The following is a 72,089-nucleotide window of genomic DNA, read 5'->3' on the forward strand; positions in this document are numbered from 1 at the left end:
TGAATTAATCGTTGCAATAGCTCATTAATACGCTGCAGTAAAACCTAATTGAGCTTCAGGACGTAGTAACAAAGATCTGTCCTCGATCTCCTTAAACACACTCAAGAGATAAGGAACGACGAAACAAAACAAAAGATAAAGACACATTAAAACAATGAAACATCATGTAAGTTTATTTCATTTTCATGTGTATGTCCTGATATTTTGAGCAAGGAAATTATATTTAACAGCTTTTATGTTTATGTCTGTCAGTGAAATTACTCAAATTACGTCAGCGTCAAATGCCGAAAAGCTGCAGACCATCTGCCAAGATGATGTAGTTGCGATGCTGTAAAGAAACTGATGTAGCAAACGGGACGCTGTGTCTGCTATAGCTTATCGAAGTCAAGGCTGCCGTCCACGATCTTCTTGATGAAACTGGCGTGCGCTTCTCCACTCATGAGTGAAGCTTTCACTGCGGGATCCTGCTTCATGGCTGCTCCCCACGCCAACTGGAAGGGAAACGTAATTAGAAATTTTTCATGCAAAGCGGTAACATCAAAGTAATCAGAAGTTTGTGATACGACAGTAGTTTCTTTAATTCGTGCCGCGATGAGAATTTTGTCTATGTAATAGCAAATTTCTCTAAATGTTTTACGTTGAGTGTATTAAATCGTACCAAATCATCGCTTAATTAAACGAAGCTTTATTTTAATTAATTTTAATTAAACAATATTTATTAATTAATATATGCGAGGAAATGTTGAAATGTAATGTCTTAGATCTTTTTGAAAACTCTCAAAGTATTTTTAAATAAAACAAACTTTATTTACATTGTGCATCTATATTCTTCATGTCTACATATTTATTTCTCAACAGTTACCCTGGCGAAGAGCACATTTCTCCCAACGAGAGACCAGTTTGTTAATACCCTCCCTGTAGAATGTTTGACTTTGTTGACGAAGCACCAACCTCTCCTTTGCTTGCACTGCTTCATCACTATTGCAGTGGTCCTCTAATGTGTTCTTCAAGTTCTTCTGATAGAAGAGCTAGAGATACAGCGTAGAGCGCAACGTTTCGTCACGGGACCGTTTGGTCGGCCGAAGAGCGTAAGAGAGATGCTCAACGAACTCCAGTAGCATACGCTACAGGAGAGGCGTTGGGCATCACGGAGAGGTCTACCACTGAAATTTCGAGAGACTAGTTTCCGGGAAGAGTTGGACAACATATTACTTTCCCTCAAATACATCTCGCGAAATGACCACGACGAGATAATTAGAGAAATTGGGGCTAATACAGACGCTTAGCGACAATGATTCTTCCCACGCGCCATTCTCGAGGGTTACAGGGAAGAGGCAATCACTTAATGGTACCAGATGTACCCTTGGCCACAGACCATCAGGTGGATTTCAGAGTACTGATGCAGATGTAGATTTCTGAGCTCTTTCATGCGATCAAAAAGAAACAGCAGATAACTTTCACCTGACCATTCAGAATATGACTTTGATTGAAGATCTGGGAAGAATAACAAGGTTGCCCTATCAGAGCAGCAGTTCAGGTGTTGGAAGGAGCATTAAATGGAAAGTCAACTCATGCAGTTAGAGGAGACCCGAGTACTTCCGGCGGTGCTCCTGGTAGTTTCCTGAGCGTTGAAGTTACTTGAACACGAATCGGGTGTCTAGCTTATCAGCTCCTATCACGACGACAGGATCTTCCGTGAGGGAGCCGAAGCCGGACTGTCCACAGTACGTCTTACCTAAGCTTGCGTGCTACAATGCTCGGTCCTTGGAGCCGTCCTGTACACGATGCACACTGCTATGACACACCTGATACGGACAAGAGGCCTCTCTGCCTGGAATCTTTAGTAGTTTGCTGCTTTATTTCCTAACATATTGATAATTTAGGTGGATACATGTCAGACTTAATCGTATAAGGAAATAATTTCATATTATGAACTTCTTTAATGTGTCTGTTCCATAACCATTTTGAAAATACAGAAGTAACTTCTTTGGAGATAATTATGATATCATGATTTCCTCTTAAGTATCAAATTAATCAACTTATGACAAATATTGAAAGAGTAATCGTCAGTTCTCTGGGATATAACTAGTTTTTTGTATAGTCTATAAAGTTTAGTTCTTATGACATGGCACATATCCAAATCAACCAAATCATTCATATCAACGATGGAAATGATAGAACATTGCCACGCAGTGGATAAATTTTTGCAGACTCTGATGGCAGTTATAGTGATAGATTTTGGGACACTTGCACGAACTTAAATTTTGCACTTCTGAGAATAGAGGAAGCAGTGAACTTGTTTTGCTGCAATTTGTGACTGTCATTGCACGGAGATGAAAAATATACCAAATGTTTTCCTGAAGGAACAGTCCTGCCGGACTTAGCAAGTCTGCTAATCAGTTTTATAGTTATTGCTTTGAGAAACGAATTCTTAAACACTATGTTTTCGCATTTACATTGTACTGTTGAACTGTATTATCGATTATTTGTATTAAAAATCATTGAATCCGCAGTGATGTGTGACCACCATTTATTGATATCTGAGTAATGTCACTACGCATTTATTCGATTTGAATTATAATTCTTTTGTGTTAGTCAACATTATTAACCTTACAGGACGTATTCATTCACTACTTTATCGATATTAATAATTGGCTATAAATTATCTAACTGCCTATAAATTACTAGAATGACGTGTCGTTTAGCTAAAATGTGACACAAGCGGTCGTATATATCCCAGATAGTGGAGCAAGGACCACGAAGAGAAGAGGAAGTTGGTGGATTGGGTAAGTAAAAGTAACAACTGCGTCACAAAATACAACTTAAATCGTGTGTCCACACTAGCAAATAAGCCATGAGCATGCTCTCAGGAGTACTCACAGCATTCTTCAGTGCTTTCCCATTCTGTATAGAAGGTGATTCAGCTTCCCCTACTGATGCCGTTTAATGCAACCCGCAATGTTATGCCTGGTCTTCAGAAACCATGTGCGAGATTTTCCTATTGTCTCGCCCGTTACGCACAAACTATTAGCCCACAGAAAAAAAGGGACAGGATCTTTTTGCAGGAAATTTAATGTAGTTAAATTTTTTACTGGCATGCGTTTCTCTGGAGGGCACGATTTTCGAGATGTTCAGGAAAAGCGTACAAAACTGAACTTCAATAGCACCTCCACACCCACACTCATCGTTGACCAGTCAGGTTTTCTAACAGTATTGTTAGGCAAAACCTACACAAACGTCAGTTTTGCGATTTGTAAATGCTCGACTAAGTGTCATTACGAAGACCAAAAAAAATCGAATTTGGGAAATAATTCATACAGTCGCAAATTTTTGTGCAGTGGTAGAAGTAAGTGCCACGAACAACATACTAAATATCTAGACCAGTGGGGGCTGAATGGGGTGGGGGTTATTCATCTCAGTACATCATTGTCGTAGAATAACACGAAAACTATGGCCTCTAACAAAAATGTATCCCAGTACAAAATTAAGCTACATCAAATTTCCTAGAAAAAGGATCTGATCATTTTTCTGTAGGACTAATAATTTGCACATAGCAGGAGAGAAAATATGGAAATCTCGCACTTGGTTTTTGAAGACCAGATACAGAATTATGGTTTGTATAAAACTATATTGGTAAGAACAATTGTATGTCAACTAACGAGTTGTATGTTATTCGTTACCGTTACATGTAATGAAGGAATTAAAATAATTTTGGCAGCTAGGAGTGCTGAAGCAATCTGCACTCATATCAGCGACGCCTAGAGTGATTTGATGTTACCCTCTGGTATCGGGTTTTCTATGACGGATTGAATGCACTTGGCGGAACAGTGTCAAGACTAGCAGATAGTGTAAGCAGTGTCGAAAGATTTTGAAAATATAGCAGTATTTATTTAAAAGGGAAACTTAACGTATGATTTGGTTTGCCTTACAAAATATTAGAAACAGAAAATAGCATGCACCGCCATAAGTTCAGATTCATTAACAGCAGAAAGATCAGTTACCGTGTTGCAGGGCATTGAAAAATCGAAAATTATGTATCTACAACGTGGATTTCACTTTCCAACTCTCTACCGAAATTAAAGGTCCCACATATCTCTGTCTCAGGGATTTTTACGGAGATTATACAAGGTATAGTAATAGGAATAGTCCTCCTCCCATGGTCTTTACGACAATGAGTGATGAACGAGACGATCAGAGTAGACTCACGAGTCTGGGGAAGTCCTGCAGCGGCAGCTTGACGTCTGGGTGCATCGTAAGCAGCCCCTCAATGCGCTCCGCCCACGGCCAGATCATGTAGTCCAGCATGCCGGGCCTCGCACCTGCAACACACACACAACCAGCAGCGTGAGGACGTGTTAAATCTCAGGCAAAGGGTACGTACGTCACAGTGACCAGGACCATTTTATTTCTCTGTGATATCTCAGACGAATAAAGTGAGCGTACATTAAACATAACTTGTAAAATGCTAAATCTAAATTAAACTCCAGGATAAACTGCTGCACCTCTTATAACATGGAACAATGTCCATTCATTAGGCACGCCTCAGTTTCCCGTGAACAGTGAGGCAGGAGGTGATTCATCTTCGACGAAGGCGATGGGTTGGTTCAAATGGCTCTGAGCACTATGCGACTTAACTTCTGAGGTCATCAGTCGCCTAGAACTTAGAACTAATTAAACCTAACTAACCTAAGGACATCACACACACATCCATGCCTGAGGCAGAATTCGAACCTTCGACCGTAGTGGTGGCTCGGTTCCAGACTGTAGCGCCTAGAACCGCACGGCCACTCCGGCCGGCAAGGCGATGTGCACCATCAAGATGACATTTCCCGATCAAATAGGCTAGTTGTTTTAGTTATCCATTTGATAAGTGGGACTGAATATTTCGAGAGAACGTTACGTGATCGGTATCGAACATGTTTCTCGTGTCTTCGTCTCGAGCTTTTCTTATTTCTGTAATTTATGCGACTTGCAAGTGATGATAGACCAGTAAGTTTCCGAACAAAACCGGAAGCAAATCCATCAGGCAAGAAATCATAAACGTGAATTATGAGAATTTATTCCATTAAAGGGACATTTGCTGATTTAAATTGAACATCAAGTTTAATATCTTACAGCATTAAGATTATACAGACATAGACGAAAGGGACAATCATACATTTAAAAAAAAAATGATGTGATCGTATGACGGTATTGACAAAGAGACCCCGTCTGGCGTTATTTTGTCGTCCAGTGTCCTATATTTGAGGCCATTTTGGCGACTATGCATCTTTCGGATGAAGATGAGGTGAAATGGTTACAACAAAAACACCCAGACTCCGATTGAACACAACCTGTGACGCTGCCAGGAATCAACTCCAAGACCAAAAATCCATAGACAGCTTAACCACTAGACCACCGACATGCCGACCACAATTATGCAACGCATTATGCAATACACGGTATTAAATGAATGCAGGTTAATGCTACCTCGTGTTGAATTCTTTTCCGTCTGAAATGATTTGGTCTTGGAGACATTCCATGATTCTCACATTTTAACCACTTTGTGGTCAGTTTTGCATTGAAATACAACGGCATGCTAAAAGGCAATGCCTCTGAACTTTTTGTGTGGAAGATCTTAAAGCTTTGTAAATATAGCAAGCTTTATCAGTATTCTACATCTTTATTCTTGATGTCTGGTTATTTATTTATCAACATAGTCACCCGGCGATGAACACATTTCTCCCAGCGAGAGATCAGGTTGTTGATTCCGACACTGTAGAAAGTTTTACATTTCTGACGGAGCACAACCTCCATCTGATTCATCGCTTCCTAGACGAAGTACTCGACAGCGTTTTTTGCGTTTTGGAAACAGACGAAAATCGAATGGGACCAAGTCTCGACTGTATGGGGGATGATAGATGATAGTGAAGCCAAAGTATCACATTGGTTAAGATGTCACAGCACTCGTGAGTCGTCTGGCATTGCCATGCTGAAGCAGAGGCTGCCCCATGTGTGGACAATCTCTTTGAATTCCTGAAACTCAATTACAGCACGCTGTTTCTCACACACCGACAAACACTACTGGACATTAAAATAGCTACACCAAGAAGAAATGAAGATGATAATCGGGTATTCATTGGACAAATATATTATACTAGAACTGACATGTGATTACATTTTAACGCAATTTCGGTGCATAGAACCTGAGAAACCAGTACTCAGAACAACCACCTCTGGCCGTAATAACGACCTTGATACGTCTGGGTATTGAGTCAAACAGAGCTTGGATGGCGTGTACAGGTACAACTGCCCATGCAGCTTCAACACGATACCCCTGGCGTATTGTGACGAGCCAGTTGCTCGGCCACTATTGACCAGACGTTTTCATCATGGTGCTAAACAGAACCTGGATTCATCCGAAAAAATGACCATTTGCCATTCGTGCACCCACGTTCGTCGTTGAGTACACCATCGCAAGTGCTCCTGTCTGTGATGCAGCGTCAAGGGTAACCGCAGCCATGGTCTCCGAGCTGATATCCACGCTGCTGCAAACGTCGTCGAAATGTTCGTGCAGATGGTTGTTGTCTTACAAACGTCCCCATCTGTTGACTCAGGGATCGAGACGTGGCTGCACGATCCATTACAGCCATGAGGAAAAGATGCCTGTCACAAAGCAACGTCGGTCAACTGCTGTTTGTGTATGAGAAATCGGTTGGAAACGTTCCTCATGTCAGCACGTTGTAGGTGTCGCCACCGGCGCCAACCTTGTGTGAATGCTCTGAAAAGCTAATCATTTGCATATCACAGCATGTTCTTCCTGTCGGTTAAATTTCGCGTCTGTAGGACGTCATCTTCGTGGTGTAGCAGTAATGTATGTATTTACGTTACACACCACCACGTTACACGCAACAATTTGGCGCCCTCTAGCGGCAGAGGATTGCAGCTTGCGTCAACGAAGCAGGAAAGTCGAATGAGTAATATGCATGTCCTGTAATACCTCAATCTATATTGAGTACAGAGTAAAAGATTCAGAGGGATTACTTTTTAGCACTGCTTCGTAATTACACATCCGTGAGACTGTATATTTCTTCCGTAGCAGTGAACATCACCAAACGCATGCTTTCACCCATGAAAACTTCGCAATACTGGAACACGAGGAAAAACTGAACATGTGCTGCGCCAACAACTGAGGCGAATGGACAAGTGATAGTCACGGATGAAGTCGCTGTGATTATCTGACGCTGGGTATTACGTTAGGTCTTGCGTAACCAATCCATATCAGTGTCTGTCAGGTGTATAGTAATCTCAAAGCGTTGCGTAGCGCTACAAGGCCATAAGGAATTCACCAGTAGCTAGTGAACGCCCATGTTTTGATGTAAAGCAAGGTTGCAGATGAATACGAAAGCAACAACAGGCCAGCAAAACATTTGCCATTATGAGTTACTCGAACCTAGCGGCAGTTAGAGGTCTCGTAAGTGTAAACACACTGATCGATAAAATGGGGAGAGCGTATAAACCACTAATGCACGCTTGTGCAGTGGTGCTCGACTGGAGTAAATCGATTCGAGTCCCGATGATTGAAAAAATTTTCACTACCGGTATTAGGCTAGCGAGGGTAGGAGAAGTTACTGTATAATGTTCCTGATGACTAGCCTTTGATCCGATCTACTGGTTTAAATACGAAATCTCTCTGCAGAGTCTCATGAAGTGAGGGCATGTGACACTGATGATGGCGATCTGTCCTTTGGATGGGAATGTTAAGCACGCCTATTTACGAGCTTGCTATTTGCAAGGAGCAGGCTATGTGACGGCACCAAGTTTCGCCCTGTTGCTACTAACATCACCACACAACGCTAACATTACACTCCACACACAGGTAACAGATACATGTAATATTACAAATATTGTAATTGAGCATGTTGTAAAAGTATTTTTTCTGTGACCTTGTATCGTTAGATTTCATAGCTATATGATCATACAGTAGGCAAAATAATTCATTATATTGTCTAATCTTTCCCACTAATTTCCGTATTCGCAGGCTTCTTGCCGTGATCAATGTGAAAAACTCCTATTTCCTGAAGAATGTGTAAAGATGTTATCTAATGATGAAACTGTTTTTCATCTCTATACGCCTTGTGAGTTGAATGATTGTAGATCAGAGGCTGCCGATGTAATGAAGTCTCCTTCTCTCCGTCCATGTAGAAGATGATGTGTTTGACAGTAATGATATTGTGAAGTACGAAATTCTGTGTAAAAGAGGAAAACCGCTGGCTCAATTGACACCTCACACACTGATCAGAAGCATTAATCTTCTTGTCTCTTAAACGAAAGACTTTGTCCAACTTGGGAATAGCTTCAGTCATTGCAGTTTTATAAAACAATAGTACTTTTAGCTAGTGAAACAGCTTGCACTGGTAATGAGAGTTCCAACACAGTCCTCGAAGTATGCATCAAGTTCACATGGAATGCCTGCTACTGTAATCTAAATGAGAGCAAATTGAAGATCTAAAACAACGATATTACTTAGTATGTGTGAACAGTGTCCATTGTCAAAAGATATTATTGACGTACTTGATTGTTTGCAGATCATTTTCCTTTTACTGTCTTCAGGATCTAAGTGAAGTACAAGCTTTTAGAGAGAGAAATCCTGTTTTGTATGCGCTTCAGTTTTCTGATGTTCTTTTTGATATGTTATTATCCAGTTTATGTTGACATGCTTTCGTTATTGCTATAAGGAAAGGTAACTACAATGTCACTTTATTTTTATTTAATTACCTTTTCCACAAGATTTGGAATATAGAAAGGGCACAGTTTTACAAAAAAATATAAAAATTGTATAAAATTGCAACAAAAATCGTCAAAGAGTTTCCTTTTGCCTGCACACCAGTAAAGTCATACGGTGACTTCTACTGCTGGGAGTTTGTTGGATTATAATTCATCCAGATGCACTGAAGTTGGCCATTTATAGCTGCAGTCTGATATACAAGAATTAAAAAAAACTATGGTATTACGACTGATAGCTATGTTCCATCGTTCCTTATAAACCAAATGAAGTCACACAATGGACTTGATGTAGTTCGTTTGTTTCAGGAAAGAGTGCACAGAGATTTTCACGTATGTACGCGAAAAGCAAGACATCGGACACCAAATGTAAATTGGAGTAATCTCCTGAGCCCTTGCATTAAAAGTAACTCCAAACTTTGCACTCTCTTTGGTATTTCATCTCTTTGATTGTTGTTTCGCTGCTCAGCTAGCTTTTGAAAACTTCAATTGGTGCCAACTGTTCTTCCAACAAGACGGATTCGTCAGTTACACACTCATGTGGAAAATATCTTTTTCATTAATTACATTAAAATGCTCGCTGTCATTTTGCACATCACCAGGTTTTAAATACACTGGCGCAAAAAAATCGCAACACCAAGAAGGAGTGGTGCGACATAAACGAAAGTTGGATGGCGTGTTTTTAATCTTAAAGATAATATCTACTTCAGTTTCGTGCCAGGCTCATCAGAGTCGCACTAGTAGCGCCATTATGAGAGTGCCAATCAGTTTTGCTTGAAATACACGCCGCAACAGTCGAGAACGTTGGTTACCTTTGAGGCTGGACATAGTGAGTTGATGTTACTCAAGGGGAAAAGTCGCCATTATCAACACCTCACTGAATTTGAACGAGATCGTATAACAGGGATACAAGAAGCTGGATGTTTCTTCCGCAATACTGCAAAAGACTTGGCAGGAATGTAGCCATTGTATAAGATTGCAGGCAGTACTGTATAAGATTGCAGGCAGCGGCAGTCGCGAGAATTTGCTGTTGCAAGAAGACCGAACTCCGGACGGCCACGTTGCTCTGCCAAGAGCGAAGACCATCGGCATGGCTCTGGCGCCTTGTACTGTATCTGTAGCAGCAATATGAGCGGCATTTGGCACCACAATGACACAACGAACCGTTACAAATCGGCTACTTCAGGAACAGCTCCGAGCCAGACGCCCTGTAGTATGCATTCCACTGACACCAAATTTCCGCCATTTGCGATTTCAGTGGCGTCAGCAAGAGGTCGTTGGAGAGCAGAGTGGAGGTCTGTTGTGTCTCCTGATGAAAGCTCGTTCTGCCAGTGATGGCACTGCGTTGGTTACAGGGAGGCCAGCTGATGATGCAGTGCAACCAACCTAACTGTTAGGCACAAAGGACCTATACCTTGCGTTATGGTCTATTCTGCAATTTCGTGTGACAGCAGGAGCACTCTTGTCGTTATCCCACGCACCCTGGCTGCAAGCCTGTATGTCAGTCTGGTGATTTGACCTGTTGTTCTACCATTCAGTAACAGCATTCAAGGGGATGTTTTCCTACACTCTGAAGTTGTAACCCAACACGCTCTACAGAGTGTCGACATGTTTCCTTGGCCTACTAGATGACCAGATCTGTCTCCAGTCGAGCACGTATGGGACATCATGGAATGACAACTCCAGCGTCAACCACGAACAGCATTATCCGTCCCTATATTCACCAATCAAGTATAACAAGCATGGATTCCATCCCACGAACTGACATCCCGCACCTCTACATCACAACGCATGCACGTTTGGATGCTTGCAGTCAATATTATGGCGGTTACACCAGTTATTAATGTACCAGCATTTCACATTTGTAATGGCTTATCTCGCGCTTACATTTACCTGTGATCTTGCAAATGTTAATGACCTATGTATGTTACGTAGACAAATGTATTCCCGAAGTTTCATTATGCTGCATGAATTATTTTTTGGTGTGGCGATTTTTTTCCGTCAGTGTATTCGAGACATTTTTCTGGAGAGCACGCCAGAAAGTTGAATAAATCTACAAACCAAAATTTTATGTCGCAACGATATCCCGCTGCAATAGACTTTTAATTGTTTTATACTGTCCCATGTTTGTGTAACTGATAGAAACATGATCTGGATCTATCAGGGACAATCAGAAAGTTTCCGTTTGAGGCCGTTGCTGCTCGGTATATGCAACGTACCGCGACTCCGACGCGGGTAGATATGCACGGACATAGTAAGGGACTAGTGTGGTACTCGTGTCTTCCTGGATTGGGTGCGGTAAATGTGGAAATATGAACTATGGCGACGTTATTACCAAACGCGTCCGAACAGCACCAACGTGCTGTTATTCTTTTCTTGGATGCTGAAGAACAAACAATGGCAGACATAAGCTGCAAAATGAAGAATGTGTATGGCCCGGCATATCTGTCGAAAACCGTAGTTGTGGAATGGTGCACCAAGTTCCGTGCTTGCGCGATTCGACACAAGACGCCTGTCGATCTCGGAGGCCAGCCTCATCCATTAAAGACAATAACCAGTGGGAGACTCTCGAGCACCCACCCTGTAATCCTGATATCTCCCCATCCGATTACCATGCCTTCGGTCACTCAAAAAAGGCCTTGAGCAATCGACGTTTCCTGTCGAAAGAGAACGTACAGCAGACAGTTACGGGCTTCTTCACGCAGGAGAATGCCAACCAGTGAGGAATTATCTCAATGCTCACGGCGATTAAGATTGATTGGCACACCGATTCTAGACTACACTACTGGCCATTAAAATTGCTACACTAAGAAGAAATGCAGATGATAAACTTGTATTCATTGGACAAATATATTACACTAGAACTGACATGCGAATAAATTTTCACACAATTTGGGTGCATAGATCCTGAGAAATCAGTTCACAGATCAACCACCTCTGGCGGTAATAACGGCATTGATACGCCTAGGCATTGAGTCAAACAGAGCTTGGATGGCGTGTACAGATACAGCTGCCCATGCAGCTTCAACACGATACCACATTCATCAGTAGTAGTGACTGGCATATTGTGACGAGCCAGTATTCGGCCACTATTGGCCAGACGTTTTCAATTGGTGAAAGATCTGGATAATGTGCTGGCCAGGGCAGCAGTCGAACGTTTCCTGTATCCAGAAAGGCCCGTACAGGACCTGCAACATTCGGTCGTGCATTATCTTGCTGAAATGTAGGGTTTCGCAGGGATCGAATGAAGGGTAGAACCACGGGTCGTAACACATCTAAAATGTAACGTCCACTGTTCGAAGTGCCGTCAATGGGAACAAGAGGGGACCGAAATGTGTAACCAATGACACCCCATACCATGACGCCGGGTGATACGCCAGTATGGCGATGACGAATACATACTTCCAATGTGCGTTCACCGCGATCTTGCCAAACACGGGCGCGACCATCATGATACTGTAAACAGAACCTGGATTCATCCGAAAAAAATGACCTTTTGCCATTCGTGCACCCAGGTTCGTCGTTGAGTACAACATCGCAGACGCTCCTGTCTGTGATGCAGCGTCAAGGGTAACCGCAGCCATGGTCTCCGAGCTGATAATCCACGCTGCTGCAAACGTCGTCGAACTGTTCGTACAAATGGTTGTTGTCTTGCAAACGTCCCCATCTGTTGACTCAGGGATCGAGACGTGGCTGCACGATCCGTTACAGCCATGAGGATAAGATGCCTGTCATCTCGACTGGTAGTGATACGAGGCCGTTGGGATCCAGCATAGCATTCCGTATTACCCTCTTCAACCCACCGATTCCATATTCTGCTAACAGTCATTGGATCTGGACCAACGCGAGCAGCAATATCGCAATACGATAAACGGCAATCGCGATAGGCTACAATCCGACCTTTATCAAAGTCGGAAACGTGATGGTACGCATTTCTCCTGCTTACACGAGGCATCACAACAACATTTCACCAGGCAACGCCGACCAACTGCTGTTTGTGTATGAGAAATCGGTTGGAAACTTTCCTCATGTCAGCACGTTGTAGGTGTCGCCACCGGCCCCAACCTTGTGTGTATGCTCTGAAAAGCTAATCATTTGCATATCACAGCATGTTCTTCCTGTCGGTTAAATTTCGCGTCTGTAGGACGTCATCTTCGTGGTGTAGCAATTTTAATGTCCAGTAGTGTATATGGCCTTGGAAATGGATACTTCTTGAAAGGCGCTTATATGTACCAGGTGTCCCTCCTAAGAATCATCAGTGGCATTTTTCGGTGACGTTTCTGCTGGTATTTGCAGTTTTGTTCATGCAGTGCATAAATGCGGCCAGCCAAAAACAAACACTGCTTATAACATCGTTCATGTGGCGCCCATTGTTAATGGAAAGTATCGCTTTGTTTTCCATTACAAACAAAGTGATTTTTAAAGCCGAATTTTACATACCCGGGCCATATGGCTGTCACAGATTAGTCTAATGCGACATTCGCTTTGTCGAAATCCATTAACAAGGACAGTACAACAAGAAGAACAACCAGTACTCCAGCAGCTGCTGAGCAGCAATGGTGAGTGGCAGTAACAGCCGGTGTGGACACACGCAATGCTGTCGCTGTTGGAGTACTGGTTGTTTTTGGTGTTTTACCTTCCCTGTTTATGCATATCACTAAAACAGACATCGAAATAGCCTAATTTGGGTCCAGTCTGTCGAATCGGCATGTGAAACTCAGCTTTAAAAATCGTTTTATTTGCAATGGGAAAGAAATCGGTGCTTTGCGTCGAAACTGGTCGCCACTTGAAAGATGTGATGCGCAGTATTTGTTCTGGTCTGCCTCCTGTTACATATTTCAAAAATTAAATTGCAAATATCTGCCGAAACACCAGAGAAAATGCACCTAACTATTCTTAGTAAGTACATCTTGTGTCGAGAACTTCACAGACGCTCTAACGTTAGAGATGGTTCGTCAGTTGCACTCAAGTCTGGAATACTGGAGATATGAGCACAATAATTTTTCATCTACATCTACATCTGCATGATTACTCTCCAACTCTTAGTAAGTACATCTTGTGTCGAGAACTTCACAGACGCTCTAACGTTAGAGATGGTTCGTCAGTTGCACTCAAGTCTGGAATACTGGAGATATGAGCACAATAATTTTTCATCTACATCTATATCTGCATGATTACTCTGCAACTCACATTTAAGTGCTTGGCAGAGGGTTAATCGAACCACAATCACACTATCTCTCTACCATTCCACTCCCGAAAAGCGCGCGGGAAAAACGAACACCTAAACCTTTCTGTTCGAGCTCTGATTTCTCTTATTTTATTTTGATGATCATTCCTACCTATGTAGGTTGTGCTCAACAAAATATCTTCGCATTCGGAAGAGAAAGTTGGTGACTGAAATTTTGTAAACAGATCTCTCCGCGACGAAAAACGTCTTTGCTTTAATGACTTCCATCCCAACTCGCGTATCATATCTGCCACACTCTCTCCCCTATTACGTGACAATACAAAACGAGTTTCCCTTTTTTGCACCTTTCGATGTCCTCCGTCAATACCACCTGGTAAGGATCTCACACCGCGCAGCAATATTCTAACAGAGGACGAACGAGTGTAGTGTAAGCTGTCTCTTTAGTGGACTTGTTGCATCTTCTAAGTGCCCTGCCAATGAAACGCAACCTTTGACTCGCCTTCCCCACAATATTATCTATGTGGTCTTTCCAACTGAAGTTGTTCGTAATTTTAACACCCAGGTACTTAGTTGAATTGACAGCCTTGAGAACTGTACTATTTATCGAGTAATCGAATTCCAACGGATTTCTTTTGGAACTCATGTGGATCACCTCACACTTTTCGTTATTTAGCGTCAGCTGCCACCTGCCACACCATACAGCAATCTTTTATGAATCGCTTTGCAACTGATACTGGTCTTCGGACGCCCTTACTAGACGGTAAATTACAGCATCATCTGCGAATAACCTAAGAGAACTGCTCAGATTGTCACCCAGGTCATTTATATAGATCAGGAACAGCAGAGGTCGCAGGACGCTTCCCTGGGGAACACCTGATATCACTTCAGTTTTACTCGATGATTTGCCGTCTATTACTACGAACTGCGACCTTCCTGACAGGAAATCACGAATGCAGTCACACAACTGAGACGATACTCCATAGGCCCGCAGCTTGATTAGAAGTCGCCTGTGAGGAACGGTGTCAAAAGCTTTCCGGAAATCTAGAAATACGGAATCAACTTGAGATCCCCTGTCGATAGCGGCCATTACTTCGTGCGAATAAAGAGCTAGCTGCGTTGCACAAGAACGATGTTTTCCGAAACCATGCTGGTTATGTATCAATAGATCGTTCCTTCGAGGTGATTCATAATGCTTGAATACAATATATGCTTTCGTGTGTGCGCGCGCGCGCTACCGACGCGCGCGCACGTACGCGCGTGCGTTTGTGTGTGTGTGTGTGTGTGTGTGTGTGTGTGTGTGTGCGTGTGTGTGTTTCCCTGATGGTTTTCGCGTATTTTTACAGACATTTTAGATGTGGAATTACACCAGACAGTTGACATAACCATTTTGTGCTGTTCCGTATTTTTGATAAATAATACAGACATCTAATCGTGGAATACTATATGTTACATTAATGTATTTTTGATAAATAATTCAGATCTTTCGGAATCTTTTGAAAATCGCTGCAACGTACATAAAATTCATATCGGTCAGATGCTTTTCAACATAGCGAAGATGGCAGCTCCAGGTATACGTACTGAGTGGCTGGCTCGTAACTTAAGGGGCTGTGGCTGGCTGTTCTGTTTTAATGGCCAGAAAACTAATGGGATATTATTGGAAGTGTGGGGAGCGGAGGGGAAGGGAGGCATGGCGTAGGAAGGAGGGTGTGGCTTAGGAAGTGTAGTGCGGCCTAGCGACGAGAGCATGGCTTATCAACAACCCCTTGAATGTGAAGTCGTAACTTTAATCTTTATTAAGTCTCACGTCAAAGTGTTGTGTTAACAGTTACGGTAGGAAAAATATTATCTGCTACTGACTCACCATGGGTATCAGAACAGCGACAGAAAATGAGTGTCCGGGAGGTGCAGAGATCAAACTTTTATGGGATGTATGTGTTATCAAAACAAACCATTAACTCGCACCATAACACCGAACGAAAAATCGCGCATCACAGTAATCACAAAGGTTCACACCATCAAAATCGAAGGCGAACTGCTTGGGAGTTACAATCCGTGCAGGACGTTCAGCTAGGTATCCACTCTTAAAGAAAACACACAGAATCATGTTAGTGTAATCGGGTGATGAGAACCGATGGAATATGATGACATGCAACCGAATGTGAAACAGTCTGTGAAACTAGCTATAAGACGGAGATAGTGCGATAATATGATTTATAGGCATGGGAATGACCAACATCCAGGGCCTGAATTTGTCCAGTGAACTGCAACCTCACACACTTTTCAGGTGGGATATTTTGCTCTAAAGGAGTATGATTTTTATACGCAGGCCAGGAATGAAGCAAAATCGAGATATTTTGTCCAGCTATTGGCCAAAAGCAATTCTCGTATGATAGTTATAATTCTCTTGCGCCCATTTTCCCATTCTTGCTTGCTGACGTAAATATTCCCTGACACTCTTACACGAACACGCACTTGAGAAGAATTGTAGGGGGTAGAGCACTTACAACTTCTCGCAGCACAGTTAATAATTTTCTAGCAAAATTACCATCCAGATTAACTTTCGGCATTTATATAGGAATGCGTTATGGAACTGATGTTAATTGATCTTGATACAACTCCTTTGGTACCTCTAATTTGCAGGGTTCCTTTTATTTCCTTGCACTTCCTCTTCAAATCCCGACTGGTCGGAGACGAAAACAAATTCCTTACTCAATAATGGGATACATTTGTCCATCTCATCTACAAATTTTCTGGTGGATTCCGTAGTTTGTTGTGCATCGTGAAGTTGATGCTTTGTTTGAAATTCCGTTATCTTACGTCTTCCAGTTCTGCAGTACTGTTGTAAGTTATGCAACCATCCACCGCTCCCCTTCAAATCACTGTAATCTATGTCGCGCGCACTTTGATGTGCATAACGCAGTAGGTCATTATCATGGATAGCCTGTGAATTGTATCGAGCGTCCTTGAAACGAGCAAACACCAGTTTTTATAACAAGTACGCCTTCTCCTCCGTTGAATATCTGTAGTTTTCGTTTTGCACTACATGGCCAATATGTTCGAAATCTGTTCATAATTGTTTTTCGACTGCGCTGCGGATGATCTTACATGCACGTAATTATGTTTAGTACCCGATCTTTGGACAACGATGTCCTTTACTACGTTCCACTGGAGACAGGATTTGCGGCTCCCTGTCCGAACAGGATGATTAACTACATGGACTACATGGCTCGACACCGTTTCAGTACTACTTTCACTTGTTAAGCAGTTACCGTCGTCACTGTACTCCTCATGTACATTGTCTGCACAGTCGAACGTATACGATACCACGCATTTCACTGACTCATCTTGTGGATACGCTATGATTTCATCTGCCACTTCTTACTCACTCTGCGAAATTCTTGGTTTCCTTTCTGACAAGATCTTAACTTCAGCAGCTGTTGTTGGACATACACTCCTGGAAATGGAAAAAAGAACACATTGACACCGGTGTGTCAGACCCACCATACTTGCTCCGGACACTGCGAGAGGGCTGTACAAGCAATGATCACACGCACGGCACAGCGGACACACCAGGAACCGCGGTGTTGGCCGTCGAATGGCGCTAGCTGCGCAGCATTTGTGCACCGCCGCCGTCAGTGTCAGCCAGTTTGCCGTGGCATACGGAGCTCCATCGCAGTCTTTAACACTGGTAGCATGCCGCGACAGCGTGGACGTAAACCGTATGTGCAGTTGACGGACTTTGAGCGAGGGCGTATAGTGGGCATGCGGGAGGCCGGGTGGACGTACCGCCGAATTGCTCAACACGTGGGGCGTGAGGTCTCCACAGTACATCGATGTTGTCGCCAGTGGTCGGCGGAAGGTGCACGTGCCCGTCGACCTGGGACCGGACCGCAGCGACGCACGGATGCACGCCAAGACCGTAGGATCCTACGCAGTGCCGTAGGGGACCGCACCGCCACTTCCCAGCAAATTAGGGACACTGTTGCTCCTGGGGTATCGGCGAGGACCATTCGCAACCGTCTCCATGAAGCTGGGCTACGGTCCCGCACACCGTTAGGCCGTCTTCCGCTCACGCCCCAACATCGTGCAGCCCGCCTCCTGTGGTGTCGCGACAGGCGTGAATGGAGGGACGAATGGAGACGTGTCGTCTTCAGCGATGAGAGTCGCTTCTGCCTTGGTGCCAATGATGGTCGTATGCGTGTTTGGCGCCGTGCAGGTGAGCGCCACAATCAGGACTGCATACGACCGAGGCACACAGGGCCAACACCCGGCATCATGGTGTGGGGAGCGATCTCCTACACTGGCCGTACACCACTGGTGATCGTCGAGGGGACACTGAATAGTGCACGGTACATCCAAACCGTCATCGAACCCATCGTTCTACCATTCCTAGACCGGCAAGGGAACTTGCTGTTCCAACAGGACAATGCACGTCCGCATGTATCCCGTGCCACCCAACGTGCTCTAGAAGGTGTAAGTCAACTACCCTGGCCAGCAAGATCTCCGGATCTGTCCCCCATTGAGCATGTTTGGGACTGGATGAAGCGTCGTCTCACGCGGTCTGCACGTCCAGCACGAACGCTGGTCCAACTGAGGCGCCAGGTGGAAATGGCATGGCAAGCCATTCCACAGGACTACATCCAGCATCTCTACGATCGTCTCCATGGGAGAATAGCAGCCTGCATTGCTGCGAAAGGTGGATATACACTGTACTAGTGCCGACATTGTGCATGCTCTGTTGCCTGTGTCTATGTGCCTGTGGTTCTGTCAGTGTGATCATGTGATGTATCTGACCCCAGGAATGTGTCAATAAAGTTTCCCCGTCTTGGGACAATCAATTCACGGTGTTCTTATTTCAATTTCCAGGAGTGTATAATGCAATGTTTTCTTTTTTTATCGTTGCCATTACTCCGCTTTATTTCGGTGCCACTATCACTATATCACTGTTGTGAGTTACTGTTTGACTAAGCAGTTCGCCTATGCACCGTAACCTCATGCTGTGTTCACCATTGGATACCTCCAGTTCCGTCCCCTGGTGTCATTAGCAGCTAACATTGCGGAAAGGATAGTAGACAATATTGTTGGGGGGGGGGGGGGGGCGTAGAATGCTGTAAACCGTAAACATCATTGGCCTTTTTCGACCACGCACTGAAGATGATCCTTTTAGGCATGGGTGCGTGGCCTCCACTGGTCACGTTCTGAGTAACGGCCGGTACGCATATTTGATCTTCAACGGTCACTGCATTCCTGCTGCTTCATAGCACCTTAGTTTTTGAGCGGTTTTTGCGCATGATATCACGTATTACCGTCACAGTCACTGTGAGGAACAACTACTCTACCAACATATTAACTACTTAGACTCGGATGAGAGCCGATATGCCTTACCTCCGAAGAATTTGGATCCTGTCTTTGAGAGCTCATTCTCCAAGGGTTGTATGACAGCCGCCATAGAGGACACTATCTCATCCAGCTCCTGTGAAGTGATGGCACTGAAGAACTTCCTGTACAATGGGAACGCCTGCAATATGAAGCATACGTCAGAGCACAACTGGTGGGTGTTTACAATAACAGATGACATCAGACAAGACTGCTGTTACAACAAATAACAAACAATTGAAACAATCACAATTCTCATCAAAATCTAATCACGCTGTTGGTCGGCTTTGGCGGTATACGTTTACTCTGAAGATAATATATAAGTAAATATTCACGGATATAAAAGTTCAGGCTGTCACAATTTCTTCCACAATAAATTGTTGGCAAATAGCATAAGAAAATACATTAGGCATTTTTGTGTCATCAGTTCACTCTATTTTCTAAATTTAATCATTTGATACATAAAAATGAAAATATGAATACTATTACAACTTACAGACTTTCACTACACTCTCAAGAAAGTTAGAAGTCACTTTATGAAGGCAAATATCTTTACTAAACAAAAGGGAAGACTCTGATTGCTGGAGTTGGTATCTCATAATTATCAATGTCTTCAAAAATTCGCATCTTTCACAGTCGAATTTGGGACACGAAAACAATAAGTTTGCATCGGCTTCCAACTGAGAATCACACTCACATGTAAGAGGACCGTAAGTCTTGATTATGGAGAAAAGACGTGGTTGAGATGTTGTCGAGTGATTGTGGAAGTCGTTGATCAGTCCAAACGTGTCGTTGTGAACCATGGCCTTGTAAGACTTTGAGGTTGTAACGCCGCATAATAACCACCGTTCCTTTGTTAGGGCCACATCTCTTGCCACTGATATTTTCCGTAGGTATTGAGATCACTTAAGCAGTCTGTATACGTAATTTCAAATCAAGGACAGTGCCGACAGATGCAACTACCTTCGCTAATATGTCAACTTCCTCATTGCAGAGGATGCCAGAGTGCGAATTTATCCTCGGCAGATAAAGTGTCTACTCCCTCCGTTCATTGTGAATGTATTCCATTATTCAACAAGTGGACAATAGTTACCTCTTTTATTAAATGTCCGGTGTTGAATTTTATATGGCCAGTCTGAAAGACGGGCACAATTAATATCTTAAAGAAGGGAGCTGCTGACACAAATCTGAGTGCTTCCAAAATTGCCATTCTCCACCATAAAAGCCAAAACGTAGTTACTTTGAATACGTCACTGACGTGGATCTGACGGCACAAAGAAACACTTCCAATATACACTCCTGGAAATCGAAAAAAGAACACATTGATACCGGTGTGTCAGACCCACCATACTTGCTCCGGACACTGCGAGAGGGCTGTACAAGCAATGATCACACGCACGGCACAGCGGACACACCAGGAACCGCGGTGTTGGCCGTCGAATGGCGCTAGCTGCGCAGCATTTGTGCACCGCCGCCGTCAGTGTCAGCCAGTTTGCCGTGGCATACGGAGCTCCATCGCAGTCTTTAACATTGCTAGCATGCCGCGACAGCGTGGACGTGAACCGTATGTGCAGTTGACGGACTTTGAGCGAGGGCGTATAGTGGGCATGCGGGAGGCCGGGTGGACGTACCGCCGAATTGCTCAACACGTGGGGCGTGAGGTCTCCACAGTACATCGATGTTGTCGCCAGTGGTCGGCGGAAGGTGCACGTGCCGTCGACCTGGGACCGGACCGCAGCGACGCACGGATGCACGCCAAGACCGTAGGATCCTACGCAGTGCCGTAGGGGACCGCACCGTCACTTCCCAGCAAATTAGGGACACTGTTGCTCCTGGGGTATCGGCGAGGACCATTCGCAACCGTCTCCATGAAGCTGGGCTACGGTCCCGCACACCGTTAGGCCGTCTTCCGCTCACGCCCCAACATCGTACAGCCCGCCTCCTGTGGTGTCGCGACAGGCGTGAATGGAGGGACGAATGGAGACGTGTCGTCTTCAGCGATGAGAGTCGCTTCTGCCTTGGTGCCAATGATGGTCGTATGTGTGTTTGGCGCCGTGCAGGTGAGCTCCACAATCAGGACTGCATACGACCGAGGCACACAGGGCCAACACCCGGCATCATGGTGTGGGGAGCGATCTCCTACACTGGCCGTACACCACTGGTGATCGTCGAGGGGACACTGGATAGTGCACGGTACATCCAAACCGTCATCGAATCCATCGTTCTACCATTCCTAGACCGGCAAGGTAACTTGCTGTTCCAACAGGACAATGCACGTCCGCATGTATCCCGTGCCACCCAACGTGCTCTAGAAGGTGTAAGTCAACTACCCTGGCCAGCAAGATCTCCGGATCTGTCCCCCATTGAGCATGTTTGGGACTGGATGAAGCGTCGTCTCACGCGGTCTGCACATCCAGCACGAACGCTGGTCCAACTGAGGCGCCAGGTGGAAATGGCATGGCAAGCCGTTCCACAGGACTACATCCAGCATCTCTACGATCGTCTCCATGGGAGAATAGCAGCCTGCATTGCTGCGAAAGGTGGATATACACTGTACTAGTGCCGACATTGTGCATGCTCTGTTGCCTGTGTCTATGTGCCTGTGGTTCCGTCAGTGTGATCATGTGATGTATCTGACCCCAGGAATGTGTCAATAAAGTTTCCCCTTCCTGGGACAATGAATTCACGGTGTTCTTATTTCAATTTCCAGGAGTGTACTTCTGTCGGGGAATTTTGGATCCATATGTATAACCTAGCCATCAAGCTTCAACGAGACAATGAATGGTTTATATGTATGCATTCCGAGCTTGTCGTATTAAAAGAACAGACTGGAATCTCAGCAGAGTGTGATAAATAAAAGCAAACGCGAAGAAAGTATTGTCGAATGTTAGACAGGTTGCGGTGAGAGCATCTGTGTGTCTTTAGCTGTACTATCAGAATACTATCAGAAGATGTGTCTCTGACAGGACAGAGAGAGCTTGCAGTGGCAATGCACGGCTTAATGTTTCACTTTTGGCTTCTTGAAATCATATGACCTTTTAATAGCAGCAGTTGTGAACACAAAGAAGAGTCTCTTGGAACGACACTTAGTAAATCCCGTACAAGTGGTAAATTATCTAGAATTAATTAATGTTGAACTAAAAGATAACAAATTTCCGACTGAACTCACCGAGGATCAAAGTTTATTGTTACGAATAAAAGATTTAGATGTATTTCCAGCTGGCAGTACTTTACGTTATGTGTTAAATGTACCTCTAGTTGATAGTAATGACTTTAAATTGTACAAGATGTGGCCATTCTCCGCAGAGTTTGATAATACTAAGAGACGGTTTACGTATATAACTTCAGGAAAAGATTCCTCAGTGATTGATGAAGCAATACAGCAGTACACGCACTGTCCGGGATAATTTACCCTGTAAGTCTGTAACTACGAAGCACCAAATATGTATTAATATCTAGTTATGATCATAAGAGGTTCGAAGCCCGCATGCTGCAACTTGTCCGAGAGATACCGAAAGATTGCTATCTGAAGTACATAATACTGAACAAAAGTATCTGGACGCAGATACGGAACAACGAATGGTTGTTTGTCATCCTGAAGGACGAAGGCTTAACAGTAATGATCTACTAACCGCAGACCTCATTGTGCGAATGACCGGGAAACTGACGTTTTTGAGTAAATGCAAGGCGTATGGAGCACAAATCATGTTACAGTCGGAATAGTAGTAAAAAGGATATAGCACCCACCTTAAATATAGATATTGACTGTTGTAAAATGGAAAATGAAAAACAGAAGGTGTCCGAAGTAGTTTTGGCGCTGAAGGATATAGTGAGACATTTAGATGATACGAATGTAGCTGGGCACAATATCGAAAATCTTCAAAATGAGACTGAATATCAGCAACGAACCACTTTCCGAGGATGGTCGATGTGTACCTATTCCCTGTGGGGTTACTCAGGATGCGAAACTTTAGTAATAATTTGCTGTTTATGTGCATATTATAATGCTGCAAAAAGTGTGGTAAAAGGTTGTATGAGATGAGTAGAGGGTGCTGTGCTCGAATTTGTGTAACAAACACGGTTGTGAACAGTAGCCCACCTAGAGAAAAAGTTAGATACGCTCACACGCATACCTCTGACTCGTATGACGACGAAGACGAATTAAAGTCGATCCTACTGTCGCCTTTTCCCAAACTAGCACGTTGGAGAGAGCGGAGTCAAACGCCACAAACAGAAGGGAGAGCTGCGACTCCAGTAGTGGAATCACCAAAATTACGTATCTAGCAAAGATAGCAATGTAAAGGTTTATAAGCTCATTAAGATTAGTAAACAGTATAATAACGGCGAAAGCAAATTTTTCTGAAATATGTAAATATGGTAAAAGATATGTAATTTGAAACTGTACATCCAGTAAGGTATGCCGTTGTGTTTTACGACCAATGGACAATGAATGGAAAGGATATTTCATGTAAAAAGAATATTGTCAGTGTTGGGTAATGTATCCTTGTAAATATTATCCATATGTAAATTGTGATGGAATGAAACAAATGGAGGACTATCTATATGGCACTGGGGATAGGAACAGAAAGTTTATAACATCTGAGGACAGAGCTTATGAAATTTCCCCGGTGATGGGAGATGCCTCAAATCTCCATCTCATCGAATATCTCAAATAGAGCTGTTAAGAACAATTCTTGCTATAGCAGGGCTAGGAGTCGGCCACTTGACAGGATGCACTTTGAAAGCGATTACAGCTTCCGCCGACCTCACGGCGCCGGCTAGACAAATAGCTTCAGGGACGGGCTGCACAAGCGGCAGGAAGAACTGATGTGACTGTAGCAGGGGAAGAAGTACTGAGTACGTGTGTGACCCGCCTCGTGCGTCACAGGTTAGAGGAACCTCCTCGTGACGAGCTTTTGGTGATATAAATAGGGATCCAGCAATACTCAGGTCAGGTTGGGACTCAGCAGTGTACAGTCGACACCGCGTCTATGTCGCTCGTCACTGACATCTGAATTAGGTCTATACGTAAACCTCGGCACCGCCGTCGCTACGGAGATAGAGCCAGATCAAGTAGATGGGCAACTGATGGGAAGTGGCAGTGCCAGAGGAACCTTCAATGTTCAATAGTCAAGGGACTTGGAATTATTTCCCTGCGTCCTTAAGAAATCCTCACCGAGTTCCATACTATGCACCAACTTTTTAGCTTGTCTCCTACAGCTGGTGGAGACTGAAAGAAGCCCACGCATACTTCCACTCATCGAGAAGATCGACGGAGGTGAGCTCCCTGTGTTGTAGCAACGTGCCCATGTCTGTCCCTCTTGGGACACGACATTTTTACAGAACCTCGAGGTGCTTATAATAGTTTCCTCAACGAAAATTTGTCTCGAAACCCGGCAGAAAATCCAAGGAGATCCTGGTCGTATGCTAGCGGCAAGACACAACCAATGCCTTCTCTGCTCGGTAGCAATGGAAATACTATCGATGACAGTTACTAAACACAGGCTTCTGAAATTGCTTCACCAAAGAAGTTAGGTTCCTTTCAGAGTATGCTGATGCAATAACCCCATATTTAACAATCATATACAACCGCTCGATCGACGAAAGTTCGGTACCTAAAGTCTGGAAACTTGCGCAGATCATACCAATATTCAAGAAATGGGTTAGAACAATCCACTAAATTACAGGTCCATAACATTAACGTCGATGTGCAGCGGGATTTTGTAACATGAATTGTTTTCGAACATTATGAATTACCTCTAAGAGAACGGTATACTGACACACAGTTAACACGAATTTAGAAAACATCGTTCTTGTGAAAAACAAGTATCTTTTTACTCACACGAAGTGTTGAGTGCTATGGACAATGGATGTGAAATTGATTCTGTATTTCCAGATTCCTTGAAGGCTTTTAATACTGTACCTCACAAGCGGCTTGTATTCAAATTGCGTCGTTATCGTCTCGGCTATGTGACTGGATTCGTGATTTCCTATCAGAGGGGCCACAATCCGTAGTAACTGACGGAAAGTCGTCGAACAAAACGGAAGTGATTTCTGGCGTTCCCCAAGGTAGTATTGTTGACCCTCTGCTGTTCGGTATCCGTATAACCGATTAAGGAGACAATATGGGTAGCCGTCTTAGGTTGTTTACTGATGATGCTATCGTTTATCGTCTAGTAGAGTCACCAGAAGATCAAAACAAATTGCAAAACGATTTAGAAAAGATATCTGTTTGGTGCGAAAATAGGCAATTGAGCCTAAGTAATGTAAAGTGTGAGGCCATGCACTTGACTGCTAAAAGGAATCCTTTAAACTTCGGTTACACGATAAATCAGTTATATCTAAAGGCCGTAAATTCAACTAAATACCTAGGAATTATATTTACGAACAACTGAAATTGGAAAGAGCACACAGAATATGATGTGGGGAAGGCGAACCAAAGACTGCGATTTATTGATAAGACACTTAGAAGATGCAACAGATCTACTAAAGAGACTGCCCACGCTACGCTCTTCCGTTCTCTTTTGGAGTACTGCTACGCGGTCTTGGGTATTTACCGGATAGGATTAACGGAGTACACCTAGAAAGTTCGAGGAAGATCAGCACGTTTTATATTATCCAGAAATAGCGAAGTCAGTGTCACGGACATGATACAGGATTTGGGGTGGACATCATTAAAAAAAATGGGTTTCTGCTTGAGGCGGGATCTTCTCATAAAATTTGAATCACCAACTTTCTTCTCCGAAACCGAAATTATTTTGTTGACTTAAATAAGAAGAAATGATCTTTATAATAATATATAAGGAAAATCAGAGCATGCAGGGGAAGACAAAGATGTTCGTTTTTTCCGCGTAATTTTCGATAGTGGAATAATAGATAAATATTTTGAACGTAGTTGACTGAACCCTCTGCCAGGCATTTACGTGTGATTTTCAGAGTATTCATGTAGATGTAGACACAGAAAACACACTAAAGCAGGTTATACGATTAGTAATTTTTATTTATTGTACAATTAACATTGAGCCATAAGATTTAATAACTCGTTTGTACCGCAGAAGAATCTGCATTGTACATTTAGCGTTATTAAGTACCTGGTGAGTAACAGATGTGGGAAATTACATATGTCGCATCGTTATATCAATTTTATAGATTTCCAAAATTAACCGCAGAACATGCACGGAACTACAGCGATGAAAACATAGAGAAATTTCTAACACATTAAAACAGTGTATTAGACCGGGGCACCAAAACGAGAAAGAGCAGGTGGAGATCGAATTACGCATCGACTCAGGCTTCGTTTGGGATGCTTTTCTCTCTCTCTCTCTCTCTCTCTCTCTCTCTGGCGCATTCTCTGATAAGTCATCAGTGTTGCCCGGGAAAGGTTGAAGCTCACTGTAAGATGGGAAAATCGCACATTATATTTTACAAGGCTGCTCCCTTGAGTAAAAGTGACTAACCTTCCCGACCGTCTCCAGTAGCTGCTTGTGGTGAAGATTCTTATCCTGATCGGCAGACCACAGTGGTGGTTCTGGAAACTTTCGGTCCAAATAGTCTGAAATGTCGAGAGACTCGACGACCACCTCGCCGCCACCCACCTCCAGGGCGGGCACTTTTGCCTCCGGATGCACTTTGCTGTACCACTCCGGCTTGTCCTTCAGGTTGATTTCAACCGTCTCGAAGGGGACGCCCTTGGCAGCCAGGACGAGCCGCGCGCGCTGTGCGTACGGGCAGTACAGCATGGAGTAGAGTCGCAGCTTGTCAGCCTCCACTGGCGGCGGCTGTGGGTCACCTGCCGGAACACACAAATCAAATCAGCTGCAGTTCCTATGATATGTGTTTCACATTATGGACCACAGTGGGTTTTCCTGAACATGTCGCTAACTGCTGTTTATTTTAACCTTCCGCTGGTGGTGAGGAGTCAAGTGCAGCCCGTGAAAACTCTAACGACTGCCATCCCGCTCTAGACAGCCACAGACATGCCTCGGATCTAGTAAATTTCTGTATGGAGGGGAGGTCCAAGCCAGTGCAGGTGTGACCTCTGGTGAGTAAAGGCAAAAATTTAAGTTTATTTTTTAAACTGGATTACTCCCATAGACGATGCGCTTCACTTTGTCCCTCTTCGGGGCGAGCCTGACGGAGGGTTAACAGACGCAGTATCATTCGGCAGAACTTGTAGGGTTAAAGTGTAGGGGTATCAGCCTGGCGAGACTCCTCGTATTTCATTGAATCGTTCGATAAATTGCACCTACATCAGAGTGTCGAAGCTGTATAAGAATGAGTGAAAACCATACCTAAAGTACGTGTCAGCTGTTTACTATTGCTACTTAACGACTGGGACTCTTTTTTTTATAAATTTGCTGTATATTGTGGCCAATAGCTGTTGAGTTGCGTATGAAAGACACGCTTTTACTGTCTGTCACAGCTGATGTTGTTTCTTCACAGTTACAATGATCTTCCGGTATTATTTTCTTCAAATCGCGTCATACGGTTACAGGTATAGCACGTTAAGTACACTTATTTTCAGTTACATAAAAAACTGATTATGTAATATACTAGCTGCCCAGGCATTCATTTTGCCTATAGTCTAGAAGAAACTAAAACAAAACATCAACTGTGTTTGTAGAGTAACATCGAAAAAAATTTTATTTCCACGTATTCGTGAAAATAGCTTTCAAATTATGAAACAGTCATTTTGTTGTTCTGGTCTTCAGTCCAGACATTGGTTTGATGCAGCTTTCCGCGCAATCTATCCTCTGCAAGCTTCTTGAACTCCAAGTACTTACTGTAACCTACATCCTTCTGAATCTACTTTGTGTATTCATCTCTTGGTCTCCCTCTACGATTTTTACCCTCCACGCTCCCTCCAGTACTAAATTGGTGATCCCTTGATGCCTCAGAACCTGTCTTACCAACCGATCCCTTCTTCTAGTCAAGTTGTGCCACAAATTTCTTTTCTCCCCAATTCTATTCAGTACCTCCTCATTAGTTACGTGATCTACCCATCTAATCTTCAGCATTTTTCTGTAGCACCACATCTAGAAAGCTTCTATTCTCTTCTTGTCGAAACTCTTTATCGTCCATGTTTCACTTCCATACATCACTACACTCCATACAAATACTTTCAGAAACTACTTCCTGACACTTAGTTCTACACTCGATGTTAATAAATTTCTCTTTTTGAGAAACGCTTTCCTTGCCATTGCCAGTCGACAGTTTATATCATCTCTACTTCGACCATCATCAGTTATTTTGCTGCCAAAATAGCAAAACTCTTTTACTACTTTAAGTGTCTCATTTCCTAATCTAATTTCCTCAGCATCACCCGACTTAATTCGACTACATTCCATGATCCTCGTTTTGCTTTTGTTGATGTTCATCTTATATCCTCCTTTCAAGACATTGTCCATTCCGTTCAACTGCTCTTCCAGGTCTTTCGCTGTCTCTGACAGAATTACAATGTCATCGACAAACCTCAAAGTTTTTGTGCATCTTCAGCTTCTCGCGGCGTAATGAATAGCACATTGAATTTTGAACATGCAACCGCCCAAAAAAAAATTTCCTCCACTGATGTTTTGGCCGCTTATCGTCCGGCCATCCTCAGAGTGAGTCGCAAGACTGACGACATGATGCCAAGCGCGTCCATATATGCTCCACCGTGGCGGTACTGCGCATGCGGGTCACAGATGCTCGTCGGCGGCAAAAGGAAAAACGCTTACACTTGCGCCGCCGCCTGTGGCGAAGGCGTACAGACATCATGACGACTTCTCTACAGTTTAATTACCCCAAGAGCCGGATTGCATGCGTTGTCCAAAGTACAACCATTATCTCTATTTATTAAATTATTAGCTAATCTAATCTCTTTAGCGTCCTTGAAGACAGGTACCCAAAAGAAGGAGGTGGATGTTAAGATCACTGTAATTCACGGAATGGCCTGTATCAAAACAATGTACGGCCACAGCTGACTTGTCTGGCTGTGACAAGCGTGTGTATCTTCGATCCTCCACGCATCTCTCATGAACGGTGGGTGTTGTTTGACCTATGTATGGCTTCTTACAATTTCCTCAGGGAATCTGATACTCACCCGCTTTACAAAGCGGTAAATCGTCCTTTACAGAGCCTAGTAAAGCTGCAATCTTCCTGGGGGCCAGAAGATCACCTTAATACAGTGTTTCTCAAGAATACGGCCTATCTTCGAGGGAAGAGCACCCACATAGGGCAAAAGCGCTCTTGATGTGAAGGAATTACTATCTTCTTCCCCATCACATACCTGCGTCCTATGTTTTGTATTGGATGCTCTACGAATTTGCTGTGGAGAAAATCCATTCGCTTTAAAAATTCTCTTGAGGCATGTGAAATCTTCTTGTAAATTATTTTTATCGGATATACAACGCGCCCGGTGCACTAAGGTCTTAAGGACACCTATGGTCTTTGAAGGGTGATGGCAGCTACTGGCATGTAGATATAGATTTGTGTGTATTGGTTTCCGATATACGGCATGTCCTAATGTACCATCAACTTCTACCAGTTTTTCCATTCGTCTGTAAAGAATTCGTTTTATTACACTACTGGTCATTAAAATTGCTACACCACGAAGATGACGTGCTACAGACACGAAATTTAATCAACAGGAAGAAGATGCTGTGATATGCAAATGATTAGCTTTTCAGAGCATTCACACAAGGTTGGGGCCGGTGGCGACACCTACAACGTACTGACATGAGGAAAGTTTCCAACCGATTTCTCATACACAAACAGCAGTTGACCGGCTTTACCTGGTGAAACGTTGTTGTGATGCCTCGTGTAAGGAGGAGAAATGCGTACCATCACATTTCCGACTTTGATAAAGGTCGGATTGTAGCCTATCGCGATTGCCGTTTATCGTATCGCGACATTGCTGCTCGCGTTGGTCGAGATCCAATCACTGTTAGCAGAATATGGAATCGGTGGGTTCAGGAGGGTAATACGGAACGCCGTGCTGGATCCCAACGACCTCGTATCACTAGCAGTCGAGATGACAGGCATCTTATCCGTATGGCTGTAACGGATCGTGCGGCCACGTCTAGATCCCAGAGTCAACAGATGGGGACGTTTGCAAGACAACAACCATCTGCACGAACAGTTCGACAACGTTTGCAGCACCATGGACTATCAGCTCGGAGACCATGGCTGCGGTTACCCTTGACGCTGCATCACAGACAGGAGCGCCTGCGATGGTGTACTCAACGACGAACCTGGGTGCACGAATGGCAAAAGGTCATTTTTTTCGGATGAATCCAGGTTCTGTTTACAGTATCATGATGGTCGCGTCCGTGTTTGGCGACATCGCGGTGAACGCTCATCGGAAGCGTTTATTCGTCATCGCTATACTGGCGTATCACCCGGCGTGATGGTATGGGGTGCCATTGGTTACACTTCTCGGCCACCTCCCTTTCCCATTGACGGCACTTTTGAACAGTGGACGTTACATTTCAGATGTGTTACGACCCGTGGGTCTACCCTTCATTCGATCCCTGCGAAACCCTACATTTCAGCGGGATAATGCACGACCGCATGTTGCAGGTTCTGTACGGGCCTTTCTGGATACAGAAAACGTTCGACTGCTACCCTAGCCAGCACATTCTCCAGGTCTCTCACCAACTGAAAACGTCTGGTCAATGGTGGCCGAGCAACTGGCTCGTCACAATATGCTAGTCACTACTATTGATGAATTGTGGTATCGTGTTGAAGCTGCATGGGCACGCCATCCAAGCCCTGTTTGACTCAATGCCCAGGCATATCAAGGTTGTTATTACGACCAGAGGTGGTTGATGGCTGGCTCTGAGCACTATAGGACTCAACATCTGTGGTCATAAGTCCCCTAGAACTTAGAACTACTTAAACCTAACTAACCTAAGGACATCACACACACCCATGCCCGAGGCAGGATTCGAAACTGCGACCGTAGCGGTCGCGCGGTTCCGGACTGAGCGCCTAGAACCGCTAGACCACCGCGGCCGGCAGAGGTGGTTGATCCGTGAACTGATTTCTCAGGATATATGCACCCAAACTGTGTGAAAATTTATTCGCATGTCAGTTCTAGTGTAATATATTTGTCCTATGAATACCCGTTTATCATCTGCATTCCTTCTTGGTGTAGCAATTTAATGGCGAGTAGTGTATTTCGTAGCCGTGACTTATTAAACAGATAGTTCGGTAATTTTCCCACATGTCAACACCTGTTTTCTTTATGATTGGAATTATTATATTCTTCTTGAAATCTGAGGGTATTTCGCCTGTCTCATACATCTTGCTCACCAGATGGTAGAGTTTTGTCGGGGTTGGCTCTCCCAAGGCTATCAGTAGTTCTAATGGAATGTTGTCTACTCCCGGAGCCTTGTTCCGACTTAGGTCTTTCAGTGCTCTATCAAACTCTTCACGCAGTATCATATCTCCCATTTCATCTTCACCTAAGTCCTCTTCAAATGGTTCAAATGGCTCTGAGCTCTGTGGGACTTCTACGTCCTCTTCCATTTCCATATTACTATCCTCAAGTACATCGGCCTTGTATAGACCCTCTACATACTCCTTCCACATTTCTGCTTTCCCTTCTTTGCTTAGAACTCATTTTCCAACTGTGTTCTTGATATTAGTACAAGCGGTTCTCTTTTCTCCAAAGGTCTCTTCAATTTTCCTGTAGCCAGCATCTGTCTTACGTCTAGTGATATATGCCTCTACATTCTTACATTTATTCTCTAGTCATCCCTTCTTAGCCATTTTACACTTACTGTCGATCTCTTTTTGAGGCTTTGTATTCCTTTGTGCCTGCGTCATTTACTGCATTTTTATATTTTCTCTTTTCATGAATTAAATTCAGTATCTCTTCTGTTACCCAAGGATTTCTACTAACTCTTGTCTTTTTACCTACTTGATAATCTGCTGCCTTCACTATTTCATCTATCGAAGCTACCCATTCTTCTTCTTCTATATTTCTTTTCCCTGTTCTTGTCAATCGTTTCCTAATGCTCTCTCTAAAACTCTCTACAAGCTCTTGTTCTTTCAGTTTATCAAGGTCCCATCTGCTTGAATTCCCACCTTTTTGCTGTTTCTTCAGTTTCAATCCACAGTTCATAACCAGTACACTGTGGTCAGAGTCCACCTCTGCCCCTGGAAACGTCTTACGATTTAAAACCTGGTTCCTAAATCTCTGTCAAACCATTATATAATCTATCTGAAACCTTCAAGTGTCTCCAGGGTTCTTCCATGTATACGACCTTCTTTCATGATTCTTGAACCAAGTGTTAGCTATGATTAAGTTATACTCTGTGCAAAATTCTACCAGGCGGTTTCCTCATTCATTCCTTACCGTCATTCCATATTCACCTACTACGTTTCCTTCTCTTCCTTTTCCTACTACCGAATTCCAGTCACCCATGACTATTAAATTTTCGTCTCCCTTCACTATCTGAATAATTTATTTTATGTCATCATACATTTGATCAATCTCTTCGTCATCTGCGGAGCTAGTTGGCATATAACTTGTACTTCTGTGGTAGGCATGGGCTTCGTTTCTATCTTGGCCACAATAATGCGTTCACTATGCTTTTCGTTGTAGCTTACCAGCGCTCCTATTTTTTTATCCATTATTTAACTTACTCCTGCATAACCCCTACTTGATTTTGTATTTATAACACACTATTTGCCACTATATCTAACTCTAACCTATCTATTTCCCTTTTTAAATTTTCTAACCTACCTTCCCCATTAAGGTATCTGACATTCCACGGTCCGATCTGTAGAAAGCCAGTTTTCTTTCTCCTGATAACTACGTCCTCCAGAGTAGTCCCCGCCGGAGATTCGAATGGGTGACTATTTTACCGCCGGAATATTTTACACAAGAGGACACCATCATCATTGAACCATACAGTAAAGCTGCATGCCCTCGGGAAAAATTACAGCAGTAGTTTCCCTTTGCTTTCAGCCATTCGCAGTACCAGCACAGCAAGGCCGTTTTGATTAATGTTACAAGGCCAGGTTAGTCAATCATCCAGACTGTTGCCCCTGGAACTACAGAAAAGGCTGCTGCCCCTCTTCAGGAACCACACGTTTGTCTGGCCTCCGTTGTGGTTGCACCTACGGTATGGCTGTACGGCTGAAGCACACAAGCCCTCACCCCCCCTCCCGCCCCCCAGCACACCACCCATGGCGAGGTCCATGGTTCATGGGTAGGGAAACAGTCATAAAAAAAATAATGCTTAATGTACAAATGTATTAATACAGCTGCTTCGCTTGCCTACAACGCGATTTTCTAAACGTCTCTATGGCAGTACCTCTTCATAGATGTATAGACGGCCATTGTTTTCGCCTACAACCATTTGCGTTTCGCAGTCGAAAACTGTCAAAAGCACTGCCACATGTCAGGGATTGCCTTAAGCTGACTGACTGTATGAGTGTCTTACTAGCAAAGTATAAATGTATTAAAACTTCACGCATGATGGGGCAATTTTTCATGCATCTCAGTGCTTAAAACGTCATACCTCTTGAACTATGCGTCGGGTAATGATGTATATGTGTATGTGCATTCAACGACATTTGTGGGTATTATCTGCGAAATATGTTGCGAATAGAATGAGTAGCAAGGCAGTGATAATTTAAACGTTATGCACAATGCGACAGTTTCTTCCGCATCTCAGTGTTTATAACATCACATCTCCTGAAATATATGTGTTACCAAGATATAATTTTGTAGGTGCATTTAGCGGCGTATGTGGATACTATCGCCGGCCGCGGTGGACCTGCGGTTCTAAGCGCTTCAGTCCGGAATCGTGCGACTGCTACGGTCGCACGTTCGAATCCTGCCTCGGGCATGGATGTGTGTGATGTCCTTAGGTTAGTTAGGTTTAAGTAGATCAAAGTTCTAGGGGACTGATGACCTCAGATGTTAAGTTCAATAGTGCTCAGAGCCATTTGATCCATTATTTTTTTGGATACTATGTGTGCTATTTATTGTGAACAGAATTAGTAGCACGGAAGTAATAAATTTAAACTTCATGCATGATGATGCAGTTATTCACCCGTTTCATTGTTTATAACGTCTTATCTCCTGAACTATAATAGGTAAGTGGTTTTTCCCGCCACAGAACTGCACGGAATTGTTGCTTGACAGTCATGGATATATATATATATATATATATATATATATATATATATATATATATATATATATATATATATATGCAACATCATGATGTAGCTACTGGATGGATCTCGTAACGGAATTTATTGGACAGTACTAATGATACCATACCAATTGTAGTGAGAATGAATATATAATTCGTATAGCTTACTAAGAACACATAATATTGTCAGATAACCAATATCTAATGTGCACATGATATACAGGGTGTCCCAGCTATCTTGTCCACCCAAAATATCTCTGGAACAATAACAGCTATTGGAAAACGACTTTCACCGGTATCGATGTAGGGCTGGGGCCCATGAATGTACATATTTGGAAACATTCTAAAAAGAAAGCATATGTGTTTTTTAACATAAACTTATGTTTTCTTAAATGGACCTCCTGTATTTTTTCTTCAGAAATCCATAGCATGACAAAGCACATACACAATGGCGTTGATTGCATCGCAATATTCCCATTAGATCCCGAGATATTGAGACGCGAAGTTGACGCTTGAAACACCCGACATGCACTGCTAGCGCACGTCCTGAGGCTCAGGCGTGAACCCCATGCTGCCAGTAATCGCGATGTGATTGACAAGTAAGTGTCCTTCTTTATAAGTATGGAGGTGTGATTACACATGTCAATCACATCGCGATTACGGGCAGCATGGGGTTCACGCCTGAGCTGCTAATAATCCACCTTGTGCATCAGGAGGGCGACAGATAATGAGAGTCCGGGTGGTGCAGAGATTAAATTCTAAGGGATGAATGTATTAAATTTCACAAAATAGACATTGACGACATTCAAGAAATGCTCAAAACAAGACATTAACTTGCACCATGAAGAGCGAATGAAAAATGGCGCGTTACAGTGATCACAAAGGTTCGCACCATCAGGATCGAAGGCGAACTTCTTGGGAATTACAAGCTGTGCAGGACGTTCCGGAAGGCATCCACTCCTAAGAAATGCATGTGGAATTATATTGAAGCAACGGGGTGATGAGAATTGATGGAATGTGATGACATGCAACCGAACGCGAAACAGTCTGGCGTGGATATTATCGTGAAACTACCTATTGTTTAAGGCTGAATTTGTCCAGAAGTTCCAGGTGATATAAACTGCAATGTCACACATTTTTCAGGAGGAATAGTTTGCTCCAAAGAAGTATGACTTCTGTTCACAGTCCAGGAATCAAGGAGAAGTACGTTATTTTGATTAGCTATTGGCCAAAAGTAGTACTCATTCTATAGTTGTAGAGTCCGCCCCGATAGCTGAGTGGTCAGCGTGACGGATTACCGTCCGACGGGTCCGGGTTCGATTCCCGGCTGGGTCTGGGATTTTCTCCGCTCAGGGACTGGGTGTCCCAGCTATCTTGTCCACCCAAAATATCTCTGGAACAATAACAGCTATTGGAAAACGACTTTCACCGGTATCAATGTAGGGCTGGGGCCCATTATCATTTCCTCCCCATCCGGCGCGCAGGTCGCCCTATGTGGCGTCGAATGTAATAAGACCTGCCCCGCAAGTGGCCTCCCGGGCAATGGCGCCAAACGCTCATTCCATTTATAGTTGTAGTTGTCTTACGCCCATTTTCCCACTCTTGCTTGCTGTGACGTAAACATTGCTTACTGACCTTGCAAGATCACGCACACGAGAAGAATGGTAGGTCTTGACAGATGAGCCAAGGGACGAACTTGGCGGCAACACGTTGCATTTCAAGATGCTGTGTCAGGATTTCATGACAGGATCCAATTGAAATGTCACAGTCTTCTGCAATCTCTCGGATAGTTGGTCTTCGATTGGCACGCACAATTTCGTTGACGTTCCTACATAGTGCCGCCGGTAGACGTCGAAGGGCGTCCTAAACGAGGGTCATCTTTAACGTCCGTCCAGCCATTTTTAAACCGTGTGAACCATTCTTAACACCGAGTACGGCTTAAGCACTCATCACTGTAGGCGTCCTGCATAATTTGGTGTGTCTGTGTAAAGATTTTCTTGAGCTCCACGCAAAATTTAATTCAGACGCGTTGCCCCTGTAACGCAACGTTCTACTCAATACAGCAATGAACAATAACTAGCAGACATACAAGAATGAAATTTCCGGCAGTTACACATTGAACAAAGGCGTGTGCAGGGACGCTAACCGCATATCGCTCCAAAACACGAAATTACGCTCAAAATTAGGAATTTTCCGGATTTTTTTTTTAACAGCCCTCGTATATGAACCTTGTAGACGAATTGTTCGTGTCAAAACTGGTTTTATTTTAGTTCTTTTATTTTGAGGCCACAATTCGCAAGTGAATGCAATTTTATCACGTAAAATAAACTTTGTTCAGTTTCAGTTATAAATACTAGTCGTGTTCAGTTACTCAACTATCCTACTTTATTAATTTTATTTGGAAATGTTGCCGCATTTTGCAGTTCTCATCAGTTGCTAGGCGTTCAACATATTCTTTTTTTTGAGTCAAAGGAAGAGAGGAGCTCACAAGTACAATATATTGATGACATTGGGTTTTTCGCATGTAGTGCCTCAAGAAATATCAACACCATCTGCCTCCAGGAAATGCAGACAGCGCGCTTCGTGCAACGACAAGGGAGGATGGTGGTGGTGGTGGTGGTGGGCGGTGTGGGGGGGGGGGGGGGGGAAGCAGAGGGTAGTTAAGGTCATATTGCAGCCTCATCCTCAATGCTTGAAAATGCGTATCCTATGTGCGAACCTGTCGCAAAATGCGTCCTTCAGGGTGTACAAACCGTATACATCGAACTCTAACAAGAACTCTCCATGTTCCACACAGCTTTCCAACTGCAGATGTACTCTGAAGCGGAATCAGTACAATTAAAGGTCATATGTATGAAACTGGCTCAAAGATTATACGAAAATGAACGCTACTTAAACGAGGAACTACTAAATAGACTAAGCTAATATTGCAATACAAATCTACGCTCGCGGATTGTAAATTAACAACGTTGACAAATAATTTAATGCTTAAACAGTCATGACGAACTAAAAGCTACGAACTAGTAAGAAAACTAACTACTAATTTTCAACAAAGCGTCTAAAAGACAAAAAACTTTCACCGAGATATATCCTTCCTCGATAGAGAGTGAATTATGCCGCAGTAGTACCTGAAGATGAAAATTTTTTGCTGTTGTCGAAGTACTATAATAACTGACACGGCGATTCTGCCGTTCGCGCGATAACGTTTCCTCCAGTCCTCGAGCGATAGGCGACAACAGTCTCTCGAACACGCTGGTCTAGTGCGATAGAAAACCATAAGTAAGTTCCAGGAACACAAGTCGCCAACGAATTCGTCAGCCGCCGAGAACAGGAAAAGCATCGACTATTAAACAGCGACTGCCTGCCTTATTTCTGTGAATTAGAGCTGTGGTGTCACCGCCAGACACCACACTTGCTAGGTGGTAGCTTTAAATCGGCCGCGGTCCATTAGTACATGTCGGACCCGCGTGTCGCCACTGTCAGTAATTGCAGACCGAGCGCCACCACACGGCAGGTCTAGAGAGACGTACTAGCACTCGCCCCAGTTGTACGACGACTTTGCTAGCGACTACACTGACGAAGCCTTTCTCTCATTTGCCGAGAGATAGTTAGAATAGCCTTCAGCTAAGTCCATGGCTACGACCTAGCAAGGCGCCATTAACCATTTCTAGAGAGAGTCTCACTTGTAACATCAAGAATGCTGTATACAAATGATGGATTAAAGTTAAGTATTCCAGCAGCTACGTACTTTTCTTTATAGCATTCATTACGTATCCTGTTCCAGACCTCACGCCAGTCTGCGTTAGATTATAGCTTGCATTTCGGCCTCCTCTAACTACAAGGTGTTGGCACATCTGCCAACACATCAAGAGCTATAAACGAATACGACCTAGAACGCCTAGAGCTACGGCGAAGGCCAATCCTGGTGACAGCTGAACACCGCAGTTTCACCAGCGTAGGCGCCGCTCGCCAAGTAGTGTGGTCAATGTGTTACCACGACCTTAACGCATGCACACAATACACTCAGCCCACTAATAAACTGCAGAATGATCAGTCTTCTTCACTCTTAGTTGGCTCACGCGAGGACGGTAGGCCGGTGTCCTGTCGAAATATCCTGGAGTATGGTAAACGGACAATCGGTTGCACTCCCACAACTGCCTTCAAGAGCTTTGTTCCTCTTCCAGACTATAAAGTTGCGCTGGTCTCACCAGCACCAAAGAAAAGAAGTAGAAGTAGTCCGATAAATTATAGAGCCAAATCGCTGACGCCCATTTGTAGTAGGATTTTGGTACTTATAACGTTTTCAAACATTGGGAATTACCTCTAGGAAAACGAGCTTTTGATACACAGTCAGCACAGATTCAGGATACGTAGTTCTTGTGAAACACAGCTAGCACTTTATTCTCACGAAGTAATGAGTCCACGTGAGTACTGAAGCGAATCCGTTAAATTTCGGTTACACGAATCTAAAGGGCTGTTACTTCAACTAATTACCTAGAAATTATAATTACAAACAACTTAAATTGCAACGAACACAAAGATAATGTTGCGGGGAAAACAAACCAAAGACTGCGTTTTATTAGCATAATACTTAAAGGCTGCAGCAGGTGTACTAAAGAGATTAGCTGCAGTTCGCTTGTCCGTCCTTTGCTAAGGAGTATCACTGTGCGGTATAGAATGCTTATCAGAGGATTGACGGAGGACATCGAAAACGTCCAAGGACCAGCAGCTCATTTCGTATTGTCGCGAAATGGGAGAGAGAGTGTACGGATATGATACGCAGGTTGGGCTGGCAATCATTAATATAAAGGCGTCTTTCGTTGCGGAGAGATCTTTCCACGAAATTTCACCCCCAACTTTTTCCTCTGATTACGAAAATATTTTTGACACCACCCCACATAGCAACAAAAGATCATTATAATAAAATTAGAAATCAGAACTCGAAGGGAAAGATTTAAGTGTTCAGTTTTCCCAAGCGCTGTTCTAGAGTGAAACGGTAGAGAAACAGTTTGAAGGTGGTTAGATGAACCCTCTGGCAGGCGTTTAAGTGTAAATTGTGGAGTAGTCATGTAGATGCAGATTTAGAAAGACGCAGATCCAACAAGATGGATCTGCTCTCACTATCGGTAGGCAGCGCCGCCACGAATAAACTCAGACTATATCGGTATCTTGGACTTACCTATCGAATGCAGCACTGCATGGAACTAATCTGCGCCATCTGATGAAGCCGTTTAAAGTCTTAACCAGAGGGTTTGTCTGTTCTCTGATCACGATTCCACGAGCTGTACTAAAGGGTGAAGATTTGTAGAACTGTCCTGGATAAAGCAGGCCCACACCGTGTATCAGAAGCGTCCGCTCAGGTGGCAGCGAAGTTGTGGAACGCACTTGAGGAATACTGTGTATCGTAGGGTTAGCCGAAAAATCGAGATCCACTGACGAAAACTCAATATCTTAGAATGCAATTAGTGATATCGAACGCACCTAAAATCTGGGAAGTGAAAATACTGAAATACTCGCCTGTAACTGCTACAGCGTTAGCAGTAAGTCCCAGAAAATAGATTTTTTTTTTTCCTTTCAAGAAAGCAGTCATCCTCACATTGTTCTAGCGATTGTAAGTTGACTGAAACATGAACTAAAAATTAGTTTATATTTAACACATAGTGAAATGAACGTCGAAAAGCAGATTAGACTCCTCTAAACCTGGTGTGTGCAGAAACACAGCAGGTCCTGAGAAAACACATGGACACAAACAACCAGATGTAAGAGTCTAATGTTAACAGTCGGTTGCCTCCGCAGGCTCTCATATTCATATTCAGGCATATTATTCGTTGAGACACTAGAAAACAGCCTGAATTAAATAGCATGAAAATATCACAACCATCCGATGGTAGTAGCGATTGACTGTCTACTGTTGACTGGAAATCTATCCTTACACTACTCTGGTGGGGACAGTCATAGACTTCCTTCTTAAAAAACGAAGTCAGAGCGTTTAGACCAAATACAATAATCTTAGAAGAACTATGGAAAAAGCTTAAAAACATAAAAATATCTATCTAGATAAAAACGATGGACCAAAATAAGGACTCACTGCAATGGAAAATAATACAAAGTACACGATATTGTCCAATTCTAACGCTAGGAGAACACTACATGATCTAAAAGCATCTAAATATGTTTTAAATGTATCAGCAGCTTCTATTATCAGTGTATCTTTCAACCAATGAAAATGTTATGAGGCAATATATCAGAAAGGGAATACAAGCGGGAAATACAGCATCTTATGCCAACTTACTGGTATTTAACAATTCTCTGATCATACGACTAACGAAATTAAGAGTATATTATTACTCTGTATGTTCAATTATTAGATATGATTCAGTCTCGTGGACTAGGCCTAAAGCAGAGGCGGCTATAAGCAACCTAAGGCCATTTGAAAGAAAAATGCTGTGCAAAATCAATGGGCCTGTGAGATATGCAGAGGGCTGCACAATCATGTTCAAATGGTTCAAATTGCTCTGAGCACTATGGGGCTCAACATCTATGGTCATCAGTCCCCTAGAACTTAGAACTACTCAAACCTAACTAACCTAAGGACATCACACAACACCCAGTCATCACTCAATCAGGTAGCATCATGAATTACAACAGCTTACACAAGAGAAAAATTTGGTAACATTTATTAAATATCAGAGTGTACCCCGTGTAGGACGTATGAAGAGGATGATAGATGATGATGCCGGCAGGAGTACTGAAAGGTATACTGTATTTAACCAGAAGGGAAGGACCTACCAAGAGAAAAGAGAACAGAAGTACGGAGACACATTCTTGAGGAGGCCAAGGCTTCTCAAGTCCCAAAGCGATAAGAGGAAAACGTACCAAAAGATAATAAGAAACGCAAGAAAGCGCCTTCGTTTAATTCTACCATACGTAGAATGTTACGGAAACAGAAACAAACGAGACCAGTATGAAACCGACAGAAGAAATTTCAGTTCTTACGGCTGGAAGAATCCTATAACCATTTTCAATTCAATCCTGGCGATGAAACTAACGTCTTCTCATATGAGCTACTGGACTTACAGGTAGGAATTTAACTCATGCATACCCATTGTTCAGTCTCATGTGGATCTGTCTGATGCTGAAGCTAAAGGTACCAGGAAGCCGAGGATTAAATTCCGCGTATCAAAATACAATTTAGAATATTCAAAGCGACTAAGGCGCCATGCCTTAAATGAATTGCTCTTAAACTTGACAATCAGTACGCTGAGGATTTAGCCCCTTTCTCAGTCAGTTTTTATTGATTTAGAAGTCACTGCAATTGTCATGCGCCGCTTATATAGAGAACGTAACTTGCGTTGTAGAAAACTATAAACGAAACGGATAAACAGAATTACAGGTCAAATTCTTAGTTTCCGTCTTTTACCAGATCCTACTGAATACGGTACTTCGAACATTCTGATATTCCTGAAGGAAGATAATTTTCTCACAAAGAATCAGCACTTCAAGAAGAGCACTGGTATAAAACACGTATTGCTCTTTTTATACACCATATCCTGCAAACAGTAATTGCAAGACCACAGCTTAATTTCGAAAAGGCATCTGTCGTACATTTTCGATTGATAACCAGGGTGCTATGAAAGGGAATATTTTTACAAATATGCGACTGACTCATAGAACTTTTCACATTGGTCAGTGAATGTTCAACATCATCAATGTTAACCGTATATTTGTTAACAAAGGAAGGTAAGCATCACTCTCAGACTGCAGACGCTACGTATAGAAAAACGGAGATGTGCAAGATTATTTTGACAATATTTCCGATTCGTGTACTGAATAAAAACTGTCTTTAAAATGAAGCAATGAAAGAAAATAGTCACAATACAGAAAAATAACACGGAAGTACAGAATCAAAAGAATATCCTTAAGCTTCTGCTGTCCGTCATATCATTTCGAAAACCAAATTATACTACTAGTAAGTGATGTAACAAAGATGTGTCATTACTAGCAGGAATGCAAAATTAGCATCAAGCTAGCATTATTCATCTTAATTGTAATACTGAGAATATAAACGTAAAAATGGGCATTTTACGCATTCTCTGGCGTATGCTGAGATTTTATTCCTCAAAGCTTCGGTATTCGTTCCTGTCACCGAAACTTTAGGCTCATGCATACAAAAATTACTTCCAATAATACAGGGTGATTCAAAAAGAATACCACAACTTTAGGAATTTAAAACTCTGCAACGACAAAAGGCAGAGCTAAGCACTATCTGTCGGCGAATTAAGGGAGCTATAAAGTTTCATTTAGTTGTACATTTGTTCGCTTGAGGCTCTGTTGACTAGGCGTCAGCGTCAGTTGATGCTAAGATGGCGACCGCTCAGCAGAAAGCTTTTTGTGTTATTGAGTACGGAAGAAGTGAATCGACGACAGTTGTTCAGCGTCCATTTCGAACGAAGTATGGTGTTAAACCTCCTGATAGGTGGTGTATTAAACGTTGGTATAAACAGTTTACAGAGAATGGGTGTTTGTGCAAAGGGAAAAGTTCTGGACGGCCGAGAACGAGTGATGAAAATGTAGCACGCATCCAGCAAGCATTTGTTCGCAGCCCAGGAAAATCGACTCGCAGAGCTAGCAGAGAGCTGCAAATTCCACAATCAACTGTATGGAGAGTCCTACGAAAAAGATTAGTTATGAAACCTGAACGTCAACTACCCGAGGCGATGGATCGGCCGCCAGGCAGCCCGTGACAGAGCACTTCATCACTGGCCTCCAAGAAGCCCTGATCTTACCCCCTGCGATTTTTTCTTATGGGGGTATGTTAAGGATATGGTGTTTCGGCCACCTCTCCCAGCCACCATTGATGATTTGAAACGAGAAATAACAGCAGCTATCCAAACTGTTACGCCTGATATGCTACATAGAGTGTGGAACGAGTTGGAGTATCGGGTTGATATTGCTCGAGTGTCTGGAGGGGGCCATATTGAACATCTCTGAACTTGGTTTTGAGTGAAAAAAACCTTTTTAAATACTCTTTGTAATGATGAATAACAGAAGGTTATATTATGTTTCTTTCATTAAATACACATTTTTAAAGTTGTGGTATTCTTTTTGAATCACCCTGTACTTCAGTGCAGTGGAACTGCATTGGGGCCTTGATCTAAAGGTTTTAAAATCCCGTGTTATACTCCACTTACCCTTTTTCAGGAACTTCACACCCATAACTGACTCTCGTGAAAACTACGTGTCCAACAAAGTGTGCGAGACTCTGTGCAACTCGTTGTCGACTGCACTTATAAAGAAACCGTGCGTATCTAATCTTGATGCTTCAAGGACTTTGCTTAGTCATGCACAAAGCAAATACATGTGTTCAGCCTGACACAGCTAAAATGCTTTTTACTTTAAATACTGAGTGACATAGGTGGACGCACACAGAAGCGACGGATTGCAGCAGGTTCCACAATCTGTCCACATATCGTACGTGAGTGGGGAAATCTCAGATCGCAGCGATCGGTCGCTGTTCGCTCGTTATTGCCAAGCAATCTGACATATGGCTTGCAACGAATCGACTATGTATAACAATACGGCTGTCTAACTGCGACTAATTTTTGGCTAGGTATTGAGTGTGGCTGTATATGTCTGTTTCGTTTCCCTGCGGTCACTTGAGGTAAGAATTTAGAAGAAAGAAGAAGTGAGAATTCATAGGAAGAACAAACCAGTCCGAAAGTGAAGTTGAAGAAGTTGCCACTAAGGAGCTATATAAATCTATAGATACTGGTACTTCAATTTTGCAGCAAGCAATATTTTGAAGCATATACTGTAGAAATTCATGGAAAATCGAACGTACTATCATACAAATGATGGACTTAAATCGTGTACGAAATTGCTACTCGCATTAGTAAAGTTTTTTATCTACATAAAATGAGGTTTTATTAAGCGGGCATTTTTATTCAAATGTTTAGATGTGTTACAGTCGTGTGTCAGTTCCCTGTCCCCTTGTCGTTTCATATTGTCTTTTCCATACAGTATTCAACAAAACTTATGGAGACCATCAGAGCTACTATCAATAACATTTCGAGGCTACAAAACTATTGTGCAAATATGTGACTTAGTTGTGTAAATAGTTTGTAGTTAAATTACAAAAAAATAGTTCAAATGGCTCTGAGCACTATGGGACTTCTGAGGTCATAAGTCCCCTAGAACTTAGAACTACTTAAACCTAACTAACCTAATGACAGCACATACATCCATGCCCGAGGCAGAATTCGAACCTGCGACCGTAGCGTTCGCGCGGTTCCAGACTGTAGTGCCTAGAACCGCTCGGCCAACTAGGCCAGCAGTTAAATTACAAGACTAATAACTGAAGAAAGAACAATGGACTTAAAAATGTATTTATGAAATACAGAATGAAACATGTACGCAACACACTTTGTATCAGTAAAAAATGTAATATATTCTGTGGCATGGCTTACAGCTCTCAAGAAAGATGTTTCAAAACAACTCTCATCAATATCAATTACATATTTTTTCTTTTGCAATTGTTAGTCAGCGTACTATCCTTGCTGCCCACGTACGTAATTCATTTTCCATTCCAGAACTTCACGACAAACTGACATTCGAATCACTGGTTGAATCTGCTTGGTAAATCTCTAGTGTGTGGCGGAGTCGAAGTGAGCGACCGATTGCAATCTTTGTCGATCCGAAGTGCATGTGTTTATTGATGGTTTATTCTCCACAGTCACTCAAAACATTCTGAATAACACACGTTTCTTGTAGACTCTCCTACTCCATACCTACTGAAATAATGTGATTTTAAGGTCAAAAATTTCATGCCTGAGTGTTAAGCTACCTCCTAACCACGTTTTTCATTCATTGAGAATCTGAAGAAGAACGCTCAGTTGAGTGAGCTCTTTTTAGGAGTTCCATTATTCTTGACAACAAAAGATTCCTACATATGTGTGTGTGTGTGTGTGTGTGTGTGTGTGTGTTGTGTAAATGGAAAAGTGTCATTGGAAAAATAATGAAACAAGCCTCACTTTCTGTACAGTTATCAAAATTATACTTCTCTAAAGCTTTGCTGCAAGCTTCTGGAACACAATGGACACACACAAGAATCTTTCTCGACTACCAACCAAATACCCGAATTGTACATAGTTTAATGGTATGCACTAATGTTTGTAAAAATTACAGCACTCGAAAGAATGATCATTAGAAATAGAAAAAATATCTTTATTTCGTTTACTTGTGCATTACTTGCCCTAAATAACTGGGATAAAACTGTGTTCTGCGAAAGAAACGTTAATGGTTGTCTTTTATAACTTGCGGGTGCGCAAATTAACTGCACATGGATATGTCACTACAGTTTTGTACCACTGCAAACACACAATCACTGTACGTAATGTACAACGTACTTGAGTGCAGCGGAGCTGCCATTACGTTCAGATGTCTTAGTTTCGAAGAAAGTCGGAGAAACAATCTCGTACTTCAACAAAGTGGGTGGAAAGCCATAAGCGTCGTGATCCAGCGAGAACAATCTATACACATTGGAGGCGAGATTCAAATTATCATCAGGGTCGTACACAGCAAACAATATTCGGAGCTAAATAATAGTAACATATAGGGCAGATAATGAGTAGTATCTCGTTGCAGTAGCCAGTGGCTCCGACCATTCCGCAGCGCCCGCCGCGGTGCGGGCGTGAGTCACGATCGGTGCAAGTCGATGTCGCTACACAATCTCTGATGGCCAGCAAATTCATTTCTTGGTCTCTACTGCTCGACAGTGGGGATAAAATAACCAGCTGTGCAAGAAGTGAAAGTTTGTTGGTAAAAATGACAGATTTCAACAAAGAAGGCGAGTAACCGGATGGCAAAATTAGAAGCTTCGTTTCGACAATGGAGGCAACAAAATATTTAGAACTAACTGCGGTCTTTCTCGGCGGTGCACTATATTGTAGACTAATTTCCTGTGCTGTAAAGGTTATTCAGGTTGTAAGGTGGATGGCGAAGAGTAAAACGATTGCGTTCCGTGATGAATTAGAATTATCACCACAAGAATAAAATGTGATGTGTAATATCTCAATTTTCCTATAGAAACAAAGTATTGTAGCTGAATTTCTTGGACTCATCAGGGTATTCGTATTGCTATTTATTTACTTTTATGTTTTGGTGAATGTGTGGACCTACAGCTCTTTGGTTCGATGCAGCCTGCCACGTATTCCTCTCTTCTGCCAACCTCTTCATCTCTGGGTATCATTTGAATCCAATGTTGTTTGTTCTATACGTTCTCTTTCCATACACTATGATCGAACTTATTCTTAGACATCTTATTGTACGTCTTATCATCCTGGCATTCTTAGCAATGTTTCTACATGTTACTTCACTCCATAATTTACTTCTGTGCAATGATGATATCCAAATATACATCTGCAAGCTGACCCAGAGTTAAATGAATTGTAAGCCTGGGAGACGTCACAAAAATTATGGTGCCTTTCAAAACAATGAATGAGGAAACTTATGACTACTAAATGAGACACGAATCACAATTACTTTGAATTATTCCAGTAAAAGTATTCACAAAACAACTGATAAACAGTGGCAATTTTAATATGATAAGATCTTGGCATATCTGACTTGGGGTCAGGGAGGATGGGGAGGGGGGGAAAGATAATAATAATCATACAAAGTGAATTAATTGCAATTGTGAAGAGCCCAGTGATTGTCATGATAATATTTGCAAACAGGTTAGTTCTACAGAAAGAAATACGTCACTCTTGTGGTGGGAGTTGAAAACAGGTTTCCCTACACATCGTGTTTTGGTTGTTGCTCTATCTCACCACAGTATTGTAGATGGAGGCAGAAGTGGTTGCAAAATCAGTCATTAGTGGTACCAATGACCATCGCAAGTGCAAGGCAGCCCGAAATTTCTCTGGCAGTGCAGTCCAGTGATTCTCAGCGGTCCAGTGATGGAGCTGAAGATGAGTTTTGTGATGAAATTTTTAGATGAAGAAGAAGATTGAGTTCTAGATGAAGTGTTTTTTGCTCGAATATTTGCTACGAGGAAACCTCGCATGGCCGAGTTTTGTGCCTCTTACTGAATTTAGACTGACTGGGCTCCTGATTTTCCAAGCACCGACCGACCGATAAAAATGCTCCTTACATTACTCCCCCTCCTCCCCCCCCCCGGGCTCTTCTCTGTGTGGTTGACAAAACATTATACCTACCATTTTACACAAGAAAGCCACTTAACTCTCTCTCTCAAGCAAGCCAACACCGTTCGGAAACAGTGAGGATTTCTGTACTGACATAAACTTCTTCCTGAGCTTCTTTTATTTTATTTATGTATTATTTACACGTCAGTTTCCGTAGGACCAAATTGAGGAGCAAGTCTCTAAGGTCATGGAGCGTGTCAGTAAATGAAATTACAATATAAAAATAATAGCAGATAAAAATAAAATATTTATGAACCCGAAAAAAGTCAAGCCATAAGTTTAAGTAAAAGTAATCAACAATACAACAAGAATCAGTTTAATTTTCAAGGAGCTCCTCGACCGAATAGAAGATGTGACCCATGAGGAAACTCTTCAGCACGTGGATTACTGCTAAGATTTTTGAATTCTAGGGGTAGTTCATTGAAAATGGTTGCAACAGTATGCTGCACACCTTCCTGTACAAGAGTTAAGGATGTCCAATTCAAACGCAGGTTTGATTTCTGCCGAGTATTAACTGAGTGAAAGCTGCTTATTTTTGGGTTCAAATGGTTCAAAAGGCTCGAAGCACTATGGGACTAAACATCTGAGGTCATCAGTCCCATAGAACTTAAAACTACTTAAACCTAACTAACCTAAGGACATCACAAACATCCATGCCCGAGGCAGGATTCGTACCTACGACCGTATCAGTCGCCCTGTTCCGTACTCAAGCGCCTAGAACCACTCGGCCACCGCCCATTTTTGGGAACAACCTAATACAGTTAACAAGAAATGACAGTAAGGAATGTATATACTGAGAGGCCAATGTCAAAAACCCAGACTCGTGAACAGGGGTCGACAAGAGGTTCGTGAACTTACACCACTGATTACCCGAACCGCCCGTTTCTGAACCAAAAATATCCTTTTAGAATGGGAAGAGTTACCCCAATATACACCATACGACAAAAGCGAAGTAAACCAGTTTTCGTACCAACCGATCACTCACTTCAGATAGCATTCGAATAGTTGCGAAAATGGCAGCATTAAGTCTTTGAACAAGATCCTGACACTGTACCACACAAGTGGCTCGTAGTGAAATTGCGTGCTTATGGAATATCGTCTCAGTTATGTGACTGGATTTGTGATTTCCTGTCAGAGAGGTCACAGTTGGCAGTAATTGACGGAAAGTCATCGAGTAAAACAGAAGTGATTTCTGGTGTTCTCCAAGGTAGTGTTATAGGCCCTATGCTGTTCCTTATCTATATAAACGATTTGGGAGACAATCTGAGCAGCCGTCTTCGGTTGTTTGCAGATGACGCTGTCGTTTCTCGACTAATAAAGCCATCAAAAGATCAAAACAAACTGCAACACGATTTAGAAAAAATATCTGAATGGTGCGAAAAGTAGCAGTCGACCCTAAATAGTGAAAATTGTGAGGTCATCCACATGAGTCCTAAAACGAACTCTTTAAACTTCGGTTACTCGATAAATCAGTCTAATCTAAAAGCTGTAAATTCAACTAAATGCATAGGTATTACAATTACGAACAACTTAAATTGGAAGGAACACATAGAAAATGTTGTGGGGAAGGCTAACCAAAGATTGCGTTTTATTGGCAGGACACTTAAAAAATGTAACAGACCTACTAAGGACACTGCCTACACTACGCTTGTCAGTCCTCTTTTAGAATACTGGTGCGCGGTGTGGGATCCTTACCAGATACGACTGACGGAGTACATCGAAAAAGTTCACAGAAAGGCAGCACGTTTTGTATTATCGCGAAATATGGGAGAGAGCATCACAGAAATGATACAGGATTTGGGCTGGAAATCATTAAAAGAAGGCGTTTTACGTTGCGACGGAGTCTTCTTACGAAATTCCAATCACCAACTTTCTCCTCCGAATGCTAAAATATTTTTTTGACAGCGACCTACATAGGGAGGAACGATCACCACGATAAAATAAGGGGAACCAGAGCTCGTACGGAAAGATATAGGTGTTCATTCTTTCCGCGCGATATACGAGATTGGAATAATAGAGAATTGTGAAGGTGGTTCGATGAACTCTCTGCCAGGCACTTAAATGTGATTTGCAGAGTATCCATGTAGATGTAGATGTACATATAGATCCTGAATGTGGGTTTTCAACGACAGTTTACTATCTGTCGGAACACCTAGGAATTTGAACTGTTTAGCTTCACCAATCGTATGCTCATTCTGTGAAATTATAACGTCAGGTTTTGTTGAATTGTGTCTTAGAAACAGTAAAAACTGAGTCTTGCTGTGATTTAGCGTTAGTTTATTTTCTATAAGCTATGAACTTATGTGATGAACTGCACTATTTGCAACCGAGCCAATGCTGCACGCAACATCCTTTGCTACCAAGCTAGTGTCATCAGCAAAAAGAAATAGTTTAGCGTTACGTGTAATACTAGAGGGCATATCGTTTATATAAATAAGGTACACGAGTGGCCCCAACACTGATCCCTGGAGCGCCCCCCCCCCCCCCCCCCCACTTGACTGTACCCCACACAGACCCCACACCACAGACATTCTCAACACTGTGAAATATGACCTTTTGCTGTCTGTTGCTAAAGTAAGAGGTGAACCAGTTGTGAGCTACTCCATGTATTCCGTAATGGTCCAACTCCTGGAGCAATATTTTGTGATCAACACAATCAAACGCCTTAGTTAAATCAAAAAATATTCCTAGCGTTCGAAGCCTTTTGTTTAACCCCCTCCAGTACCTTACACAGAAAAAAGAATATAGCCCTTTCAGTTGTTAAACGACTTCTAAGGCCAAACTGTACATTTGATAGAAAATCGTGTGATATAAAACATTATCATTACATAGCAAACACTGATGGCATAGAAATACGACTAAAATTGTCTACATTATCCCTTTCTCTCTTTTTATAAAACGGCTTTACTACTGAGTACTTTAATCGTTCAGGAAACTGACCATTCCTAAAGAAAAAATTGCAAATATGGCTAAATACAGGTCAAATATGTGCAGCACAGTACTTTAATATTCTGCTAGGCACTCCACCATGTCCATATGAGTCCTTAGCCTTCAGAGATTTAATTATTGACTCAATCTCCCCCTTATCCGTATCACAGAGGAGTATTTCATACATCAATGTCGGAAATACATGTGCCAAGAGAGTTATATGCTTCCCTGTAGAAACTAATTTTTTATTTTATTCACCAGCAATCCTCAGAAAATGATTGTTTAACACTGTACTTACATCTGATTTATAAATAACAGAAATATTTTTACTAGGAACTGACTTTATATAGTCAACCTTGTGCCACTGACCAGACGCTTCCTTCACAACCGACCATATGGTTTTAATTTTATCCTGTGAATTATCTATTCTATTTGCATACCACATGCTCTTTGCCTTCCTAATAACGTTTTAAGCACCTTACAGTACTTTTTGTAACGGGATACTATAGCTTGATTATGACTACTTCTAACAATTTGATACAATTCCTGCTTTGCTCTACATGATATCCTTATCCCACTAGTCAGCTACCTGGGCCGCCTTTTACTGCTAGTATCCCATTTAGAATGTTCTAATGGAAAGCAACTCTCAAAGAGCATGAGAAATGTGTTAAGGAAAGCATCATATATGTCATGTATGCCATCGGCACTATAAACATACTGCAGCTCTTGTTCCTTGACGAGATTTAGAAAACTCTCTATTGCTGTTGAATTAACTTTCCTACATAGTTTGTAATTATACGTGACATTTGTTTGTGTACTAAAGCCTTTTAGTGTTAAAATTTATGCAATGTAGTCTGAAAGGCCATTCATCCTTTTACTAACAGAATGCCCATCTAGTAATGAAGAATGAACAAAAATATTGTCTATCGCTGTACTACTATTCTCTTGTACCTTAGTTGTTAAAAACACAGTCTGCATCAGATCGTATGAATTTAGGAGATCTACCAACATACTTTTTCTTGCACCATCATATATAAAATTTATATTGAAGTCACCACATATAACCAATTTCTGGTACTTCCTATAAAGTGAATCAAGAACCCTCTATAGCTTGAGCAGAAATGCTCTGAAGTCACAGTTAGGGGACCTGTAAACAATAACAATTAGAAGTTTAATTTCACTAAATTCAACTGCCACTAACAACATTCAAATGTCTGTTCAGTGCAGTGCAGTGATACGTCTATAACCTTAAACGAAATAGTGTTTCTTACATACATCGCCACTCCCCTACCCAACAAGCAACTCTTTGAAAAACAGCCAGCTGATCTGTATCATGGTGAAGGAAGCCTCCGAATTGTCAAATTATTTAAGTGGTGCTCCGATATACCAATAATTTCAGAGTCAACATCTACAAGCAGTTCACTATATTTATCTCTAATACCTCTTATATTTTGATGGAATATGCTAATTCCTTCTCTACTTGCAAACATGACGTCCTCTGAAGGGGAGCCCTTTGAGGCACTTCCTTTAAGCAGGTTTACCTATCAGTTGACTTCAATTTAAAAAAAGGCGCAGCTATAACGCCAACTACCACAGGAATTTTTCCATGAATGATTCCACCACCATCCACTACACTGTTACCTATAAGCTTTGCCAGCATCTCATTCCCAAATGTATTGAGGTGCAGGCCATGCCTAGTGAAACCCGATCTACTGATAGACTCAACTGGCACCACGAAAATGTGACCCATGCCCTCTCCCATCAGTTCCTTCTCCAGCCGCATGTTAACGTGTCTAACAGCCGCATTAAGATGAGGCCGATCACGACTCTGAAACAGTTGCACGAAATGAACAGCTAGTCAGTTGTGCCACAAATTTCTCTTCTCCCCAATTCTATTCAGTACCTCCTCATTAGTTACGTGATCTACCCATCTAATCTTCAGCATCCTTCTGTAGCACAACATTTCGAAAGTTTCTATTCTCTTTCTGTCTAAACTATTTATCTTCCACGTTTCACTTCCATACATGGCTACACTCCATACAAATACTTTCAGAAAAGACTTCCTGTCACTTAAATCTACAGGGTGGTCCATTGATCGTGACCGAGCCAAATATCTCACGAAATAAGCGTCAAACGAAAAAACTACAAAGAACTAAACTCGTCTAGCTTGAAGGGGGAAACCAGATGGCGCTATGGTTGGCGCGCTAGATGGCGCTGCCATAGGTCAAACGGATATCAACTGCTTTTTTTTAAATAGGAACCCCCATTTTCATTACATATTCGTGTACTACGTAAAGAAATATGAATGTTTTAGTCGGACCACTTTTTTCGCTTCGTGATAGATGGCGCTGTAATACTCACAAACATGTGGCTCACAATTTTAGACGAACAGTTGGTAACAGGTACGTTTCTAAAATTAAAATACACAATGTAGGTACGTTTGAATATTTTATTTCTGTTGTTCCAATGTGATACATGTACCTTTGTGAACTTATCCTTTCTGAGAAGGCATGCTGTTACAGCGTGATTACCTGTAAATACCACATTAATGCAATAAATGCTCAAAATGATGTCCGTCAATCTCAGTGCATTTGGCAATGTGTGTAACGACATTCCTCTCAACAGCGAGTAGTTCGCCTTCCGTAATGTTCGCGCATGCATTGACAATGCGCTGACGCATGTTGTCAGGCGTTGTCGGTGGATCACGGTAGCAACTATCCTTCAGCTTTCCCCACAGGAAGACATCCGGAGGCGTCAGATCCGGTGAACGTGCGGGCCATGGTATGGTGCTTCGACGACCAATCCACCTGTCATGAAATATGCTATTCAATACCGCTTCAACCGCATGCGAGCTATGTGCCGGACATCCATTATGTTGGAAGTACATCGCCATCCTGTCAAGCAATGAAACATCTTTGCCACCGATAAAATGGGAGCCAGTTATGCTTCCTCCCATAGTGCAGCACCATACATTAACCCACCATGTCGCTGATGTTCCAATTGTCGCAGCCATCGTGGATTTTACGTTGCCCAATAGTGCATATTATGCCGGTTAACGTTACCACTGTTGGTGAATGATGCTTCGTCGCTAAATAGAATGCGTGCAAAAAAATCTGTCATTGTCCCGTAATTTCTCTTGTGCCCAGTGGCAGAACTGTACACGACGTTGAAAGTCGTCGGCATGCAATTCCTGGTGCATAGAAATATAGTACGGGTGCAATCGACGTTGATGTGGCATTCTCAACACCGACGTTTTTGAGGATTCTCGAGCAATTTATCTGCTACTGAAGTGCGGATTAGCCGCGACAGCAGCTAAAACACCTACTTGAGCATCATCATTTGTTGCAGGTCGTGGTTGATGTTTCAAATGTGGCCGAACACTTCCTGTTTCCTTAAATAAAGTAACTATGCGACGAACGGTCCGGACACTTGGATCATGTCGTCCAGGATACCGAGCAGCATACATAGCATACAACCGTCGGGCATTTTGATAACAACAGCCACACATCAACACGATATCGACCTTTTCCGCAATTGGTAAACGGTCCATTTTAACACGGGTAATGTATCACGAAGCAAATACCGTCCGCACTGGGGGAATGTTACGTGATACCACGTACTTATAAGTTTGTGACTATTACAGCGCCATTTATCACAAAGCGAAAAAAATGGTCCAACTAAAACATTCATATTTCTTTACGTACAACATGAATATGTAATAAAATATGGGGGTTCCTATTTTAAAAAACGCAGTTGATATCCGTTGACCTATGGAAGCGCCATCTAGCGGGCCAACCATAGCGCCATCTGGTTTCCCCCTTCAAGCGAGACGAGTTTCGTTCTTTGTAGATTTTTTCGTATGATGCTTATTTCGTGAGATATTTGGCCTCCCTGTATACTCGATGTTAAAAAATTTCTCTTCTTCAGAAACGCTTTCCTTGCCAGCGTCAGTCTACATTTTATATCCTCTCTACTTCGACCATCATTAGTTATTTTGCTCCCCAAATAGCAAAACTCATTTACTACTTTAAGCGTCTCATTTCCTAATCTAATACCCTCAGCATTAAATTCGACTACATTCCATTATCCTCGTTTTGCTTTCGTTGATGTTCACCTTGTATCCTCTTTGCAAGACACTGTCCATTTCGTTCAGCTGTTGTTCCAGGTCCTTTGCTGTCTCTGACAGAGTTACAATGTCATCGGCGAACCTCAAAGTTTTTGTTTCTTCTCCATAGATTTTAATACCTACTCCGAACTTTTCTTTTGTTTCTTTACTGCTTGCTCGATATACAGATTGAATGACATCGGGGATAGGCTACAACCCCGTCCCACTTCCTTCCTAACTACTGCCTCTCTTTCATGCCCTTGACTCTTATAACTGTCATCTGGTTTCTGTACAAATTGTAAACAGCCTTTCGCTCCCTGTATTTTACCCCTGCCACCTTCAGAATTTGAAAGAGAGTATTCCAGTCAACATTGTCAAAAGCTTTCTCTGTCTACTCATGCTAGAAACGTAGGATTGCCTTTCCTTAATCTTTTTTATAAGATAAGTTGTTGGGTCAATATTGCCTCACGTGTTCCAACATTTCTACGGAATCCAAACTGATCTTCCCCGAGGTCGGCTTCTACCAGTTTTTCCATTCGTCTGTAAAGAATTCGTGTTAGTATTTTGCAGCAGTGGCTTATTAAACTGATAGTTCGGTAATTTTCACACCTGTCAACACCTGCTTTCTTTGGGATTGGAATTACTATGTTCTTCTTGAAGTCTGAGGGTATTTCGCCTGTCTCATACATCTTGTCACCAGATGGTAGAGTTTTGTCAGGGCTGGCTCTCCCAAGACCATCAGTAGTTCTACTGGAATGGTGTCTACTCCCGGAGCCTTGTTTTGGCTTAGGTCTTTCAGTGCCCTGTCAAACTCTTCATGCAGTATCATATCTCCCATTTCATCTTCATCTACATCCTCTTCCATTTCCATAATATTGTCCTCAAGAACATCACCCTTGTATAGACCCTCTATATACTCCTTCCACCTTTCTGCTTTCCCTTCTTCGCTTAGAACTGGGTTTCCATCTGAGCCCTTGATATTCATGGAAGTGGTTCTCTTTTCTCCAAAGGTCTCTTTAATTTTCCTGTACGCAGTATCTATCTTACCTCTAGTGATATGTGCCTCTACATCCTTACATCTGTCCTCTAACCATCCTTGCTTAGCCATTTTGCACTTCCTGTCGATCTCATTTTTGAGACGTTTGTATTCCATTTTGCCTACTTCATTTACTGCATTTTTATATTTTCTCCTTTCATCAATTAAATTCAGTATCTCTTCTGTTACCCAAGGATTTCTATTAGCCCTCATCTTTTTACCTACGTGATCCTCGTCTGCCTTCACTATTTCGTCTCTCAAAGCTACCCATTCTTCTTCTACTGTACTTCTTTCCCCCATTCTTGCCAATCGTTCCCTAATGCTCTCCCTGAAACGCTCTACAACCTCTGGTTCTTTCAGTTTATCCAGGTCCCTTCTCCTTAAATTCCCACCTTTTTTGCTGCTTCTTTAGTTTTAATCTACAGTTCATAACCAATAGAATGTGGTCAGCGTCCACATCTGCCCCTGGAAATGTCTTACAATTTAAAACCTGGTTCCTAAATCTCTGTCTTACCATTATATAATCTATCTGAAACCTGTCAGTATCTCCAGGCATGTTCCATATTCACAACCTTCTTTTATGATTCTTGAACCAAGTGTTAGCTATGATTAAATTATGCTCTGTGCAAAATTCTACCAGGCGGCTTCCTCTTTCATTCCTTACCCCCATTCCATACTCACCTATTACGTTTCCTTCTCTTCCTTTTCCTACTATCGGATTCCAGTCGCCCATGACTATTAAATTTTCGTCTCCCTTCACTATCTGAATAACTTCTTTTATTTCCTCATACATTTCATCAATCTCTTCGTCATCTGCGGAGCTAGTTGGCATATAAACTTGTTCTACTGTGATAGGTGTGGGCTTCGTATCTATCATTGCCACATAAATGCGTTCATTATGCTGTCTGTAGTAGCTTACCGCATTCCTATTTCCCTATTCATTATTAAGCCTACTCCTGCATTACCCCTATTTGATTTTGTATTTATAACCCTGCATTTACCTGACCAGAAGTCTTGTTCCTTCCGCACACTGAACTTCACTAATTCCCACTATATCTAACTTTAAGCTATCCATTTCCCTTTTTAAATTTTCTAACCTACCTGCCCGATTAAGGGATCTGACATTCCACGCTCCTACCCGTGGAACGCCAGTTTTCTTTCTCCTGATAACAACGTTCTCCTGAGTAGTCCTTGCCCGGAGATCCGAATGAGAGACTATTTTACCTCCGGAATATTTTATCCAAGAGGACGCCATTATCATTGAACCATACAGTAAAGCTGCATGCCCTCGGGAAAAATTACGGCCGTAGTTTCCACTTGCTATCAGCCGTTCGCAGTACCAGCACGCAAGGCCGTTTTGGTTACTGTTACAAGGCCAGATCAGTCAATTATCCAGACTGTTGCCCCTGCAACTACTGAAAATTCTGATGCCCCTCTTCAGGAACCACACGTTTGTCTGGCCTCTCAACAGATACCCCTCCATTGTGGTTGCACCTACGGTACGGCTATCTGTATCGTTGAGGCACGCAAGCCTCCCTACCAACGGCAAGGTCCATGGTCGTGTGGGGCATGTATATATAGATATATATACAGGTGAGAGAGGTAGGCCGTCTGGGAGTGAGCTGGGCTCTCTCGAAGATGGTGGATGTTGACAGCTGTAGATGGGGTCCTGGTGAAGATACAACAACTCTTTATTTATTATTTACTAATTCATACAGTTCAGACATTCTTCTGATGGCGCTTCATTGTCCGGCGCGGTCCGCAGTTCCCTTGTAACACTCGGGTGTCGTAGCTGCATGTATACGACAGTCGGCAGCCGGCGTGCACACACTGCTCGGGAGACAGAGCACTGCACTGGCGTCTCCGATGTGTGAGGCGAGCTGAGACAGCTAATGTGAAAGATCGCGTCGTTCCAGCGGCACGGCGACGGCGCTGCCCGGAATTGAAGTCTGGATCGACGGCGAGGAGTAGGGACGGACGGATGACGCAGTGTTGCCTGCGCTGGCTGAGCAGACAGGCAGAGGTCCCTCCGCCACGGTCCTGTGGCGGCAGAGTTCACAGGCAAGAGCCGGGCGTGGCCCACCGTGTCGAACATGTACTCAGCTGGACCAGTGTTTAAATGCTGGTTCTCTGCGCTGAATTCGCGGAAGGGCTGCATTTGTGGGCCACTGCAACCATCGCCAACAGGACAATGACCCGTGTCCGGGGTTTAGAGGAACGGAAGGTTCCAAATAATTGGAGAAGAGCACAGGTAGTCCAAGTCTTCAAGAAGGGTCGTCGAGCAGATGCGCAAAACTATAGACCTATATCTCTAACGTCGATGTGTTGTAGAATTTTAGAACATGTTTTTTGCTCGCGTATCATGTCGTTTCTGAAAACCCAGAATCTACTCTGTAGGAATCAACATGGATTCCGGAAACAGCGATCGTGTGAGACCCAACTCGCTTTATTTGTTCATGAGACCCAGAAAATATTAGATACAGGCTCCCAGTAGAGGCTATTTTCCTCGACTTCCGGAAGGCGTTCGACGCAGTTCCGCACTGTCGCCTCACAAAGTAAGAGCCTACGGAATATCCGACCAGCTGTGTGGCTGGATTGAAGACTTTTTAGCAAACAGAACACAGCATGTTGTTCTCAATGGAGAGACGTCTACAGACGTTGAAGTAACCTCTGGCGTGCCACAGGGGAGTGTTGTGGAACCATTGCTTTTCACAATATATATAAACGACCTAGTAGATAGTGTCGGGAGTTCCATGCAGCTTTTCACCGACGATGCTGTAGTATACAGAGAAGTTGTAGCATTAGAAAATTGTAGCGAAATGCAGGAAGATCTGCAGCGGATAGGCACTTGGTGCAGAGAGTGGCAACTGACCTTTGACATAGACAAATGTAATGTATTGCGAATACATATAAAGAAGGATCCTTTATTGTATGATTATATGATAGCGGCAGTCGTTCTTCCCGCGAACCATATGCGACTGGAACAGGAAAGGGAGGTAATGACAGTGGCACGTAAAGTGCCCTCCGCCACACACCGTTGGGTGGCTTGCGGAGTATAAATGTAGATGTAGACGTAATCGTCGACGACGTGGAAGTCAAACAAGCTGGAGTGGCTTCTGGGAAGGCTGACTCCAGGGATCTGACACGTAGGATGGTGTCACGGAAGTCTTTACGCTAGTGAGGGGTCCTCTTCAAGCAGTGGCTTTGGGCGGCTGCGGTCAATGTCCTTATTTCGCCGCTCGTGTTCCGACTACACGGCAGCCGATCACGCAGTTCACTGACTGGCTGCGGCCGCGTTGCAGCGCTGGGCTCCGACATCTACTCCAGTTCCTCATATAGTGTTAGCCCGTTACAATCTGCTCCACACTGCGAAGAAAATTCCCCTCGAATTTTACTGAAGTAGAAACACTATATAATTTACACGCTTATACTTAGTGTTTGTTCCTCCACTCACGGTATCACATGGTACGTTATTCATCTGCCTACAGTAGCAATTATCTACACTTTCCCAAAACCAACAACGAGTCAGGTAGCGCAGTGGTTAGCACACTTGACTCGCATTCGGGAGGACGACGGTTTAAACCCGCGTCCGGCCATCCTGATATAGGTTTTCCGAGATAACCTAAATCGCTTCAGGTAAATGCCGGGATGGTGCCTTTGAAAGGGCATCCAACCAAAACCACTGACTCTATGCGTTCTTATTTCCACATTGGTTACATTTGTCCTGTTAGCAGCTATGCCATTCCTCTCGGCTAGGGCAATGGGAATCAGGAAGGCATTCTAACCTTCTTATTTTCAGCTTGCTAAATTCGCGTCCCCCACATTCGCCTATTGCTTACATCACATTCAACTATAAAAAAAGGCACACAAACAATATGACAAACAATATCCGGCGCTAATATTAAAAAGCCACATACTTCATCACCTGTACACTTCTCTTTCCGTTAAGCTATACTGTGTCTTTATCACTGCGAAAGAAGTGACCTACGCAACCAGAATGATTGGTGCACTGCCCTATTACTTAGCGATACTGGCCTGTATGAAGTCTGTGGTTTGCACACTGTCCTTATGCTCTACATCCTATACCTTAGCAATTAGGAAAAGCTTATTTACAACTGTAGGGGATCCATGTTAACTTTGTTTCGGTCGCGGCTTCAACATAACCTGATTTGGGAATCTATATGAACTCTCTTCCTCACAGTACCTCGAGAAACGTACGTAATACTTCATGATACTTATAATTCTAATTTGTCGTTTTAATAATAAATCACCAATACTCCACATTAAACCTTAATAGCTCCACAAACAGATACCTCTCATTGTGAGAGAAAACCGTAATCCAGTGGCCTCGCTTCAACAGCTCCACGATACCACTGGCTGAGCCACAGGTGGTATAATGGGTTCATCTCTGCTGTACAGGAACCTAACATTTTCCTAGCCAGAGTGACAAATATTCATTTTTACGGTTCCGTTCCTCAATCGGTAAAAATGGAACCGTTACAGTGTCGCTTTTTTGTCTGTTTGTCTGTCTCTCTGTCTGTAAGACTGTCAAAAACCCTTTTACTCAGGAACGTGTGGGTGTATCGCGCTGAAATTTGTACCATACAGAAGCCTGTGGTCCCTTGGCGCTGTAATAAATTGAAGCTTCTAATTCAGAGCAACCAATAGATACGGCCATTTATGTCAAATATTTTAATACTCGCAAACTCACTCATCAGAACCTATGGGTTACTTCCTATTGGCCTAGAATCATGAAATTTGGCAAAAGGATTTTTAAAACAAATTGCAAAACGATTTAGAAAAGATGGTGCGAAAATTGGCAGTTGACCCTAAATAACGAAAAGTGCTAGGTCATCCACATGAGTGCTAAGAGGAATTCGTTTAACTTCGGTTACACGATAAATCAGTCTAATCTAAAAGCCGTAAATTCAACTAAATACATAGGTATTACAATTACGAACAACTTAAATTGGAAGGAACAGATAGAAAATGTTGTGGGGAAGGCTAATCAAAGACTGCGTTTTGTTATCAGGACACTTAGAAAATGTAACAGATCTACTAAGGAGACTGCCTACACTACGCTTATCCGTCCTCTTTTAGAATACTGGTGCGCTGTGTGGGATCCTTACCAGATAGGACTGACGGAGTACATCGAAAAAGTTCAAACAAGGGCAGCACGTTTTGTATTATCGCGACACAAGGGAGAGAGTGTCACAGAAATGATACAGGATTTGGGCTGGACATCATTAAAAGAATGGCGTTTTTCGTTGCGACGGAATCTTCTCGCGAAATTCCTATCACCAACTTTCTCCTCCGAATGCGAAAATATTTTGTTGACACCGACCTACATAGAGAGAAACGATCACCACGATAAAATAAGGGAAATCAGAGCTCGTGCGAAAAGATATAGGTGTTCGTTCTTTCCGCGCGCTATACGAGAATGGTATAATAGAAAATTATGAAGCTGGTTCGATGAACACTCTGTCAGGCACTTAAATGTAATTTGCAGAGTATCCATGTAGATATAGATGTAGATGTAGTGAAGTACAGTAAAAGCAAAAAATCCGAAAACTGTAAGTTTTAATTATATAATACGAAGAAAGAATTATTTTTGCCATTTCTCATCTGACTCTCTGTCTCTTCGTCCCCTTTTTCATAGGAAGGGGTAGACATATCAGGTTGAAATTTATATCATATAGTAGGTCTACGGTCTCTTGGTGGTAGACTAAAGATTAGCTTCTAAGTCAATGTAATCAAAAGTAACAGCCATTTATGTCTCATATTTTGAACCTTTCAAACTCATTCATCAAACCTATAGGGTACTCCCGTTCATCTGTTATGACGACGTTTGGTAAAACTTATGGTTTCACAGTACAAGTAAAGGGAAAAATCTGAAAACTGCTAATTTGTGATTATATCACACTAAAAATAGTTTCTTTTGTCATTTTTTATCCGACATCAAACTTGAAATTACAACAATCTGTAGTTTTCTGCATTCAGGCTGACTTGGTCGCAATGTTAAAAGTTAAACATCGTACAAGGAATGAATCTTATTGTTTATATAATGTGTTTCCGAATTTATCCATCAGATATCCATGAGCGATTTTGCATGTAGATATGGCGCTTCGACTTATATATGGAACGAGCATTTGCAGACTAGTCATTTCTTTCCTGACATTTGACTTTTACGATTGCGACCCAGTCAGCCCGAATGGAGAATAATGATTATTATAACAATGATCGCCTGTCTCCTGCACGACTATCTGTCACGTTTATATTACTTATAGAAAGTAAAATATTCTCGAAAATCTTGGAGTCATTGGGACCGATATCTTGCCAGTGCCAGTGTCGATAACAGGCAAAAATGGTCGCGATTCTCGATTTCTGGAATGGAAGAACGGTTATATACATAATTAATTTTATACGGAACGCACAGTGCACGAGTCCCACTCGCACCTGGCCAATATTTATTTATATACGTTTATATACATCATTGTTCAACTTTGTTACGAAAAATCTCGGCAAGTTCTTGAACGATTTACTTCAGATTTTTACATGACGCTCTGATGAACATTCGGATTTACATGTAAAATTCTGAAGTAATTCATGGAGAACTTCTGAGGTTTTTGCTAACAACAAATCTTCTTTATATATTAAATGTACATTTATATACTATGTATATTAAAAATCTCTAACCTTTGTCCATCTGCGTTTTTATTGGAACATCATTTAAAAATCTGAAGAAAATTGGTCAAGCACTTCTTGAGGTTTTCTGTAATAATGTTAAGCCAATAGTGTTTGTATATACTAGCGTAGAATAGATGTATATATTTTTATATGAAACATACTTTACGAAATTTGTAGCCTAAGTCTATCAGAACGTTTATTAGGGTACTGTGTAAACACCTGAAGTAAATTAGTCAAGAACTTTCAGAGATTTTTGCTAACAACATTTTTCATTTATGTATTATATATATTTATATACTATATATAACAAAAATGTATAGCCTATGTGCATTCGAACATTTATTGCAGCTTTTCACATGAAAAGGAAAAACTGATGAACTTTCGCCTAATTACAGAAACGTTCTGCTTTTATAAGTCTCATAAAAAATAACAATAAATTTGAATGGAATATCCGTAAGTCCCAACATTATTTCTGAAGCCAGTAATCAACTGATATAGCTATCTATGGACGCGTAGCAATTGTTTTGAAAGCAATTGATGAAATACTGTTAACACCAGGTAGATTTTTGGATTTAACAAAAGCACTCGACGTGGTATACCACAGAGCTCTCCTAAACAAGCCAGTATGCTATGACATTAGGAGGCAACCAAATGAATGAATTCAGTCATATGCCACCAATCACAAACAAGAACTAAACCTCAGACAGGTAGAAGTATTATCACTAATGGCTTCTGAATGTTTGTCAGTACAGTGCTGAATCATCTATGAGCTACCTCAAGGATCAGTGATAGGAACAGTTTTTTTCCTAATTTTATATCAATTATCTTGGCATGTATGTAGGCTCTTATAACACTTCTGTTTGTTGATGCCACAAAATTATTAGTAAAAGTAGCGAAAAAGAAGATATCCAGCATGTAGTAACCTCTCATGCACGCCTGCATAGTAAAAGATCAACTACAAAACAGCTCATAACAAACAACAGGAAAATAGTACAACAAATCTCCACATCTGTGAAAATAACATCTTGCAATATCCTGATGTCATCTTTAATATCCATCCCCTTGTAAATAAGCAGACAATGAAGTTTCTTGGTATTTGAATACAAAAAAATTTGAATGCAGTAAAGAATCGATTATTTCCAATTTTAAGGGCCCTAAAAGAACGCATAACATTCATTAACAAGTGCTTACTGAGCATATTTTAATGACCCTTGAAATATGGCCTCAAACTATGGGGTACTCTCCCAGCAGTTAGGGACCCTCAGAATCCAAAAGTGCTATTTAGGTTATTACAGGGAGCAGAGCTAGACAGTCATTAAACCATTGTTTAAAACACTGCAAGTGCTGTCATTACCACACATTACATAGTGGCATTTCATACTCATTGGCTCGACTAATTACCTCACACAGTGTATTTATATGATCAATTGTACTGAAACCACTGCGGAATCCAGCTTGTTCTATGGGCTGTGCAGTTTCCACTACCATTTTAAAGCGATTTATCAGGACTTTAGTGAACACTTTGTATATAACAGAAAGTAAGCTAATGGGGTGGTAGTTCTTCAGATCGTGAAGACTTCCCTTCTTATGTAGTAAGATTATGTTTGCTTTGTTCCAGCAGGTTGGGAAGCTCCCGTTCTGTATACACGAAGTAAAGATATTAGCCAGATGTTTATATGTTTCCTCCCTTGTAAGCTTCAGTATGTCAGTTGTCAGACCATCATCACCCCCTGCTTTGCCATTCTGCATCTCGTTTACAGCTTTTCTTATTTCTTTGGGGAGGATTTTTGGGGCTTCATCATGGTTCATGTGTTCTTTCATATAATTTACTATAGAAATTCTTCACATGCTTTAGAATTTCTTCCTTTTCCGTTATGCGCCCATTATCACCGTCAATTGCTATGATTTCGTTTTTACCAATCATAAGCTTCTGTTTAGCTTTCTTGCAGCTCCTTTCATTCTCTAATGCTAATTTGATGGTGTTTTCATTGTATTTTTGTATGTCGGCTTTCATATTCTTCCTTATACATTTACACAGTTCTGAATATTCTATCTTGTCACAAGAAGTTTTGATTTTCATCTCTCGTCTTTTTATGAGTGAAGCTTCGGTTTTCGCCCTTAACTTTCCTGGTTGTTTAGTAATAGTTGTCAGTCCACTTATTTGTTTTGCAGTTTCCATTACCTTTTCAGCTAGATTTTCTTCTGTTGACTCTTCTAATCTCACTCGAAGGGCATACAGAAAATCCTTTTGCCTTTCGTTCAATTTATTCACACGTATAATTTCTTTCTTCTGTGATATGTATTCTTCATTCTTGTTGAGTATTAATGTTTATTTTTGCTCTTACAGGTCTATAGTCACTACCAGTATTAAATTGATTTAAAACCGAAACATCTTTGATTATTTTGGTGTGATTTGAGATGATAAAGTCTATTTCATTGTGGGTCTCATGATTTGGGCTTTTCCGTATCCATTTCCTATTAGGGTGTTTCTTAAAAAAGGAGTTCATGACGAATAATTTATTTTCTTCCGCAAATTGAACTAGCCTTTCACCCCCTTTCGTTCCTCTCATCGATTCCATGGCAGCCTACTGAGACATCACCCTGGTTTTTTATACCAACCTTGGCATTAAGTCCCTAATTACCAGTTTCAAGTGGCAGTCTCGTCCTTTGTTATGTGCATTTTTTACTTCTCCGTAAAATGCTTCTACTTCATCATCCGCATAGCTTGCTGTAGGAGTGTATACTTGGACTATTTGTAGTTTGTACCTTTTTGATATTTTAATAACAGGACTTGCTACTCTACCTGATGTTCCTTCTATTATTGATACTTTGTCTTCTACATCTTTATTTATTAGGAAACCACACCCTTTGTTCTGCCCTCGTTCTGCCCTCTTCTTCTCCGAAGTGATACAGAAGTTTTCCTGACTTCAGAGTTCCCCTTTACGACGTACTTCACTTAGACCAACTACAGTCCATTTTATTTTCTTCGTGTCTTCTTCAATTTCGCTTAGTCTGTATTCACCCACAAGTGACCTGCAGTTATATGTGCAAATGTACAGAGATCTGGCGTTTTCCTCTTTAATGGTTTTCTGTATGTGTGACGCTAAAGCAGACCCCTCCCGGAGATCCAGTAGTTGGGGGACTTATCCAAAATCTTTTGTATTAGCGGTACTCATCATAATAATGAGTCTTAAAGGTTCGCTTCAGAACGGATTGGCGATACTATTTCGAGGCGGCCCCTAACCTGGGGTACAGACGCCCTTGGCTGGCCGCCCCTCTTGAGTACAGACCTTATCGCTAATTTTGGTCCATCCCGGCTATATGATTTCCCCGGTACCACCCATATCTGGGAGGCTTCCCCCTATCCGCCAACTGGGGAGGCGCCCGATGGGGGACTAGCAACCCGCAATACAAGTGCAGGAAAATTCCAGGCTACACTATCGGTCTGTCTACTAGCATAATCTTTATCTGGCATTCACTTTCGTTAGTTGCACCATTTCCCAACAGGGTGTAAAATTTTTCTTAGAGCAAATTAGGTTCTCGGTTCATTTCTTCGATCATAAGTATGTTATATATCCACATCATGAGAACCAAGGTACTTAGAACATAATACGAACTTCGGCCAACAGATCGCACACGGCGTTGGGTGTTACATGCAACTTTTAGTTGCTGTTTGCTATTTCCAACTGTTAGTTACAACTGAAGTGGTGGTAATTAGCAAGAACGCCTGCAAGCGGTATACATCGAACTCGCGACTGTCGTGGAACGACATGTCGATTCAGTTTGCAGCAGTCGGAACTATTACGACAAAAGTCGTTCGATGTGTATTTCGGACTGTCACTCTCTCGATGTATATCGCTTGAAGCGTTCTTGGAAATTAGCGAAATAGTTAATGCTCGTTTCACAACAATTCCCGCAAAAGAAACTTTATTTTGACGTCATACATACATATATACATACATACATACATACATTAATCCTTGTTCCATAGATCATGAATACGATACTTCGTAGTGATATGTAACGTGCAACTTTAAAATAAGTTTTCTTTACACCAAATAATATTTTTTTTTTTTTTTTACAGTTACTACTTCATATCTAAGTATTCATCTATTGAGTAGAAGGAGTTGCCATTCAGAAATTCTTACAATTTGCTTTTAAATGTTTGTTGGCTATCTGTCAGACTTTTAATACTATTTGGCAAATGACCAAAGATTTTTGTGGCACTATAATTCACCTCTTTCTGTGCCAAAGTGAGATTTAATCCAGAATACTGAAGATCATCCTTTCTTCTAGTGTTGTAGCTATGCACGTCGATGTTGTTTTTGAATTTGAATGGGTTATTAATGACAAATTTCATAAGTGAATGTATGTATTGCGAAGGTACAATGAATGTCCCAAGTTCCTTAAATAAATGTCTGCAAAGTCATCTTGGATGGGCTCCAGCTATTATTCTGATTACAGGCTTTTGTGCAATTAATCCTTTCTCTCTTAATGACGAATTGCCCCAAAATATGATGCCATATGAAAGCAGTGAATGAAAATGAGCATAGTAGACTAATTTACTGACAAGTTTATCACCAAAATTTACAATAACCCTAATAGCAAAAGTCGCTGAACCTAACCGTTTCAGCAGATCATCGATGTGATTCTTCCAATTCAATTTCTCATCAATGCACACACCCAGAAATTTTGAGTACTCTGCCTTAGGAACAGACTTCTGCTCATAGTCTGTATTTTTTAATGGTGTTATGCCATTTTCTATGCAGAATTGTATAAACTGTGTTTTCTCAAAGTTTAGTGGGAGTCCATTTGCAGAGAACCACTTAATAATTTTCTGAAAGACATTATTTGCAATTTCCTCAGCTGATTCTTGCTTGTTGGGTGTGGTTACTATCACTATACTTGTATCATCAGCAAAAAAAAAACTGGCTTTGCATCTTCATGAAGATAGAGTGGCAAGTCGTTAATATACAGGGCGTTTCAAAAAGAAAGAGCAGATTTCAAACATTTATTTCTCAAAAACTACAAATGATAGAAACACAATTCCAACGGTCCTTCACTCAATATGAGTACCAAATGTTACACAACAAATATCAAAACTGTACCTCAATATGAGCACCATTTGTTACACGACAAATATCAAACCGGTATCTCATTTCTTGCCACACACGACGCAACTGGTCTTTAGTTACCGAATTCACGGCCGCAACAATTCGATGTCGTACCTCTTGAAGAGTAGCGGGCATAGGTGGGACATAAACACAGTCCTTTATGTACCCCCACAAATAAAAATCGCAGGGAGTAAGGTCTGGTGACCTGGGAGGCCACAGACGATGACATTGATCTTGTGCTCCTGCTCTTCCAATCCACCGTCCTGGAATGGTGTTATTTAGGTACCGTCGTACAGGTTCAGAGAAGTGTGGTGGGGCGCCATCTTGCATGAAGATGAAGTGATTTGAATCTTCCTGAAGTTGAGGAAATAGCCAGTTTTCTAACATGTCCAGGTAAATGGTTCCTGTGATAGTTTTCTCCATGAAAAAGAAAGGTCCATAAACTTTGTTTACCGAAATTGCACAAAAGACGTTAACCTTTGGTGAGTCTCTTTCATGTTGAATAACGTCCCTCGGAGTTTCACTCGCCCAAATTCGTACGTTATGCCGATTAACTTTACCAGAAATGTGAAACGTTGATTCATCTGAAAAAATTAATCGTTCGGCAAAATTGTCCTCTTCCATGTCCTGTAGAATTGCAGTTGAAAATTCGAACCTTTTGTTGTGGTCGTCAGGACGCAATGCTTGCAATAACTGCAGTTTGTACGGCTTCATGTGCAGACGGTTACTCAGAACGCGCCATACCGTTGTTTTAGACATGTTTAGTTCGTGACTTGCCCGTGTCGTGGATTTTCTAGGGCTCCTTTCGTAAGCTGCACGGACACGCTCGACATTTTCATCCGATGTGCGTGGACGACCCGTGCTTTTTCGCTTGCAGATGCAACCATCTTCTACGAATCTGTGATGCCACTCATAAATTTGCTTATGACGAGGCGGCTGTTTGTTGAATTGACGGCGGAATGCACGTTGCACACCAACAATGGACTCTAACTTTGCAAATTGCAGCACACAAAATGATCGTTCCTGTGGTGTCGTCGCCATTTTCCTACAAACAAACGCCAGCGCCACTGCGGATTTGCATGGAACTTCTGCGCGGACCATTGAAAAACTTTGAACCTTTCTCTGACAAGAAACGTTTGAATTGTGTTTCTATCATTTGTAGTTTTTGAGAAATAAATGTTTGAAATCTGCTCTTTCTTTTTGAAACGCCCTGTATATTAAGAACAATAAGGGACCCAAGACTGAACCCTTTGGGACACCGTTCTTGATACCTCCCCAGTTAGAGGACTCTGCTGGCAGCATCTATCTGTACTGTTAATTTCAACCTTCTGCATTCTTCCAGTTAAGTATGAATTAAACCATTTGTGCACTGTCCCACTCATACCACAATACTTAAGCTTATCTAGAATATATCGATGACCGCATGATCTGCTATTGACTTTCGTTAGCATTCGATACGTGCCTACCACAGGATTTTATGTGCGCTTATTGGGGACTTACAAAAACACATCATTCTTGGACTGAATTATTATAATTATTGCTGCAGTAAAATCTAACGCGGTGATGTATAGACGGTGAATGCTCTTTTAGGCGTGAGTTGTCGTCGTCAATAACTTATAAATTAAGAAAGAAACACGCTCGTTTTTTAATTTGTAATATGCCGTTTCCTTGTAACGGGGCATTGAAAATTTATCACAAACACATCATCATTATCACTAAATGTCACTGAATAACGCATCAACGATACAAGCCTTCAATATAGAATATGATAACAAAGACCGGAGTTAAACATCGCACATTTAACTACTAGCTAGCATAAAGATTAACGACAGTTCGCCACTTACCTTTACTGAAGGAATTTTGTTACTTTTTGAAGACAGAAAACGACGAAATCCTATTTATGTCTTCACTTCCAAATTATTATTTTATTTTCTGTACACAACAAAGGCACTGAAGCCCGGCCGATGAACTCACTTTTGGTGTGAGAAATGACAGGATGTAAGGGGAGATAAAATAAATAAAGAAATGAAACTCTTTCTTTCTGGAGACAAAAGTTGTCGGTTCGCATCCCGTTACATGCAGTTTTTTTAATGTTCGCGTTGTTAACAGGTTCTGTTCTTTCTCATGAATGTAATACAAGTATGTTCTGTAGTATTGAATTTTATTTAAATTCAGTCTGATTTGAGAACGAAGGATGAAATAAATTCTTAGTGATTTCCGTATATGTGATTAGGCAGGAACCAAAGAGGATAGCTTCAATACCTGCGACTGAAACGAGCAACAATACAATTCATATTCTACATTCTCGCCAATATTTGGCTCTGTATCCGAATACGTGCCGCCTTTCGAGTGTGTGGTTAGGCAGGAACCTAAGGGGACAGCCTTAATTGCTGCGACTGAAACAAGCAGCAACAAAATTCATGTTTGCTTTTTCACTAATATTCGGCTCTTCATTTACGAATATGTGGCTATTTCCAAGTAAGTTGGAACCTAAGAGTACGGTCTTAAATGCTGCGACTCAAACGGGTTGCAGTAAAATTTGTATTTTTCCTTCTCACAAATACTTGTCTCCTTATTTCAGAATATGTAGCGACTTCCATGTGTCGTCAGGCAGGAAACTAAGAGGACAACTGAAATTGCTGCGAGTGAATAGAGGAGCAATAATATTCATAGTCTCCCTTGTCACAAACTCGATAGCCGCTCATGTTCGGATATAAAGAGCCAAATATTTGTGCAAAGGCAGAATATGAATTTTATTGCAGCTCGTTTTAGTCGTAGCATTCAAAGCTGTAGGCCTACTCTTAGGTACCTGCCTAACCACAGACTTGGAAACTCCTAAAATAGTCATTTCATCCTTCGTTCTCAAATCAGACGGAATGTAAATAACACCGAATTCAGCAGAACATAATTGTATCGTATTCATAAGAAAATCCCAGAATGTGTTAACAATGGTAACATGAAAAAAAAAAAAAGAATGTGGTGGGATGTGAACCTTCTTTAGCACTTAATCAAGTAATGTTTGTCTCTTGTCTTGGTTACCACATTCTTTCATGAAGCTTATATCGTCGATAATTGATTAATGATAATGGTGACGTATTTGTGATAAATTTTCAATGCTCCGTTACTTTGAAACGGCATGCTGCAAATTATGAAACAAGTGTGTTTCATGCTTTAGTTGTAAATTATTGACGACTGTAACTCATTCCTGAGAGAAGACTCTTATATGAAGGAATTGTTGTTGTTGTGGTTGTTATGGTCTTCAGTCCAGAGACTGGTTTGATGCAGCTCTCCATGCAACTCTAGCCTGTGCAAGCTTCTTCATCTCCAACCTAACCACTGCAACCTACATCCTTCTGATCTGCTTACTACATTCATCTACGATATTTACCCTCCATGCTGCCCTCCAGTACTAAATTGGTGATCCCTTGATGCCTCAGAACATGTCGTACCAACCGAACCCAAGTTGTGCTACAAATTCCTGTTCTCCCCAATTCTATTCAGTACCTCCTCATTAGTTACGTGATCTACCCATGTAATCTTCAGCATTCTTCTATAGTATCACATTTCGAAAGCTTCTATTCACTTCTTGTCCAAACTATTTATCGTCAATGTGTCACTTCTATACATAAAAAAATGGCGCTGGGCACTATGGGACTTAACATCTGAGGTCATCAGTCCCCTAGAACTTAGAACTACTTAAACCTAACTAACCTAAGGACATCACACACATCCATGCCCGAGACAGGATTCGAAACTGCGACCGTAGCGGTCGCACGGTTCCAGACTTTAGCGCGTAGAACCGCTCGGCCACTCCGGCCGGCACTTCCATAACCGCTACACTCCATACAAGTACTTTCAGAAAAGAATTCCTGGCACTTAAACCTATAATCGATGTTAACAAACTTCTCTTCTTCAGAAACGCTTTCCTTGCCATTGCAGGTCTACATTTTATATCCTCTCTACTTCGACCATCATCGGTTATTTTGCTCCCAAATAGCAAAACTCATCTGCCACTTCAAATGTGTCATTTCCTAACCTTATTCTCTCAGCATCACCTTATTTAATGTGACTACATTCCATTGTCCTCGTTTTGCTTTTGATGAAGTTCATCTTATATCCTCCTTTCAAGACACTGTCCATTCCGTTCAACTGCTCTTCCAAGTCCTTTGCTGTCTCTGACAGAATTACAATGTCATCGGCAAACCTCAAAGTTTTTATTTCTTCTCCATGTCTTTTAATTCCTACTCCAAATTTTTCTTTTGTTTCCTTTGCTGCTTGCTCAATATATACATTGAATAACATCGGAGATGGACAAAAACCCTGTCTCACTCCCTTCCCAGCCACTGCTTTCCTTTCATGCCTGTCGACTGTTATATCTGTACAAATTGTACATAGCCTTTCACTCCCTATATTTGACCCCTGTCATATTCAGAATTTGAAAGAAAGTGCTCCAGTCAACACTGTCAGAAGCTTTCTCTAAGTCTACAAATGCTAGAAACGTAGATTCGCCTTTTCTTATCTATTTTCTAAGATAA

At 42.0% G+C, this 72,089-nt stretch overlaps 1 protein-coding gene across 1 annotated transcript; it reads right to left on the reverse strand.

Moving 5' to 3' along the window:
* Positions 1 to 201: 201 nt before the first annotated feature.
* LOC126190782 (pyrimidodiazepine synthase-like) lies at positions 202 to 43,759 on the reverse strand. Its single transcript, XM_049931327.1, has 5 exons — positions 43,674 to 43,759; positions 26,785 to 27,116; positions 19,337 to 19,469; positions 4,207 to 4,319; positions 202 to 491 (listed from the first exon to the last, which is right to left on the reverse strand). Exons 1-5 carry the CDS (start codon positions 43,696 to 43,698, stop codon positions 369 to 371), a joined length of 726 nt encoding a protein of 241 aa, XP_049787284.1. The 5' UTR covers positions 43,699 to 43,759; the 3' UTR covers positions 202 to 368.
* Positions 43,760 to 72,089: the final 28,330 nt, after the last annotated feature.

Source organism: Schistocerca cancellata, chromosome 1, assembly GCF_023864275.1.
Source record: "Schistocerca cancellata isolate TAMUIC-IGC-003103 chromosome 1, iqSchCanc2.1, whole genome shotgun sequence".
Classification (NCBI taxonomy): Eukaryota; Metazoa; Arthropoda; class Insecta; order Orthoptera; family Acrididae; genus Schistocerca; species Schistocerca cancellata.

Excerpts from the sequence above, each read along its gene's own strand:
- LOC126190782 (XM_049931327.1), bottom strand. The coding sequence starts at position 43,698 with ATGGGTGTGAAGTTCCTGAAAAAGG. Across the intron at positions 27,117-43,673 it reads TGTGAAGTTCCTGAAAAAGG|GTGACCCACAGCCGCCGCCA; the intron begins GTAAGTGGAGTA and ends GTGTTCCGGCAG. Across the intron at positions 492-4,206 it reads TGCAGGACTTCCCCAGACTC|TTGGCGTGGGGAGCAGCCAT; the intron begins GTGAGTCTACTC and ends TTTCCCTTCCAG.